This window comes from Ornithorhynchus anatinus, chromosome 16, assembly GCF_004115215.2.
Source record: "Ornithorhynchus anatinus isolate Pmale09 chromosome 16, mOrnAna1.pri.v4, whole genome shotgun sequence".
Taxonomy (NCBI): domain Eukaryota; kingdom Metazoa; phylum Chordata; class Mammalia; order Monotremata; family Ornithorhynchidae; genus Ornithorhynchus; species Ornithorhynchus anatinus.
Window position 1 is genome coordinate 15,462,268 of NC_041743.1, and position 71,042 is coordinate 15,533,309.

Genomic DNA, 71,042 nt, shown 5'->3' on the forward strand with positions numbered 1-71,042 from the left:
ATTATTGTGATTGTTATTATTATCGTTATAATACATGGTCTTTGAACTCAAGGAGCTTACAGACTAGTGGTGGAGATGGGTGTGAAGTGCTAAAGAAACAATAGTTAATCACAAGAGCTTGGAAAAACAGATAGGTGAATATAGTAAATATGTCAACATTTTTTCTTTCTGTGGCTTTCACCACTGATTGTGGGTTTAACAATCAATCCATCAGTGGTAATAATTGAGCACATACGTGCAGAGCACTGTACTAAGCACTTGGGAGAGTACAACAGAATTTGCAGACACGTCCCCTGTCCATAATGACTTTACAGTCTAGAGGGGGAGACAGACATTCATATAAATAATTCATAATATATAATTTAAAGATATGTACATAAGTGCTGTGAGGTTGGAGGTGGGGCAAATGTCAAATGCCCAAAGATCACAGATCCAAGTACACAGGCGATGCAGAAGGGAGAGTAAGCTGGGGAAAAGAGGGCTTAATCAGGGATGGCCTCTTAAAGGAGATATGACCTGAAGTTGGAGGAAGCTTTGTTTAGTTGCAGAACGCTGAAACGGGGAAAGTTTAGTTGGAGAAAGCTTACTGGAATAGATGGATTTTCAGGTGGGCTTTTTACTAACAGATCAGAGGAGAGTGAATAGTCCAGGCAGGGGGAAGAGGATGAATCACAGATGTGAGAAGGGACCATCAAGAGCGAGGTACAGTTAAGGTTATCTCGGGATGGATTGAAAAAGGGAAACTAAGATATAGCAGGGAAAGAGAGAGAATCTGTGAGTAGGAGAGAGCGAGTAGAAAGCCCTGAAGTCAATGGCCAGGAACTTCTGTCTGAATCAGTGGGAAATGGACACAGAGGCTTTCGACAAGTAGATGATGTGTTCAGGACAGTGTTTGAGGGAAAGGCATCTGTCCAGCTGAGTGTAAGATAGAATTTGAAGAGGGGAGAGGCTTGAGGCAGGGAGTGTTGTGGAGGCTGACACGGCAGTCTAGTAAGGGGGCGATCAGGGCATAATCAGGATGGTTTGGGGGAGAGAAAGGAGCAAAGGTAAGAGGTATCGTGGGGGGGTGGGGGGAAACGGTTTGGAATTAAGCTGACTAAAGATGGGAGTTGAAAAGCAGTGTGCAGGCACAGGTGACAATGAAGATTTCAGTCTGTTGGAACAGAAGGGCCAGGAATGTTACTGACAATGATGAAAAAGTTAGGAGGAGGAGTGGATTTAGGAGGGAAGATGAGAGGGTCAGTTTTAGTCACGCTGAGCCAATCGGCCAATCGACGGCATTTATCGAGCACTCACTACATGCAGAGCACCTTTCTAAGAACTTGGAAGAGTACGATACAACAGAATTAGCGGAAACATTCCCTACCCGTAACAAGCTTACAGTATGGGGGAAGACGAACATTGATATAAATAAATAGTGGGGTCCAACAATAATTTCTGATCTTCAAAAAAGAAAAAAAAAGACCAAATAATTAGAAAACCTTGTGGGCAGGGAATACGTCTACCAATTTTGACGTACTGTACTTCCCCAAGTGTTTAGTAATGTGCTCCTCACACAGGAAGAGCTCAATATATATACCCCCGATTGATTCACGGATCTCAAGCGAGAAACCGGACAATCGGGAGAGGATGTGTTTATTCTTCATTATGGAATTTTAAATCTGCGTTCGACTTTAAACGGTCAATTTCACATAACTGGAAGGTCAAAAATACCCCTCCCCCAAAAGGCCTTGCCTAAATCATGTAGACGACTCGAATGCAGAAATGGACTGTTTCCGATCAGCTGATCGCTTCAGATCCACTGATAAGGTTGGGCCAGAGTGACTGTTTTATCAAAGACGCATCAGAATCCTGCCGAACTTCTTTTCATATTAACAAAACCTCTTTTTGCATAATTATACGTGTGTGTTTGTGCAAGGTAGAGGTGAGAAGGCAGCCCAGGGAAGGCTGCAGAGAGACTTGCCGTGGCAGGAATGAACCCTTGAAATAGGAAAAAGTGTCCTGTGGATTTGCCAACCAGACACCCTTTCGCATATTCTGATTTGCAGGGAGGCCCATCAATCGCTTTCTCCGTAAGTATCAAACTCTGTCCGGTGGGCGACGGCTGAATTATTTCAGGACGGTTTCGATACAGATGATAATCTGCCAGAGGATAACTTGCAGCGGGAGGAATGTTTTGCTGGAAGCGTTGTCGGGACTTGTCGAAGACCAGACTGTTAAAAGTGCTGCCTGCCGTGTAGCGCAGCTGGCCAAGAATCTTCGTTATTAACTTTGAAGGAGAAGGCCTGACTTCATTGTGCAATATGTACGTTGTATGTGTGTGTATGTGTGTGAGATAGCTAGATAGATCATAATAATAACTGTTCCCCCTCCTTCAGAGCCTTAATGAAGGCACGAGCCTCTAAGAGTCCTAAGCCCTCCTTTCCTCTTCTCCCACTCCCTTCTGCGTCACTCTGACTCGCTCCCTTTATTCATCCCCCCTCCCAACCTCACAGCACTCATGTCTCTGCAATTCATTTATTTCTATTAATGTCCGTCTCCTCCTCTAGACTGTAGGCTCACTGTGGGTGGAGAATATATCTGTTTATTGGTACGTTGTACTCTCCCAAGTGCTTGGTACAGTGCTCTGCACCCAGTAAGCATTCCATAAATTTGATTGAATAAGTAATAATTATCACGGCATTTGCTGAGCACTTACTAAGCACTGGACTAAACACTGGAGTAAATACAAGGTCATCAGTTTGGACACAGTCCCTGACCCACATGGAGCTCACAGACTTAATCCTCATTTTACAGATGAGGTAACTGAGGCAGAGAGAAGAGAAGTGACTTGCCCAAAGTCACACAGCAAAAATGTGGCAGAGCTGGGATGAGAATCCACATCCTCTGATTCCCAGGCCTGTGCTCTTTTCACTAGACCGTGAGACGGATCGTTTTTTTCCAAACCTGCTTGTTGAGAAGATCAGAAGTCATATTGGTTAGAATTGCATGTGACTTTTACTGTTTTTCCTTATCTCGCGTGCCGTTAACTTTGACTGTGGGATTTTCTTGCTCTTGGTATCACTGGCAAACTCAATCACCATATGTGACTTGCCTTTGTGAAAAAAAGAGAAGTATTTGCTGAAGTACGTTCACTCCAATCTGGACAGCAATTTGCTCCAGATTATAAAGGTCTTCCTGTGATTGGCACAGAAACATGTAAAATGAAGAGTATTCTGATTTTATTTGAATGTCATAAATGGGTTATTAATGGAAAGGATTTCTAGTGTGGTCCATGATGCCCAGTGGAAGGAAAAATTCACTTTAAAGTCTATCAGTCACTGGTATTTGAGTGCTTAACTTTATGCAGAACGCTATACTGAGTGCTTGAAGATTGCTAAAACTCTTTGAAGAAATAGATTCTTGCACTTATATGCCTCCAAACATTTCACTACTCACCTGAAGCAAAAGAGACATTATTTTCTTTTGTTCAAGGGAATAACAGTGGGGATCATTACATCAGGGAACTACTTCAATCGATCATATTTACTGAGCACTTACTGTGTGCAGGGCCCTGTACTAAGTACTTGGGAGAGTACGATAAAACAAATATAAACAGATATATTATCTGGTACTATAATATCTGGCAGGTAATTCATATTTCATGTGAAATTGGGGGGAAAAGAGTCAAAACAATACGTTTCACTATTAATCAATGGTATTTATCGAGCACTTCCTCTTTGCAGAGCCCTGTACTAAGTAAGCACTTGGGAGAGTACGTTACAACAGAATTAGCAGATACGTTCTCTGCCCATTAAGAGCTCACAGTCTAGAGGGGGAGACCGACATTAAAATGAATAAATAATTTAGATTATATAATTTAAAGACATGTACCTAAGTGCTGTGGGGTTGAGAGGGAGGCGAATATCAAATGCCCGGAGGTCACAGTTACAGGTCCATAAATGACACTCCAAGAGGAGATGTGACCTTAATAATGCTTTGAAGGCAGAGAGAGTGGTGATCTAGCATAGATGGAGGCCGAGGGGGTTCCAGGCTAGTGGGGAGGACTTGGGAAAGAGGTCGGCGGCGAGATAGATGATATCGGGCACAGTGAGTAAGCTGGTGCCAGAGGAGCGGAGCGTGCGGGCTGAGCTGTGTAGCGGGCGATCAGTGAGGTGAAGTAGGATGGGGCGAGCTGATTGAGTGCTTTAAAGCCGACGGTAAGGAGTTTCTGCTTGATGGCTGGTGGATGGGCCGCCATTGAAAATTCTTGAGGAGCGGGGAGACATGGACTGAACGTTTTTGTTGATAAGTCATCTGTGCAGCAGAGTGAAGTATGGACTGGAGTGGGGAGAGACAGGAGGCTGGGAGGACAGCGAGGAGGCTCATACAGTAATCAAGGCGGGATAGGATAAGAGCTTCGATCAGCATGGTAGCGGTTTGGATGGAGAGGAAAGGGGGGATTTTTAGCAATGTACATAGTAGTTTGGTCTAACATCAAGCACCTTAGTTAAAAAAAAAACTGCCAACTGCCTATTTTTTTTAAATCTACGCACGGTTTACACTCTGTAGAATATAGGTAACATACTCAGGAAACGAGGAGTACCAAAGGAAGAAAGGAAAAAAAAAAATCACTCAAGTTAAACAACAGGAAAAATTTTGGAAAAATCTAAGGAGCAGCTGCTTCAGTGCCTTAAACAAAGGAAAACAACGCATGAATGATGACCTATAGGAGATTTGGATTCTCAATCTGACAAGCCTCTGCAATACGAGATAAAGCGTTCATAAGCCCAAAATAGACCTGTAATTTATAAAGTGGAAAATGTTATTTACTCAACAAGACCTAGGCCAGCCAGGGTATTTGAGGAAATTCTTTATCCCTGCCAAATCTGCATTCTTCAGAAAGCACAAGATGATCTTTACTTTAAGGACAATGGAACGCTTCAGTGTATCGCAGCGAGCTATATGAGAAACTACAAGCCTGGTTCTGTCCCAGCCCAAGGGCAAACGGGCTGGGGAAAGGTTGGGAAAGGCTCTGGGGAGTGTCAGGGAGAGGCTACAGGGAAGACGCAGTCAGGGAATTGATCAACCAGTGGCATTTTTTGAGACCCTATTGTGTGCAGAGCACTGTACTAAACTCCTGGGAGAGTACAATAGAGTATGTAGTTATAATCCCCGGCTTCAGTTAGTTTAGGATCTGAAAATGAACCCCCCTTGTGTGGACACAAAAATCAGTCCTTGCATGAGGAACAGATTCCAGTGCACAAAACACGATTTGGGCGGGTATACTCTCCCAAACTCTTGAAACGGCGCTCCACATACAGTAAGTGCTCAAATATGATCGACTGATATGCGTAGGGAGAGACCAAAGTAAGATGGCAGAGCGTATTGCTACCTAGTATGCCTAAGGGGAAGAGCATGGATCAGGGTATCAGAGGGACCGGATTCTAAATCCGGCTCTGCCGCTTGATGCTGTGTGACCTCGGACAAGTCACTGAACTCTGTGCCTCAGTTGCCTCATATGCAAAATAGGGACTAAACAGTGAGTCCCATATGGGAGAGGGGCTGGTTCTGACCTGATTATTTGGTATCTGCCTCAGAGTTTAGTGCAGTGCTTGTCGCAGAGTGTGTAAAAGAAATACTAGTATTGTCATTATTATCAAAGACCATTATTATTAATAAACCTACTTTTAAAGCCGTGAAGGACTGATTAAATAATGAATTTGCTAGAGTCCTTTTTTTTTTTTTTTGAGATACAAGTCTATTTCAAAATGATCCATCCTTGAACTACATATTACTCTTCCTAGAGTTTGGAGTCCCTGGGAATATATTCTCAATAGAGAGATACCATAAATTCCTTGTAGCCAAATGGAAGCTGAAACTTTAATTCTCTAACAAAGAGGAATCACAAATGTTTCTTTGAAACTGATTTTTGCCCCTCCCTTCCAGATTTTTAACAATTCCTTTCAAGAACTGTGTTTCACGACCCTCCATCCTTATTTTCTTTACCTTTAATAGTCTTTTCCTATTTAATCTTCCTTAAACGTTCAATTTACAGTGAACCTGTTTTTATTTCTATAGGAAAATGAGCCCCAAACTGTGTTGGTTTTATAAGTCGTGTAAAGAAGAATCAAAAGGGCTCCCTTCAAGGTAAGTAGCAATAACATTTAGGTCAGATTTTTAGGGTTTTTTCGGTTTCTTAAATGGTTTCGGTTAAGCACTTACCCTGTGTCAAGCACTGTTGTAAGCACTGGGGTAGATGGAAGTTAATGAGATCAGACACGGTCCTCGTCCCACATGGGGCTCAGTCTAAATAAGCCAGAAGTTTATTAAGTTTAACATTATTGCAGAATCAATTGCAGTATGACGAACTTGAATTTAATGTTTGCAATTGTCACTTTACACACCATAGGTGATTTCACTGTCAATACAAAAGACAACTATATATTTTATATATAAATAGATACATATTTAACCATAGAGTATGTGTTGTTATAGCTGCATAAGAGATCGAGTCAGGGATTCATTTTTATAAATTAAAACATCTCGCAACTAAGAAATAATTCTGAAGAAGCCAGATACCTTCATATCGCATCAGTTCAAATTTTTCATGGTATTTGTTAATCGCTTACTATATGCCAGGCACTGTACTAAGCACTGGGGTAGATACAAGATAAGCAAGCTGGACACAGTTCCTGTCCCACAGGGAGCTTGTAGTCTTAATCCCCATTTTCAGATGAAGGAACCGAGGCAGAGAGAAGTGAAGTGACTTGCCCAGAGTCCCACAGTAGACAAATGGTGGAGCTGGAATTAGAACCCAGGTTCCAGACCCATGTTCTAGGCCACAATGTTTCTATGCAAATTCAGCTTGCTCATTCAAATGTATTTTCACCTTTGCACTGGGACCAACTCAGAGAAGAATTAACCCAGAAAAAACGTAATTCAGCTTCCCCCATCTTACATTCATTGTCCAATCAATCCAAATTAGGGGAAGGTAATTCACTAAAATAATTCTATGATCTTTAAAATATCTTCAATCAGCAGGCTTGTATTTATTTGCTAGGCAGCAGTGTTCAGCTTTTCCACTGAATCTAGCCCGTGGACTGTAATACTTCTGTGAATGATACCATTTTTATTTAAATTTCCAAAGCCTGGTATTATAAGTACAGCAACCCAGGACTTTGAGATCATGGAAAACACTACTACGGCTCAATATCGACTACAGAATCTGAACGCAACCTGGTAACCGACTGAAAGATACACTTCCTCAATAAGGAGTTTTTCCTTGGTTAGAACTAAAACAACCTTTCAAAGAGATCTTTTTCTCAAAACGGTTCTCTGCAGGTTCACCTGAAATCTCTCTTTGGGTTTCTTACTTCTCTTTTACCTGTGTAACTTCTATTCGTCTAACTCGATTCTTTAAAATTATGCTCCATTCAGCTTATAGTGTCCTATTAGACAGACCACAGGCCCGGAAGTCAGAGGACCTGGGTTCTAATCCTGGCTCTGCTACTCACCTGCTGCGTCACTTGATTTCTCTATGCCGCAGTTCCCTCAACAGAAAAATGGGATTTATTACCTGATCTCTCTCCTGCTTAGACTGTGTGACCTGATTATCTTGTACCTGCCCCAGGGCTTAGTGCAATGCTTGGCATTTTGTAAAACGCTTAAATACCACAATTATTATTATTATTTGTCACAGTGAAAACCTCCTGCCAGCCGGATGCTCTCAGGGGTCCACAGGTTGGCCTATTTTACTTGAAAAAGGTTTCCTTGATTTAATTTGATATCAATCCTACTACACTTCCTTCCCATCGACTCACCATTACATAGCCTAACCCAAATCATCATTCAGTAGTATTTATAATTGCCAACTGTGGATATTTTAGGGACTCTTTAATCCAGAGCCCCTAACAGACTGTAAACTCCTTAAGGGCTGGGCATGTTAAGTACCAATTCTGTGATTTTGCACACTCCCAAGCACTCTGTACAATATTCTGTCCACAGTAAACACTCAATAAATTCAAATAATTGATTAAAATGTTTGCTGTCCTGATAAGATGTTGTATTTCTCTTCTTTCAGTGCATCACTTTTCTAGCTCTCTTTGTTTCTCTTTGACATTTGTCATACCACAGATCGCAATCCCTGAACCGTCGGGGACTCACAGTCCAAGGGAGAGCGGATATTTAATAATAATAATCGTGCTATTAATTGTTTACAAGGTGGCAGAAGCCGCGTGGCCTAGTTTCAATCCCAGCTCTGCCACTTGTCTGCTGTGTGATTGTGAGCAAATCTCTTCAGTGTGTTTGAGGAACCACACTTATAAAGCAGGAATTAAAACTGTGAGCCCCATGTAGGACATGGACTGTGTCCAACCTGATTATCTTGCATCTATCCCAGTGCTTATACCAGTGCCTGGCACCTAGTGAGTGCTTAACAATTGCAATTAAAAATAAAAATCAGCAGGATTTTACTGAGCCTTTACTCTGTGCAGAGCACTTTCTGTAAGGTTTTGGGAAAGCACGTTAGAATGTTGGAGTCCATGTTTAAAGAAGGTGAAAGTTTCACGGACGTCTGGTGGCCAACCAGCAGACACTGTGGAGTGACTGTGGGCAAGGAAAGATGTGGAGGTGATTACTAGACTGTAAGCCCATCCAAGAGCAGGGACTGTCTCTATCTGTTAACCGATTTGTACATTCCAAGCGCTTAGTCCAGTGCTCTGCACAGAGTAAGCGCTCAATAAATACTATTGAATGAATGAATGAATAACTGAGGATTCAAAAGAGTTACCACCTCAGTCACAGATTTGTGTGTTCACCCTGGATTGAAGAGATCAGAAAATGGAAGCGGCAGACAGCAAGAAAGAAAATTCCCCAAACATGATTTGGATGAATCAGTATTTGTTCAAATGCACAGAGATCACGACCTTCAACGGGCATCAAAAATGAGCATCACTTCACAATTCCTATTTTCTTTGTTGTGGTCCAAATGTGAGTCTTTGACTCCAGTAGGATGGTGGAAGATAAGACTTCTTTGCCTTGGTCTACTTCCAATTTTCCCGCCTAGTAAACCGAGATTCCCCAGTCAAATCCCTCAGCTTCCCGTCTGCAACAAGGCAGTCAATTCCAGACGTTTCGATCAGTGGTTTTATTGAGCACTTACTATGTGCAGAGCACTGTACTAAACCCTCGGGAGAATATCATACCACAGAATCAGCAGACATGTTCCCTGCCCATAAGGAGCTTAGGGTCTAGGGGGGAGACAGACATGTCTCCTCTCACCTGATTCAGCCAAACTCTTGTCTGATAAGCGACCAAATTAAGTCCAGAAGGATCGAGCTATGTAACCGAAGACAGAAATGTCTAGACACACTTGTCGATTTGAGCCTGCTCTCTGCGGTAGTTATGGATGTGGTCTGTGAGGAGCAGGTATGTGCAAATACATACAGTATTTGTGTTTTCTCTCCATGGAGCAAAGGGTTATTTTAGGTTATTATTCTAAAAGCTCTAACAACCAAAGAACAGTGAGTCAGACAGCAATTCATGGAAATGTTTTTTGGTTGGTTTTTTTAAAATCAATCATCCAAATTACACTTTCCTGTTAAGCCCCAGCGCTGATGCAAACCGATAGGCGTAACCTAGCAGGAACCTTTTAAATTTTTAGAAAGAGATCAGATTTAACCTTTGCAGAAGTCCAAACGTTTCCTCGTCTTCACCCTGTGATTCTTTTTTGGTTCTGCTTTTCAATCTTCGCTTTAGTGAACAGGTCCTCAAACTAACTGCAGCGGTTTACGTATACACTGAGTGAAGTTTCATGATGCCTGGGGAGAAATCTACTTCATTCCAGTCTCCACTTACCTGTTCTTTGGTGTCTTTCTGAAAGTATGCAGTGTTTCCTAATGGCTAGAGCATGGGCTTGGGAGTCAGGTGATCTGAATTCTTATCCCCTTTCTGCAAACACTTGTATGCTGTGTGACCTGGGGAAATTCACTTAAATTCTCTGTGCTCTCAGTTACTACATCCATAAAATGGGGATTGAGACTGTGAGCCCTATGTGGGACAGGGACTAGTCCAATTCAAATATCTTGTATCTACCCCAGCGCTTAATAGAGTGTCTGACACATAGTAAGTGCTTAACAAATATCTTGTAAAAATAAAATCCGCCGTGTATAATCAAAATATATCCAGGCCAGTTGCATGAGACAAGTTCGGGTGAGTTTCTGATTTTCAGACCCTGATAAAGGTTCAGAAGCATATTCTGTTCCTGAATTTGTTGCTTCAGATATTCAATATAAATACTCATTAGAGGAAATTGAGAGGGAGTGTTCAAAAGGGCCTTGGAAATCAGAAATTAATATCACTAACAATCAGTTAATGGTATTATCTTGAGGCATTTATAGTCAGCACTTAGAACAGTGCTTGACCCATAGTAAGCACTTAAATGGAATCATAAATACAATAAAGCCTTCAAAGTTAGAGTTTGTGGGGGAAAAAAAACCAAAAACTTTTGACTTCTTATGATCTTGGATTAGGGCCCAAATCGGAGAAGTCTGTGAAGAGAGCTTATTCTTCAGATGAGCCTAAAATGAACGTAGTTGATTTGGGCTATTAGTAAACTGAACGGAATAACTTCAGGAGCTAGTTGATGTTTATTTTTTGATGGTATTTGTTAAATGCTTACAGTATGTCAGGTACTGTACTAAGCAATGGGGTAGAAGGTCACACAACAGACAAGTGACAGAAAAGGATTGGAACCCAGGTCTTTCCGACTTCCAAGCCCAGAATCTACCTTTAGGCCGTGCTGTTTATTGCCTTTCGGTATACTAAGTGGGATCCGGATATCTCGGCTACTTCAAAAATACCATTTTGCCTTTTAGGTCATCTTTTAGGGATAGTGATAATCTTAACTTGGTTTTTATAGAGTGTTATTATTCTCAAAGCAACCTCACATTACTCATCTCATCTTTGCCCTCCCCACAGCTCGGTTAGGTAGGTAGAAAAGCAGCTATTATTAGCCACATTTTGCAGATGAAGAAACTGAAATGCTGAGAGGTCAAGTGGCTTATCTAACATCACACAGCAGGCTGGTGGCAGAGGCCTAACTTGAACCCGTATCCTCAGTCTTTGAATCAACTCCCTTCGACTACATCTGCTGCTTCCCAGAGTAGAGGCAATAATAGGAAAGGTATTTATCATGTGCTTGCTGCGTTCAGGGAGCTGTATTGAGGTGCTGGGAAAGAATGCGAGGGTGGAAATTTGACGTATTCTCTGGGCCTTGGGGGGGCTCACAGTCTAAGAATAAAAGGCAGGGAGAGAGGGCTGGCGGCTGGTACGTGAGGAGTGGTGAAACAGTAAAACACAGAAACAAGGTGAGGAAAAGTTCCCAAAATGAAAAACAAAAAGCAGAAAAGTACTATGGCTAGTGGAGAAGAATTTCAGACTTCCCTCAGCTCAGTGGAACGATAGACTCGGTTCACCAGGTGTATGCATCCAATCCGCCCATATACGTGCGCTAGCGAGATCATACAGACAGGATTAGGAATGTCCTTCTGGAACCATGTGACATTAGTCATGTTTATCGAATGCCTATTATGTGTAGGGCCTTGTACTGAGAACTCGGAATAGTTGTGCCCGTACGCACTGGGGCAAGTTTTCCTCAACGGGGGATTAAAAATAAAATTTATTTGTTAGCACTTACTATGTGCCAAGCACTCTACAGTGGGCTAGAGACCGGAGAATCAGATCGGACACAGTCCCTGTCCCACAGCGGGCTCCCAGTAGGAAGGAGAACAGGTATTGGATTCCCATTTAGCAGGTGATGAAACCGAGGCCCTGAGAAGTGAAGTGACCGCGCCAAGGCCACACAGCAGGAAGGTGGCAGAGCCAGGATTAGAACCAGGTTCTCTACCAAGTCTGTGCTTTTTCTGCTAGGCCATTCTGGGATAGGATGGGTCGTACTTTCACAGTTCTGCTCACGGCCCAGCAAGGAGAGAGGGTCCTACACTTCCTGTAAGAGATGTTACTAACCTCTGTGCTCTTTCCACGTCTGAGATCTCAGTCAGTCAGTCCTGACAACAGGCCACCGAGAGGTCAGCCAAACCAAGCCATATTTCCCAGAGGACAGTGGGATGCAAAAGAAGCAGCACGGCTTAGAGGAAAGAGCTCAGGTCTGGGAGACCGAGGAACTGGGTTCATTCAATAGTATTTACTGAGCGCTTACTACGTGCAGAACACTGTACTAAGCACTTGGAACGGACAAATCGGCAACAGATAGAGACAGTCCCTGCCCTCTGACGGGCGCACAGTCTAATCGGGGGAGACGGACAGACAAGAACAATGGCAATAGATAGAATCGAGGGGATGAACATCTCATTAAAATAATAGCAAATAAATAAATCGAGGCGATGCACATCTCATTAACAAAATAAAGCGACCTGGCCAAGGTCACACGGCCGGAATTAGAATTTAGCCTCATCTTCACCCCGCCGGGCCATGCCGACGCTTGAGGGGGTCGGCGTCGTTTGGGTTTTTTTTTTTTTTTTAAACATATATGGCGTCCGCTACACACTTTCTACGAGCCGGGCACTAGAGAAGCAGCACGGGACGGTGGCCTCCCGGCTCAGTCAAATATTTGCCGTGCACCCTGCTCAAGTTACTTCACTTCTCTGGGCCTCAGTTCTCCTGTGCTCCCTCTTACTTAGACTGGGAGCCCCATAAGGGACAGGGACTGTGCCCAACCTAATTCATTCACTCAAACATTTTTATTGAGCACTTACTGGGTGCAAAGCACTGTATTAAGCGCTTGGGAGAGAACAATATAACAACAGACACATTCCTGCCCACAATGAGCCCTCAGTCTAATTCATGTGTATCTACCCCAGCACTCAGAACAGTTTTCAGTATATAGTAAGGACTTAATAATAATAACGTTGGTATTTGTTAAGCGCTTACTACGTGCAGAGCACTGTTCTAAGCGCTGCGGTAGATACAGGGGAATCAGGTTGTCCCACGTGAGGCTCACAGTTAATCCCCATTTTACAGATGAGGTCACTGAGGCACAGAGAAGTGAAGTGACTCGCCCACAGTCACACAGCTGACAGGTGGCAGAGCCGGGAGCCGAACCCATGACCTCTGACTCCGAAGCCCAGGCTCTTTCCACTGAGCCACGCTGCTTCCAAACGCAAAATGGAAATACCAATTTAGCGAATACCATTGAACAAAAATCCAGTTTAAATTCTGTAGATTTTTCATCGCAACATAATCAGGACGGACACTTATGGGACTCGCAGTCTAAGAAGGTGAGAGAAGGTATTTAATCCACATTTTACAGATTAGGAAACTAAGGCACAGAGAAGTTTAAGTGACTTTCCCAGGGTCACCCCTCGGGAAAGTAGAAGAGCCTGTATTAGAACCCAAGTATCCTAAGTCTCCATTTCATGCTCTTTCCACACTTATATTAGAAAGCAAACGTGTGCTATTCAAACAAGCATTCTAAGATGGCCCAAGAGATTCATAAATAAATATCACGGTACTAAGAGTAATGGTATTTAAGTATTTATGATTTGTCAAACACTGTTCTAAGCCCTGGGGCAGAGACAAGACGATCAAGCCGGATGCAGTCCCTGTCCCACGTGGGACCCGCAGTCTAAGTAAGAGTAAGGACAGGTATTGAACCCTCATTTTACAGATGAGGAAACCGAGGCACAGAGAAATCAAGTGAATACGCAGCAGGCAGTTGGCAGCAGAACCCAAATTAGAAGTCAGGTCCTCTGACTCCCGGGCCCGTGGTCTTTCCACTAGGCCACACCGCTTCTTGTAGTCAGAAGTCTGTTATGTGTCTGTTATTCCAAGTTCACTAAGCTGTATCTTCAGGTAGCACAGAGTGGCAAATGCCCCACTGAATTAAATCACACCTTGAAGAAGTGTTATGTTGTTTCAGCTCATTTTCTCATGAACTTTCAAGTCCTTACCCCTGGATGTCACCGGTGCCCAGACTCTGGAGCACAGATGGTAGAATCGGTCATATTTATTGAGTTCTACTCTGGCCAGAGCCCTGGGCTTAGGAGAGTACAAAATACCAATATAAAATAGTTGGTAAACACGTTCCCTGCCCAAAACAAGCTAGAGAGTGAAGCAGGCATTAATAGAAATAGATATGGATATGTACATAATAATAATAATAATAATAATATTTAAGCACTTACTATGTGCCAAGCACTGTTCTCAGCACTGGGGGAGATACAGGGTGATCAGGTTGTCCCACGTGGGGCTCCCGGTCTTCATCCCCATTTTACAGATGAGGGAACTGAGGCACAGAGAAATCAAGAGACTCGGTCAAAGTCACACAGCTGATCCCTGGCGGAGCCGGGATTAGAACCCACGACCTCTGACTCCCAAGCCCGTGCTCTTTCCACTAAGCCTCGCTCCTTCGGTATTTGTTAGGCACTTACCAGGCAGCAGCACTGTTCTAAGCGCTGGGGTAGATACAAGCTAATCAGGTTGGACTCAGTCCCTGACCCACTAGGGCTCACCGTCTTAATCCCCATTTTACGGATGAGATCAGTGAGGCCCAGAGAAACCAAGTGACCTGTCAGAGGTCACGCAAGTGACCTGCCCCAACCGCGAATGGAAGGGATGGGGAATCGGGAGAAGAGAGAGTGGGGCGGTGGGGGGGGAGAACTGGGTTGGTTTGGGAATCAACGACCTTTCGTTCGATTTCTCAGCCTTACCTTGGATGAAGTTTTCCAGTGGTCCCGGTCTTTCAACGAGCTGATGAGCACTAAATGTAAGTCATCGGAGATTGACAGTGCTTTGCCCGCAGTGAGCACTCAATAAATAGGGTTGGTTGAATGAATTTACCCTGGCCTTGGTTAGGAGCCGGCTCATCCTTTATAAAAATGTGCATGTGGATCACCAAAGCGGGAAGCAGATTGGCCTAGGGGAAGGAGCACGGCCTGGGAGCCAGAGAAGCTGGGTTTTGATCCCAGCTTCAATAGTGTCTGCTGGGTGACCTTGGGTAAGTCACTTCACTGACCTCAGTTTCCTCAACTGCAAAACGGGGATTCAATACCTCTTCTCCCTCCGATTTAGACTGGGAGCCCCATCTGGGACTGTGTCTGACTTGTTTAACTTGTACCCACCCCAATACTCGACGCACACGGAACACTTAACGAGCACCGCAAAACAGAAACCAGGTAGAGTTGAGGAATCTATAGCTTATCTCTAAGTCTTCTGAACGGCAAATGTCATACGTTAAAAGAGGTAAATACGTGGAAACAGTTACGGGGCACACACTCAGCAAAGGACAAGATGATCACATCCTGTCTCTTAAGCCCACACTTGAATCCCCATCTGACAGATGTAAAAACCGAAGCACAGAGAAGTGACCTGCCGTCGTACAGCAAGCAGGTGGCCGAGCCTCGATTAGAACCCAGGTATCCTGATTACCATTCCCGTGCTCTTTCTACGTAGCCACGCTACTCCTCTGTTTAGCGTGCACAGATAGTGACAATTACCAAAGTTGAATCTTACCTCTCTAAATTTAGGCAAAAGTGAAACAGCAACCTCCTGCAGTGCAGCGCGAAATGCTACGTATTTAGCAATCATCCTGGTTATTTAGGCCTGTTTGACTTTTGAAGATTGGCTCTCCAAGAAAGGCTTCCTACAACTAGTCAGCTCCGCTCTTCCGTCCTCACAGAAAATGGCGTTCTCCCTGGAAAGACCAGGTGTAGCCTAGGAACTCTGATTGTTGAACAGATGTTTCCATTTACAGCCCCATTTGAAAGCGATCAGACATCACCGGCACCACTTCCAAAGAACTGCTGATCAGGGCCCTTCAGAAAATAGATTCTTGGCCTTCTTGTAATTAGCGTGTGTGCTGCTGTGGTGATGTCCGCATTTGGGAATCACGTCCTCCGTCTTTGGGAACGACGTCCTCTGCCCTCGAATTTTCACCGGTGAAGATTTGAAAGGGTTCATCAGCTACAGTTGTACCAACTTCGAAAAGGCCGCGGGGAAAACAGTGGCTGCTTCCAGATTACTCCTATTCACGTGTACCCTGCTTGTTCCAGGGACTGAAGCCAACCCAGATTGAACATGCCAATAGCCTTGATATTAATCAGATACTTCCAATCAATCTCTGGTTTTCCTCAAGCGCTGATTGCGTGCAGAGCCCTGTACTAAGCTCCCGGGAGAGTAGTCTACAACAACGTTCCTGCCAACAGCGAGTTTAGAGATTACGTGACCATCCGCTTTAGCCTTAAATCTTCCTGCCCTCTTGTTATCACGTTGTAACGTACGGAAGGGGTAGTTAATCCTGGCCTTGGAATCGATCAGGATTCCAGCTTTGGAGACGCTGCTGCCTTGTTTGGGAGGAGAAAGTGTTAGTCCAAAAAACGCCTATTTTAGAAATGAGCAAACGAACACCAGGTGACTTGCTCAAGGTCCCCCAGCAGACCGGTAACGGTGTTGGGGCTAGAATAATAATAATAATGTTGGTATTTGTTAAGCGCTTACTACGTGCAGAGCACTGTTCTAAGCGCTGGGGTAGATACAGGGTAATCAGGTTGTCCCACGTGGGGCTCACAGTCTTAATCTCCATTTTACAGATGAGGTAACCGAGGCCCAGAGAAGTTAAGTACCTTGCCCCCAGTCACACAGCTGACAAGTGGCAGATCGGGGATTCGAACCCATGACCTCTGACTCCAAAGCCCGTGCTCTTTCCACTGAGCCACGCTGCTTCTGGGTCTCCATACTCGATCATCAGTCGGTGGAATTTATTGGGTCCTGAGCACTGACTGTGTTCAGTACACTGTCAATAATCACTTGGGAGAGTACAATAGTTAGTAGACATGATTCCTGACGGAGCTTACTCTCTTGTAAGGGAAACAGACGTTAAAATAAGTCCTAGAGAGTGGAAGCAATGAAAGTGTAGGGTTATGGATATATATGCTGTGAATGTATAGATGTGTTACGGTGCTGGGATGGAGTATCAAAGTGCTTTGCGGGGATGGAGTTAAGTACGTGGATCAAAAGCATAGTTTAGAAGCCGCACGGCCTAGTGGTTCGAGCAAGGGCCAGGGAGCCAGAGGGACTTGGGTTTTAATCCCAGCTCCGACACTCGTCTGCTGCGTTTGACCTTGGCCAAGTCACTTCACTCCTCTGTGCCTCAGTTCCCCCATCTATAGAATGAGGATTAAGACTGCGAGCCTTACGTGGGACACGGACTGCGTCCAACCTGATTAGCTTGCATCTCCCTCGGCGCTTAGTACAGTGCCTGGCGCATAGGACGCGCTTAACAAATACCACTAAAAAAAAGGTGATATCGAAGGGAGGGAGAACAGAGTGGGTTCATGAGGGGTTAGTCAAGGAAGGATTTTTGAAGGGCTTTTAAGATGGGGATTGCGGTGTGACTTAGTGGAAAGAGCACGGGCTTGGAGTCAGAGGTCGTGGGTTCTAATCCCGGCTCCCCCTCTTGTCAGCTGTGTGACTTTGGGCAAGTCACTTAACTTCTCTGTGCCTCAGTTCCCTCATCCGAGAAATGGGGATTAAGTCTGTGAGCCCCAAGGGGGACAAGCTGATTACCTCATATCTACCCCAGCGCTTAGAACAGCGCTTGGCACATAGTAAGCGCTTAACGAAAACCATTATGCCGCCCCCAGCTCTTTCCTCTGGGCCAGACGGCTCGGCCTTAGAACAGCGGAACAATAGATTGAACTCCCGTACCGTCACCAAAAAATGATGCAACTCCAGTAAATAAAAGCACACACTGAGAGTGGGTGACAACAAGTCATTACTTGTCCCCTTTCCCGCGTCCCAGAATAGCATCAAGCAGTCGCCGAAGTTCAGTGGGACGAAGGTGGGGTAGACCCAGCTATTGGAAGCATCAACCGGAAACTCCTCACCGTCGGCTTTAAAGCGCTCAGTCGGCCTTGCCCCCTCTTACTTGACAGCGTTGGTATGCGTTAAGCGCTCACTGTGTGCCGAGCACCGTTCTAAGCGCCGGGGTAGACGCAGGGGAATCAGGTTGTCCCACGTGGGGCTCACAGTCTTCATCCCCGTTTTACAGAGGAGGTAACTGAGGCACCGAGAAGTGAAGTGACTTGCCCACAGTCACCCAGCTGACAAGTGGCTGAGCCGGGATTCGAACCCACGACCTCCGACTCCAAAGCTCTCGCTGCTCTCCTAATGCCACCCAGCCCACACCTTTCGCTCCTCTGATGCCAACCTGTTCGTCTATCTTGCCGCTGCCCTCTCTTCCACATCCTGCCGCTGTCCTGGAACACCCTCCCTCTTCATATCTGCCAGACGATCACTCTCCCCACCTTCAAAGCCGTCTGGAAAGCACATCTCCTCCAAGAGGTCTTCCCTGACTAAGGCCTCATTTCCTCTTTTCCCACTCCCCTCTGCATCTCCCTGACTCGCTCATTTTATTCATCACCACCTGCCTCTTACGTTCATATCCGTAATTTATTTATTTAGAGTAACGTCTGGACTGCAAGCTCCCTGAGGGCAGAGAACGCGTCCGCTGTATTGTTGTGTTGTATTCTCCCAGACGCTTAGTACAGTGCTCTGTGCCCAGCAAGCACTCAGTAAAAACCATTGATTGATTGGATTGGAAGCAAAGACTCTTCTTTCTTCGTAACGCTTGCCCTCCATCTTTTATTTCTAAGTGTTGAGTCCCATCCTCTGCATTTTCTCTTTTCTGTATGCATAGCCTCCCCCACCTAGATTGTCAGGCCCACGGAAGACAGGGACCTGATCGGAACCGTTTTCCTCGTATTCATCCTGGAGGTTAGTTCAGCGCCTGGCACCTAGGTTAGTTAGTGCTAGCGTAGTTAGCGTAGTTAGTCACGCTGGTGTTAGCGTAGGTTAGTGCTCAACAAATACTATGATGGGTTAACTAGCTAGAAAACTGATTGTGGCAATCAACTAAAGGAGCACCAAGAAAACAGGAAAACAGCTTAAAGCATACCAATAAACCAAATGCTTGATCTAATATAAAATCTGCATTGCACTACTGATTACCTGTAGCCCTTTGTATAGATCACGAGCAAATTCTCCAGAATGTTATCTTTTTTTGTTCACTGCGGCATTTGTTAAGTGACGACTATGTGCCAGGCACAGTTCTAACCCCTGGGATAGATAAAAGGTAATCGGGTTGGACACGGTCCCTGACCCACGTTTCCCCATTTCACAGATGAGGTAACTGAAACACAGAGAGGCGAAGTGACTTGCCCAAGGTTACACAGCGGGTATGTGGTGGAGCCAGATTTAGAACCCACGGATTTAGAACCCGGTTCCTCTGACTCCCAGGACGGCGTTCTCTCCAATAAACCATACGGGCGTTAGGAAGATAAGGAGAAGCGTATTATTCAATATTAATAAAGCACTTAATAATACTATTATTATAGCATTTGTAAAGCATTTACTATGACTCAGTCACCGTGCTGAGCGCTGGGGTAGGTACACATTAATCAGGTGTGGAAAGAGCCCGGGCTTTGGAGTCAGAGGTCATGGGTTCAAATGCCGGCTTTGCCACTCGTCAGCCGTGTGACTGCGGGCGAGTCACTTCACTTCTCTGCGCCTCAGTTACCTCATCTGGAAAAGGGGGATTAAAACCGTGAGCCCCACGTGGGACAACCTGATTCCCCCGTGTCTACCCCAGCGCTTAGAACGGTGCTCTGCACATAGTAAGCGCTTAACAAATACCAACATTATTATTATTATAAAGTTCCTCACATCAGGCTCACAGTCACAGTAAGAGGGAGGACAAGTATTAGATCCGAGAAGTGAAGTGACTTTTCCAAGATCACCCAGCGGACAAGGGGCAGAGCTGGGATTAGAACCCAGGCCCTCATACTCCCAGGCCCTTGGTCTTTCCATTAGGCCTCGCCGTTTCTCTGGGGGACTTTAATTCCACCTTAATTAAATGTTTTGGGATATCTGTTTTGCCGATGTGAGGTACCAAGTTCCCCAGGATGAAGTGATTTCTCACTTACGTTTAGATGGTCCGGTGTTCTACGGTGCCTACTTGAAGACAGAGCACGGTGATGAAAACTTTCAATTCTGGATGGCCTGCGAAACCTACAAGAAAATCTCCTCACGGAAGCGAAGGCTCTCTAAGGCCAGGAAGCTTTACAAAATCTACATTCGGCCCAAGTCTCCCAGAGAGGTAAGGTGATCAGCACCAAACAGGGCAGGCTCGGGATTTGGGGGACGTGATCTCTGATAAAGCAGCCCTGTCTCCCGGGATCCGAGGAGTGGCTATTTAGGGACCCACTCTGTCACCCCAAAGAGTCAGGGGCCCTAAAAGAAGCCCTAAACGTTGCCTGCCTCAACAGACTCAGACTCGACTCACCAGAGGACCGTGTTTGGGGAGTATCCGTCTTGTGGTATATGGAGAGGCAGCGTGAACTAATGGTTAAGATCCCGGGAGTCAGAAGGACTTGGGTTCTAACTGTGGCTCTGCCACTTGTCTGCTGTGTCACCTTGGGTGAGTCATTTCACTTCCCTGGGCCTCGGCTACCTGATCTGTCAGATGAGGATTCAGACTGTGAGCCTCATGTGGGACATGGACTGTCCAACCTGATTACCTTGTAATAATAATAATAAAGTTGGTATTTGTTAAGCGCTTACTATGTGTAGAGCACTGTTCTAAGCGCTGGGGTAGATACAGGGTAATCGGGTTGTCCCACGTGAGGCTCACAGTCTCAATCCCCATTTTACAGATGAGGGAACTGAGGCACGGAGAAGTGAAGTGACCTGCCCACAGTCACCCAGCTGACAAGTGGCAGAGCCGGGATTCAAACCCACGACCTCTGACTCCCCAGCCCGGGCTCTTTCCACTGAGCCACGCTGCTTCTACGAGAACGTTGATATTTGTTGAACACTTACTAGGTGCAGAGCACTGTTCTAAGCGCTGGGGCAGACACAGGGGAATCAGGTTGTCCCACGTGAGGCTCACGGTCTTCATCCCCATTTTACAGATGAGGGAACTGAGGCACAGAGAAGTTAAGGGACTTGCCCACAGTCACACAGAAGTGGAAGAGCCGGGATTCAAGCCCATGACCTCTGACTCCCAAGCCCGCGCTCTTTCCGCTGAGCCACGCCGTTGTATCTACCCCAGCGCTTAGAACAGCGCCCGGCACACAGTTCAGTGTTTAACAAATACTGTAATAAAATAAAATAACCAAGGGAAAAATCGATTACCACCCTTAAGTGGCCAGTGTGTTGGTCATGCATTAGTTTGTTCACTGACACGCCTAGAGCCAACTATTATATAAGCCTCCCCACCGACCTCTCTGCCTCTAAGCCTCTCTCCACAGTCCAGACTTGACAATACTGTATGAATTATTTTTCTTAAAAAAAAATATAATGATCAATCAAGGATACTTACTGAGCACTTTAAAGCACTGTGCTCCGCTTGGGAGAGTATAACGCAAATAAGGTGCTAGACTCATTCTCTGCCTTCAAGAGATCTCTCTCTCCATTCCTCCAGAAACTCTAGTAGTTGACCTTTGCTCTCCACTTGAAGCTGAAGCTCCAGACCATTGACTTTAAGGCACTCAGTCAACTCTCTCCCTCCTCCTTCTCCACTCTCTTCTCCCACACCGACGCAGCTCACACATTTTGCTCTTCTCAAGCTACCATTCAATCAATCAGTCCATTTACTGAGCCCCTCCAGTGTACTAAGCCCTTGGGGGAATACAGTGTAACGGAGTCGACAGACATTCCCTGCCCACACCGAGCTCACAGTCGAAAGGGGGAGACCGACATTAATATAAATAAATTACGGATATGGATGGGTGGGACTGAGGAAGGGGTGAATAAAGATAACAAATCGGGGATGCAGAAGGGAGTGGGAGAAGAGGAAATGAGGGCTTAGTCAAGGAGGCCTCTGGGAGGAGATGGGCCTTTTAATAAGGCTTTGAAAGCGGAGAGAGCAATCGTCCGTCGGATATGAAGAGGGAAGGCGTTCCGAGGCCAGAGGCAGGATGTGGGCGAGAGGTCGGCAGCGAGATAGACGAGATCGACCTTCCCATTGTGTCTGCTTCTCTTTCCTCCTGCCTCTGACTTTCTGCTCACGACCTCCCCCGTTACCTAAAATTCCCTTCCCCTTCACATCCAACAGACTACCGTTCTCCCTATCTTCAAGACTTTCCTCCTTTGAATCTCTAATCCCCCCGCCTTCTATCTCTCCACACCAACTGCCACTACAAAACTCCCGTGGCACCTCATCTCTTTATACTCTAATAGTTCTTTATTTTTTTCTTAATGGTACTTGCGAAAACGGCTACTATGTGTCAAGCACCGCTCTAAGCGTTGAGGCAGTTTTAAATTTATGAGGTCGGACACAGTCCCCCGTGGTACTCACAGTCTGAGTTGAAGGGAGGAAGATCTGACCCTCATTTTACAGATGAGGGAAATGAGGTACAGATAAATGAAGTGACTTATCCGAGGTCACAGAGCAAGGAATTGACAGAGGCGGGATTAGAACCCAGGTCCTCTGACTCCCAGGTCCATTCTCTTTCCTCTAGACCACGCTGCTTCAGTCACTCTCACACATCGTGCGTAATCCCACTAGATTATCAGCTCCTCGAAGGCAGGGTCTATTGACTCTACTGTATTGTCCCACAGGAGACACTCAATAAATATTAACAGCATAGCAACACGTAGTTTTGACTCTTCGGGTGAATATTCTTTGAGAAGGAGCATGGCCCTGTGGATAGAGCACAGACCTGGGATTCCAAAGAACATGGGCTCTAAACCTGGCTCCACCACTTGCCTGCTTTGAGACCTTGGGCAAGTCACTTAACTTCTCTGTGCCTCCGTCACCTCATCTGTAAAATGGGGATTAATACTGTAATCCCCACGTTGGGACACGGACTGTCCAACCTGATTATCCCGACTCTGCCCCTCGTCAGCTGTGTGACTGCGGGCAAGTCACTTCACTTCTCTGTGCCTCAGTTCCCTCATCTGTAAAATGGGGGGGGGGAGACTGTGAGCCTCACGTGGGACAACCTCATTCCCCTGTATCTACCCCAGCGCTTAGAACAGTGCTCTGCACGTAGTAAGCGCTTAACAAATACCAACGTTATTATTATTATTATCTTGTAGCTATCCCAGTGCTTAGTCGAGCGCCTGGCACGTAGTAAGCACTTAACAGAGACCAATAAAAAGTCAATTCCAGTGAAGTGTTTCCTTTGCAACATTCCCCACCGTCTTTATTTTTCAGATAAATATCGACAGCCCTACGAGAAAAGCCATCGATCAGAATATTCACGAACCCACCGAGGCGTGCTTTGACGAAGCTCAGAAAATTGTATGCCTGCATATGGAGAGGGATTCCTATCCCCGGTTTTTAAAGTCAGAAATTTACCAAAAACTCTTCCGGAGCCTTCAGGCTGACGGCTTTCGTGAATAGCACACCCACTGTCACCAACTGAAGGGTTCACAGTCCTCATAAGGACATCCTCTGAGTCATTAATTCCTATAAATGTAATCCGACTCCATGTATATGCAAAACGGGATGTTGTGAAGGTACAAAGATAGATTTGAAGCCCCAAAGAGGCGCTTGGTTACTCTTGTTTCAGAAACATTAAATAAAAAATCATTTGGTGTAAAAGTAGTTGGTATTATTTGGGCTAAATTCTCCCTTGGCAACTTGGGCAGTGCGTTCCTGGAAAATTATCCTTACCAGAGAACTCAGAACTCATAAGGTCTACTGGAAAAAGCGCAGACGTGGGGGGGGGGGGGGGGGGGGGGGTCAGGGCACGTGGGTTCTAATCCCAGCTCGGCTATTTGCCTTCCGGGGTGGCCTTGGCAAAAGCCGCTTAACTTCTCTGGGCCTCAATTTCCTCATCCACAGTAAGGGAATTAAATACCTTTTCTCCCTCCCATTTGGAATTTGAACCCAAAGTGAGCCAGGGCTTCTGCCTGACCTGACTTTTTTGGGCTCTTCCCCACACGGTACTATTTAACAAATACCAGTAATATTATTTTGAAGGAGAAACTAGCACAAGTTATTAACATTTATGTGTGCTGTGTATAAAAATACTAGGCGGGAAGAGTGAAATCCAACTGAAGCAGTTGATTGCGTACATTTCAGAGTCCATATACGTTACCAGACGATTGCAGATGGAGGTGGGGCGATCTGGGAGAGATGCGTCCACGGCTCCGCTGTGGATCGGAGATGACTCGACGGCATAAGACCGAGACAAGAATGCTTCCCAGAACATTCAAACTCTTGCTGAGGGTTTATTACCTCAACTTAGGCAGGCAACCAAAATGGAATTTGGGAAAGGGGGAATTCAGACTCTATATCTCAAACCAGAAGGTTTTATTCTGGTCACGTTTCTTGTAATCCTCTGATGAGAGCAGCGTGGTCTAGTGAAAAGACCATGAGCCTGGGAGTCAGAGGACCTGGGTTCTAACCCCGGCTCCACCACTTGTCTGCTGCGTGACCTTGGGCAAGTTACTTCTCTTCTCTATGCCTCAGTTACCTCATCCGTAAAATGGATATTAAGACTGTGATCCCCATGTGAGACACTGACCGTGTCTGACCTGATGATCTTGTATCTATTCCAGTGCTTAGTACAGTGTCGGGCATAGAGTAAGTGCTCAGCAAATACCATTTTCAAAAAATTTAGCGCACATACCTTGTGCTCACCACATCCTCCAGTCTGAGAACGAAAGGACCGTGAAACAGAGTTTCCATACAGGTGACAAGGGAATCTGCATTTCCACACTCCACCAGCCAAAACATACCCATCCCCCGGGGATAAGTGTCATGGAAAATATACCACACGGTTCCGTGAGGTTGCCTCTCTGGCACTTTGAAACCACATCAAAGGAATCCCGCATCGATCCCTATTGTGCGAAATTGCCAAATCCGCCATCCGAAAGACTGGAAATTCAATCACAGCCCCGGTTACTCAGTCGTAGCTTTCTGTGAGTTATGAGTGGTTTCTCTCCCCCTCGATGCCCGTTACAGATTCCGACTGTCCTTCACTTTTGTCTTGCAAAACCCACCAGTGAGAAGGAAAGAGGAATATTGTTCACATTCTCTCTCTTAGAGAGCCCAGGCCCATTTGCTAAATTGTTCTCTCCTTGCTCTTCTAATTACCTCCTGGGAAACTGAAAGAGGACTCATTGCTTTCTGGCACACAGCCTGGGAGGCTGCTTAGTGCTGTTTTTCCCCTTTAGGAAGGCAGAAGGAGGAGAGGACAGGAAACTCAGTCTGACCTTGGAAGCCCAGAAGCAGTTGGATTGAGGATTTCTCTTCAAACCCCATTCCTCGGATCACCCGCAACGATCCCTGTTCGTAGAGACGGGGGTCTTCCACCTTGGGACCATCTCTTGATCACCCACTCCCCAAAACCCCCTGATACCTTACCCAGATATCCCTAACTCTCAGCACCTAGAAAGGGAGGATGTAAGCCTACTTTGCTCTTATAAATTACTACTGATTCCCGTAATCCTTGTTAAGTGCTTACTATACGCTCAGCGCTGTAATAAATGCTCGGCTAGATATGAGATAACTAGGTTGGACACGAGGCTTGCAGTCCGCTATCTGTTTATCCCTCGCTGGCCCTGGATGAGAAGCGGCGTGATCTAGGAGAAGGGGCACGTGCCTGTAAGTCAGAAGGATGTGGGTTCTAATTCTGACTCCACCACTCGTCTGTTGTGTAACCACAGGCAAGTCACTTTACTACTCTGTGCCTCAGCTTCCTCATCCGTAAAAATGGAGATTAAGACAGGAGCCCCATGAGGGACTGGGACTACGAACAATATGTTTACCTTGTAACTACCCCAGTGCTTAATACAGTGCCTGGCACATAGTAAGCACTTAACTGGTACCGCAAAAATTATTATTATTAAGATATCAGACAGAAGAATCAAGCGGTGAAACTGGGTGATGAAAGGCCAAAAAAAAAAAAAAAAGGACATAGTGAGAGAAATTCTGCTTTATTATATAAGGTGGGTGGAGAGCCTTGGGTAACATTGGTTTTTAAATCAGCAAACACCAGGTTCTCCTGTCACAGATCCTCTATCCTCAAATAGCGTCTCTCTCATGGGTGTCAGGCAGCAGAACCAATGTGATCTTCATCTGGAGAGGATGCCTTTCGTGACTGATAACGGCTCTTCCGTCACAACATTTTCCATAAACTGCGGTTTTACGTTTAACCGTCTTCAGTCTTATCAGCCGCAGGAAAGCCGTTTCTGTTTAATGGCACGCGTCCGCCTCATTGAAACTTCCTCGCCGCGTTCGTTCTCGGCTCACGGTCTTAATCCCCATTTTCCGGATGAGGCAACTGAGGCCCAGAGAAGAGAAGTGACTTGCCCGAGATCACCCAGCGGACAAGTGGCGGAGTCAGGATTCGAACCCAGAGCCTTCTGACTCTCAGGCCTGCGCTCCATCCACTAGTCCGTGCTGCTTCACCGACTACTTGCCATCTACTGATCATTACTATTTACTGTGCACCATAATCAACATCAAATGGCGGGTCAAATTTGCTAATATAGTACTGGGAAATAATAATTATTACTAGTAAGGAGAATAATCATGGTGCCTGGTAAGCGCTTAATGTGTGCCTAACGCTGTTCTCAGTGCTGGGATAGACAGAAGTTAATCAGGTTGGACATAGTCCCTGTCCCACATGGGGCTCACAGTCTAAGTAGGAAGGAGTAGGATCGAATCATTTTGCAGCTGAGGAAACTGAGGCCCAGGGAAGTGAAGTGACTTACCCAAGGTCATGGAGCTAGAAATCGGCAGAGCTGGGATTAGAAACCAGGACCTCTGACTCCCAAGCCCGTGCTCGTTCCACTAAGCCACACTATGTCACACCTCCGGCCCTGCTTCGCTCACCCACCACTGTCCCGGAGGTCTTCTACGGTAGCAGAGGGGCAGGGAAGGGGAAAAGGGAAAATCTGTATTTTCACTTCCCCCCTCAAAGATGGTGGCGGCGGAGGTGTCACTGAAATTCAGGGGCGGAGAAGCCGCGTGGCCAAGTATCTAGAGCCCGGGCCCGAGAGTCAAAAGGACCCGGGTTCTAATCCCTGCTCTGCCACTTGCCCGTTGGGTGACCTTGGGCAAGACATTTCTCTTCTCCGGGCCTCAGTTCCCTCACCTGGAAAATGGGGATTAAGACCGTGAGACACGTGTGGGACAGGGACTGTGTCCAACTCGATTCGCCTGTATCCACCCCAGTGCTTAGTACAGTGCCTGCCACAGAGTAAGAGCTTAACAAATACCACGATTATTATTATTATTTCCTCAGACTTTCCTCTCTTTGCCAGGGTAGCTTAGCAGGTGAGCAAGTCCCCATGTCCAGGTGCTTTCCCATTCCTCCCGACTCGGCTGTGGATGACTTTTCCAGTAGTTGGGCTAAGAACCACCCACCCCTTATTCTCACGCTGGGAGGGCCGTGATTGCCACAGAGCGGCATCGTGGCAAACTCAAGAGCAGTGGCTTCTTTCCGCTCAGTGAACGCACCAAACACCGCCTCATACCGCAAAGAGCCCAGCGTCAACACAAACGCACATCACCACACAAACATCACTATCCCCTGCGAAACGAAATAAAAGCATCCTGGATACGGGCATCAGCGGTGGCACCCCCACTCCATCGTACTGAGGAGGAGGGAACCTCCAAAATGAAGCGATCATCTTTAAACAATTACCTACTTTAGGGACTTGAACCGAGGCTGGAATCCAGGGTAAAATAAAATAAAAGGGGTATTATAGACCCTTGTCTCAGAGTCCTGGAGGCGAAATACAAAAGGCTAAGAATAGAAGAAACCATTTCCAGACAAAAGATCAACTTTCTTCCTTGAGGCCTTGGCCCCGGATATTAATTAGCTTTTTAACATCGCCAGGGGGTGGAGGACACGACTGGGATTCTGAAATCCCCAAAGCTCTACACCTTCTGGTGCCATGTATGAACAGGTAACTCCTGGATGGTATAGGCATCTGTGATTCATCGGGGATTCCCTGCAAAGATGCAGTAGATGCTTTTTTGTGAGGAAAAAATAGATTTTTCTTTCTGACATCAATTTCTTAGGTTAGTCATAGCCAGTGTTTGAATTAGGACACTGACTCATGTTCCTCAAGCTGGAGATAAAAATAGAGGTCTGAAATTTAGACCCGTTTTTATTCTGAATAAGCACCGGGGCATAAAATCACGAGTGACGCATCGCAAGCTCACTGTGGGGAGGGGAACGTGTCCGTTACATTGTTATATCGTATTCTTCCAAGCGCTTAGTACAGTGCTTTGCACACAGTAAGCGCTGAATAAATATGATTGATTGATTGATTGACTGTGGTCTATCCAGTACGGGACTCTGTTTCTGACAAGGGATTCAGGTGCGAGGACTGCTCTCTTCGCCCTCCATCTTTGCGATTCGGGATAACAATGTTGGTATTTGTTAAGCACTTACTGTGTGCAGAACACTGTTCTAAGCACTGGGGTAGATACGGGGTAAACAGATTGTCCCACATGAGGCTCACAGTCTTCATCCCCATTTTACAGATGAGGTAACTGAGGCACAGAGAAGTTAAAAGTGACTTGCCCACCATCCAACCCCAATAAATCTTCACTTGGTGGCCCATAGAAAAGCAGTGTGGATTAAAGGAGAAAACACAAGCCCAGGAGATCAGGTTTAATAATAATCACGGTATTTGTTAAGCGCTTACTGTGTGCCAGGCACCATACTAAGCGTTGGGATGGATACGAGCGCCGTCCCTGTCCCCCGTAGGGCTCACCGCCTCAAGCCCCAATTTACAGATGAGGTCACGGAGGTCCAGAGAGGTGACTTGCCCGAGATCACACGGCAGATAAGTGGAGGAGCGGGATTAGAACCCATGACCTTCTGACTTCCAGGCCCTTGAACTATCCACTATGCCATGCTGCTTTCCAGGGTTAGAAACCCTGACTCTTCCTCATACCGCTGCATGACCTTGGGTAAATCGCTCAACCTCTCTGGGCCGTAAACTCGTTGAGGCAGGGAGTATGTCTGTTTATGGTCATATTGTACTCTCTCAAGCGCTTAGTACAGTGCTCTGCACATACGAAGCACTCAGTGAATACCACTGATTGATTGGGCCTGTTTTGGTTTGGGTATCTGGGGGGTTTTATTGAGGGTTTACGGTGTGAAGAGCACTGAACTAAGTGCTTGGAGAAGTCCAGTACAACGGAGTTGGTAGAAATTGCCCGTTGTTGGGTAGGGATTGTCTCTATCTGTTGCCAAATTGTACTTTCCAAGTGCTTAGTACAGTGCTCTGCACACAGTAAGCGCTCAATAAATTTGATTGAATGAATGAAGAAAAACAATCTTACCGTCTACAGGTTGACTCATTGTTCTTCTCCTACTCTTGGCGTCTCTGCTTTCTCAAGGCAGCTGCAGGGCAGGTCTGGGATTCGTTGTTTATTGTCATTTTCAATCAAACAACGGTATTTACTGAACGGCTACTGGGTTCTTAGCACTCTGGGAAAAGCTTAGGAAGAAGTCACAATTCCTGCTCACAAAGAGCTTGCAAGGTATAGGGAAATATGCACATAAAATCATCTCGTCTTTAAAGCTCCTTGTTGACAGAGAACATGCCTACCAACTCTGTTGTACTCCTAAACTCTTAGTAGTGCTCTGCACTCAATAAGTGCTCAACTGATGCCACTGATTAATAAATGGGACGAAAAAGTGGTTAGAGTACGTAAAATAAACCTTTTTCTGTTGTATTTCGTTTTCAGAGAAAAATATACTCAATACTTATCAGATTAGGCACCCAGGTCATTTTGCAATTTAAGCGTAATACCATACTATAACCATTTTCTAGTATTCCATTAGGGGTTATAGCATAATTCGACTCTAAAGAGTAGGCTGATTGTATTGTGGCCAAACCGTTCCTTGGCATGCAATGAATACCTCTATTATTCAAAACCGAATACCTCCTTCTCCTGAAGGGATTCCCGTTCTGGAATGCAGTTTGGATCCATGAAGTCCTTGAATCTCATGAGAAAGACCTGGTGAATGACAAACCCTTTTTTAAAATCCCTGCCGCAAGGAAAGGAAATGCTAAATATAGAAATGGGAACTCAACCTGTTTAAGAAGATTCTGTAAGAACTGTTCGCAATCCTGATAATGGGGATTTTTCACCCCCTTGACAGACATTCACCTGTGTCCTTTTTTTAAAGTCCCGTATTAATCAACAATAATAATTACTTTGGCATCGGTTAAGCGCTTATTGTGTGCCAGGCACCGTTCTAAGGGCTGGACCGGATACAGACAAATCGGATCGGACATAGTCCCTCTGCCATGAGGGGCTCACGGTCTCAATCCCCCTTTTACAGATGAGGCAAGTGCGCGATGGAGAAGTGAAGTGACTTGCTCACAGTCACATAACAGACAAGTGGCAGAGCCAGGATTAGAACCCACGACCTTCTTGACTCCCAGGCCCATGCTCTACCCATTACACCAAGCGGCTTCAACCAGTAGCTTTTGGTGAACACCTACTCTGGGTCGAATTTTGTATACGGCTCCTGGGACAGTAGGCTACATGGAGGACTCATGATTCCCAGGTCCACGGGGAATTTACCATCTACGGGGGAGACAGATACACGCTAATCATCACTACGTATTTACTGAGTGCTTACGGGGTGCAGAGCACTTAACTAATCACTTGGGAGTGTACAACAGAGTCGGTAGACCGGTTCCCTGCCGTCAGCGAGCCTACAATCTAGAGATGAGTTTACAGTCCGGAGGCACTAAATTACAGATAGGAGGAAAGAGTGCCTAAGTAGTTCTTCTAGACTATAATAAACTCCCTATGGGCCAGTACAGTGTTTTCCCGCTCTGTTGGATTGTACTCTCCCAAGTGCTTAGTACAGTGTTGTGCTCACAATAAGCACTCAATAAATACTCCTTATCTTCCCACCCAAATCCTGTCTCCTCCATGACTTTCCCATCGCTGGAGACGGCACCACCCTCCTTTCTGTCTCTCAAGCCCGTAACCTCGGCGTCGTTCCTTGACTCCTCTCTCTCATCCAATCCATCACTACATCCTGTCGGTCCCACCTTCGCGACATCACTAAAATCCGCCCTTTCCTATCCATCCAGAAGGCCTTACTACCATCACTCATCCTACGTTCTTCCCACCTCGCAGCCCCACAGCACTTACGTACATATCTGTAACTTTTCATTTGCACTGATGTCTGTCTCCTCTCTTCTAGACTGTTAATTCGTTGTGGGCGGGGAATGTGTCCGTTTATTGTCGCATCGTACTCTCCCAGGCGCTTAGTACAGGGCTCTGCGCAGAGTAAATGCTCAACAAATACCATTGACTGAATGAATGCAGTGCTCTGTACACAGTAGGGGCTCAATAAATACCAATGACTGATTAATAGCAAAATACATAAATCAGTACGTTATGGAAGTACCGCAACAGACACTCGTGAATCCCTATATTCCCAGTCGATAGTGGGGAGAATGATAATGATTGTGGTATTTATTAAAACCTTACTATGTGCCAAGCACTGTCCTAAGTGCTGGGTGGCCAAAGATAACCGGGTCACACAGAGTCAGATAAAGCCACTTGCTAAGCGCGATTGGATTGCATCATTTATATTAACGTCTGTCTCCCCGTCTAAACCGTAAGCTCGTTATGAGCAGGGAACATTCAGCTAATTCCCTTGTATTGTACTCTCCCAAGAGCTTAGTACAGTGCTCTGCGTCTAGTAAGTGTTCAATAGATAGCACTGATTGAGTGATTGATTGGCTTGAAGACAGGGAGAGGTAGAGGCCATGGCACTGAAGAGGGAAGGAGTTCTAGGCAGGAGGAAGGGACGACCGAGGGGGTTGGAGGTGAAAAGGTGCGCTAGGGAGAAATGCAGAGTGGGAGCTGAGGTGTAGTGGGAGAAGAAAGAGCATAGATAAGGGTTGGATTCTGTTGATACCATTTCAATACCCAGAAATTACCAATCATCAACTCCACCCCGCTAGCATAATTTCCCCATTTGACCCCCCAAAAAAGCAGGACATCAAGGCACACTGGTCGGGCAAGCCTAGAAGAGTTTTCTTACACATCATGCTCTAAGGGGACGCAGAAAGACACAAGATCATCATTTCACAGCCAGTTTGCTTAGCTCATAGATGAAGAGTCCTGGGTTGCTGCAATAAGCCCGAGAGCAAATCACTTACCATATTTTTATTTCAAAAATCTAATTGAGTCACGCTGTTGTGATTTTTTTTTTTTTTTTTTTTTTTTAAGAATACAGAGGAGTTCACGGGAAGGGCACATCAGTGCTAAATGAGGGAAGCTTCAAAATACAAGTCAGCGGGTGAATCAGACGTTCCTAAGACTAGAAATCTGCTCTCTAGTCATTTTAGAAGCGCTAATGTTGGTTTTCTCCTCTCAAGTAAGTTGGAGAGAACACTCAGAAGAGAAAGATAAAACATGAAATCTTTCAAGAAGAGAGAATAGGAATTAGGAGAACAAGAAAACAGGAACAACAGGGAAGCAGGATGGTCTAGTGGAAAGAGCATGGGCCTGGGAGGCAGAGGACCTGGGTTCTAATTTGGATCCACCACATACCTGCTGTGTGACCTTGGGCAAGTCAGTCACTTCACTTCTCTGAGCCTGTTTCTTCAACTGTAAAATGAGGTTAACTTAGACTGTGAGTCCCATGTTGAACAGGGACTCGGTTCAACCCGATTAACTTGTATCTGCACCAGCATTTAGAACGGTGTTTGACACATAGTAAGCACTAAAAAACTACTATCGCTACTATTAACTCCAAAGGGTGCCAGAGATATCCACTCAACTCATTTTATTACGACCTTCATTTATGAATTAAGCAAGGAGATTTCATCTGAAAACCCTATGAACAGGTCATTACAAGAAAATAGTTTTTTTCCCAGAATTTCCCTTACCGATACACCAATCACCAGTTCATCCACTAGGAATAGAATCAGAGTTTCCATGTTTATATGCGACAAAACCACTGTATCCAAATTGTGCAATGAGAAACGCTGCTCCTGTTCCCAAGGTACTAGCTGTATTTTTGTGGCTATATTTCCCTTATTTCCCAATTTTCTAGAATGGGTGGTCAGAGGACTTTGTAACTGAGGTTAAGGATATCAAAGTCTTTGAAGAAAAAAAATGCTTTTAGGCGCCTTCAAAAAATCATTTTGAAATATCCTCCAAAATCCTTCACAATGTCCGTGGTATGAAAAAAGTCCCGTCTTTTCAAAAAGAATGTGAAGTTGTTTGCACACAGAGACTGAAAATAGAAAGTCAGGGAAAAGCGGAGCTTTACCGTCATTATTTTGCAAGTGTTTTCACGTTACTGAGTTACCCAAGTTCCATCAAAATGGCCCAGACGGACAACGGCCTTCTCACATTTTCTTTCTTCTGGTTGCCTAAGTCCACCATGTGGTTGATTCCTCCATATGTAGAATGAGAATATGTGCCTGTCATCCACTCTTAAAAGCAACCCCAAGCCCTAGGAGAGGAAAAGAAATTGCTAGGAAAAGGAAAAGCGGAGAGGATCCAAGAATGAGAGAGCACGTGGAAGATGTGAGAAATTGCAGACAGCTGCTTCTCTGCCACTGACTTCATTAAATCTCCCCGCCCATCCCTGCAATGTATGCATCGATATAACCAGAATGGCCTTTTACTTGTCGGGCTAAATAATCATTTCCGTTTTTCTCAGGAATGAGTTTGTGCCGGTACCTCGAGGATTGGCGTCATTTTGAGCTGTGACCCAATTATCAGGTGAAGTCCTTCAAGATTTTATAAGTGGCAGCTTTATCTGGCACCTCATCCACTGTCTAAGAGGTTTTCACCCTATTTATTTTGTTTAATGAGATGTACATCACCCCGGATTCTATTCATTTGCCATGGTTTTTACGAGACGCTCTTCCCCTCGACTCTACTTATTGCCATTGTTCTCGTCTGCCCGTCTCCCCCGATTAGACCGTGAGCCCGTCAGAGGGCAGGGACTGTCTCTATCTGGTGCCGATTTGCACATTCCAAGCGCTTAGTACAGTGCTCTGCACATAGTAAGCGCTCCATAAATACTACTGAATGAATGAACGAATAAGAGGTTTCGACAGTGCAGTTACCAGCCGGGCAACAAGGAGGTGGAACCGGAGAAGGGGACGGGGTGGGACATTCCCTGATCCACACTCCCTGATTCCAGCTCAGAAGGCCATAGGGGTGTTGGTTGCCCTGCAGAGTGAACACTTACATTTCCACTATTCAACAGTGCAACGGACAGACCAGGTCCTGAGGACAATGTGGCTCTTCTTAAAGAATAATAATTACGGTATTTTTTAAGCACTTGCTATACACCGGCACTGACTAAGCCCTGGGGTGGATACGAGCAAATCCTGTTGCACACGGTCCCTGTCCCATATGGGGCTCACGGTCTTAATCCTCGATTTACAGATGATGTAACCGAGGCACAGAGAAGCGAGGCCATTTGCCCGAGGTCACACAGCGGACGAGTGGCAGAGTGGGGATTAGAATCCAGATCCTCAATCAATCAGTGGTATTTATTGAACACCTACTAAGTGAGGGGTACTGTAATAATAAGGATTTGTTAAGCACCTACTATGTGCAGAGCACTGTTCTAAGCGCTGGGGTAGATACAGGGTAATCAGATTGTCCCACGGGAGGCTCACGGTCTTAATCCCCATTTTAGAGATGAGGGAACTGAGGCGCAGAGAAGTGACTTGCCCACAGTCCCACAGCTGACGAGTGGCAGAGCCGGGATTCGAACTCATGACCTCTGACTCCCAAGCCCGGGCTCTTTCCACTGAGCCACGCCGCCTCTTGGGACAGTACAATATAACAGAGCCAGTAGATACGTTTCCACACTGGTCTGCGAGGAGGTAAACTCACTCTCAGTAATATCGTCTTCCCCAGTAAACCAACTCTGTTACATTTTACTCACCCAAGCGCTCAGTATAGTGTTCTGCACCCAGTAAACACTCAGTAGATGTTACTGAGCGACCGACTGATAAAATATATGTGGTAGTCTTGCGTTCTTGAAGGTAACTTGATGTGGAATTTCTCTTTTCATATTAATCCAGCCCTTTCAGAAACATGAAAAAGCGCAGCTCTATTTATGTTTCCGTAAGCCGTTCTCTTTTACGGCCCTTTCTGAAACGAGCTGGAAAGGTCGCTGAGTCCTGGCACCATTTTACCAACGGAACGCTTTCCCCGGAACAAAGTACTCTGCTTATTAATCTTTACTCTTAGGTCTGGTTCTCGCTCCTTAGGTCTCGTCTCGCCTCATGCCGTCGAGTCGTCTTCAAACCCACCGCGACGCCATGGACACATCTCTCCCAGAACGCCCCACCTCCATCTGCAATGGTTCCGGTAGTGGATCCAGGTAGTTTTCTTGGTAAAAATACAGAGATGGTTTACCACTGCCTCCTGCCATACGGTAAACTTGAGTCTTCGCCCTTGATGCTCTCCCATGCCGCCGACGCCCAGCGCAGGTGGGTTTTGACGTGTAGCGGATGGCCTGCCACTCGCCAGCCACTGCCCGAGCCAGGAACGGAACGGGTGGGCCCCCGCTTGACTCTCCCTCCCGTAGCCGAGACTGGTAGATACATTATGATATTAATGATACCATTATTTTGAAGACGAACAACGTAGTCTAGCGGAAAGAGCCCTGGCCTGAGAGTCGGAGGACCCGGGTTGTATGTAATCCTGCCCATACCCCTTGCTGCTGTGTGACCTCGGACAAGTCATTTCACCCCTCTCTGCCTCAGTTACCTCAGTGAGCCCCACATGGGGCATAGACCTTGTCTAGCCTGATTAGCCTGCATCTACCCCAGCGGTGAGCACAGTGCCTGGCCCGTAGTAAGCGTTCGACAAGCACCACCGGAAAAAAAACCCAAAAAACCTTTCAGCATTCAATCCTCAAGTGACTTTCACTTGAAGGAATGATGTTATGGGTATATTTTAAGAGACTCATCACTAGCAAACTGATGTGAATAGCAGAACTGAGAGGGTCAGTAATCAAATGCAGAGTGAGTTCTGCAATCACTGCCTTAAATTTAGACTCCGCAGGCAGGCACATTTTGTTTTGTAGGCATTGAGGGAAGCCATCTGGCTTCCAGAATACATACAATTTTTTTTCTCAAATTCTTCCCCGTTTGAGAAAGCCTGGATAATGAAAAGAAAAAGTCTTGATGAATTCCAATTCACCAACATGTGCTAGTGTTCCCAAAATAGAAATTGAGTCTCAGGGGCCTGTACTCATCAATGTCAGTGGAAAGGAGATGAACATATTGAGGACAAACATGGCGCTTATTTTCCCTGAGATCTTTAGCTTCTTCCAAAAATGGTAGTACATTCTGTGACTTCATGCAGCCAGGAATATTCTAATCCACATTCAACCTGTGATCATCATTCCCTCTCAGTGCCCTCAGAAATAGGAGCACAGAACGTTTAAGATGATTGAGGAAAGAAAACGCGGTCCACGGCTAATCTGCCCGCCCGTCTTTCCTCTGTGTCAGCCGACTAGCTAATGAAATTTGCATAGCTCTTCCGCCTTATGACACATTTCCAACACGTTCGATCGATCGCTCGTATTTGTCGAGAGCAAACAGTGAGCCGAGCACCGGTCCCAGCATTTCAGAGAGCCCCATGTGACCCCAGTACTTAGGATAACACTTGCCACGGAGTAAGCATTTAACAAATACTATGATAATAATACAGACCAACAGGAAACGGGGGAGACAGGGCCCTGAAGTCTCTAAGGAGGTGGTCCAGATTAGATAAGGTCCTCTGGGGGCTCCCGTTGAGATTCCAGGCAATCCTGGAACCAGGCAGCCGTTAGATAATCCCCGCCAAACAAGGAAGGCCGCCATCTCTGTCCCAGCGAAAGGAACGGGTCCTGGGGAAGGAATGAGAAGCAACATGGTCTATACTGGAAAGAGAACGGGCCTGAGAGTCAGAGAGCGTGTCTACCATCTCTGCTATATTGTCACAGAGGAGCTGTGCGACTCATTGGATAGAGCCCGGGCCTTGGAGTCAGAAGGATCTGGGTTCTAATCCCGGCTCCATCACTTGTCCGCCGGGTCGCCTTGGGTAAGTCACCTCGTTTCTCTGGGCTTCAGTTTTTTCATCTGTAAAATGAGGATTCAAAGCCCCTTCTCCCTCCTACTTAGACCGTGAGCCCCACGTGGGACAACCTGTTGAGCTTGTATCCACCCCAGCACTTCGTACAGCGCCTGGCACCCAGGCGCTTAACGCATATCACAGTTCTTAGTAGTAGTAATAATAGTATTAAGAGCGCAGTCTGAAGTTCGTGTAAGCAAAGCTGAGCGCTGGTGGGGCCAGTTTTTCATTTGCCGTGAGGGGTAGATCATGGGGAAGGGTTTTCTGAGGAGGGAGCCGGAGGGGAACAGCAAAACATGAAAGTTGGATCCACCCAGGGAGGTGGAAACATAAGGGCACGCACGCATGCACATACACACACATACAGGTGCTTAGCGTTTAGTGCCTTGTGTCCTGTTAGCGCCAAGTAGTGAATGCCAAATATCAGTCATATTTATTGAGCACTTACGTGTGCGGAGCACTATACTAAGCGTTTGAGAGAGTATAACGATAAGCAGACTAAACAGACACATCCCCTGCCCGTGACAAGCTCACTGTCTAGAAGGGGAGACAGATGTGAATACAAATAAATTACAAATATGGACATATAAGTGCTGTGGGGCTGGAATGGGGGATGAATAAAGGGAGCAAGTCAGGGTGACACAGAGGGAGTGGGAGAAGAGGAAAAGAGGGCTTAGTCAGGGAAAGGCTTTTGGAGGAGATGTGTCTTCGATAAGACTTTGAAGGACGGGAGAGTAATTGTCTATAATGGTTTGGACCCGAGAAGGTACGTGACTTGCCCAAGGTCACACAGCACACAAGTGGCACAGCCAAGACTGGAATCAATACCTTATTGATTACCATCTTATCCCAGGTGATTAGTACAGTGCTCTACACACAGTAAGAGCTCAATAAATACCCTTGATTGAGGGCTATGACCCCGGGACAAGGGGCACAGAGAGGAAAGGAAGGAGGAGGAGGAAAAAGGAAGCTTTCCAAGGGACTAGCAGAGACCCTCTGGAAGGACTGTCTCTATCTGTCACCGATCTGTACATTCCAAGCGCTCAGTACAGTGCTCTGCACATAGTAAGCGCTCAATAAATACTAGTGAATGAATGAGCAGGGTCCAGGTAGAGCCCCGGAGAGGCCGGGAAGGCTCTAACACCAGTGACTGTGTCTCTGTGAACGGAGCCAACCTCTTGTCTGTGGAAGCAGAGAGACTGTCTCTGCAGAGACTGGCTTGGCGACCAACTGATGGGGACCTCTGACTTCTGTCACCCTGAACCACCAGCTGTTTTTCGTTATGTTATACTCCCAAGAATTTAGGACATTGCTTTGCAGACGGTAAGCGCTCAACAAATACGACTGAACGAACGACGGTCCCGCATCTGTTCATTCCGGAGCCGGACGAGCTCCAGGGCAGCCGTGTCTCCGAATCTAATCGTTCAACCGTATTTATTGAGGACTTACCGTGTGCAGAGCACTGTAAGAAGTGGGCTAAACGGAAAGTGAAAGGGTTGGCACGGAAGGGAGAGGGAGTAGGAGAAATGAGGGCTAGTCAGGGAAGGCTTCTTGGAGGAGATGTGATTTTAATAAGACTTCGAAGGTGGGGAAAGTGATTGTTGGCAGATAGGAGAGGGAGTTGTGGGGAGAGTTTGAGGCCAGAGGCAGGACGAGGGCAAGGGGTGGGTGGCAAGATAGATGAGCTAGAGGCACAGTGAGTAGGTTGGTGTTAAAGGAGTGAAGCGAATGTGCTGGGTTGCAGGAGGAAATAAACGATATAAAATAGGAGAGGGAAAGGCGACTGAGTTTAAAGTCGATGGTAAGGAGTTTCGGTTTGATGCGGAGGTGGATGAAACACAGCCGGTGGTTCCTGAGGAGTGGGGAAACGCGGACCGAACGTTTCTTCAGAAAAATGATCCGGGCAGCAGGGTGAGGTACGGACTGGAATCGGGAGGCAGGGAGGTCAGCAAGGACGCTGAAGTCAAGACGGGCTAGGATAAATGCCTGGTTCGGCACCGTGGCGGTTTGGATGGAGAGGAAGGGTGGGTTTTAGCGATGTCGTGAAGCTAGAACTGATGGCATTCGGTGACACATCGAATATGGGTGCTGGATGAGAGTGATGAGTCAAGGATAATGCCAAGATTATGAGCTTGTGAGGCAGAGAGAATGGTGGCGTTGTCTGCGGTGATGGGGAAGGTCACAAGGAGGATGGAGTTTAAGAGTGACAGTAAGGACAGCAAGGGACAATCTTCATATGCACATGATGGGAAGCAGTGAAAAGAATAATAATTGTGGTCTTTGTGAAAGCACCTTTTACGTACCAAACGCAGGGGTAGATACACTGCGTTCTAATCAGACACAGCCTTCATCCTACAGCAGTCAATCGTATCTACTGAGCACTTACTGTGTGCCGAGTACAATATAAAAGACGCATTCCCTGCCCACTTGGCAGGGAGAACAGGTATTTGATGCCCATCCTAGAGGTGAGACAACCGAGACACAGAGAAGTCACTCGCTCACAGTGAATGCCTGTTCCCCGCGAATGCCTGTTCACTTGACTTACCCAAGGTCATACAGCAGTCAAGTGGTGGAGCTGGGATTAGAACCCAGATCTCCTGACTTCCAGTTCGGTTTTCCTTAAGCCACACGCTTCCAAGACCGATCCATGCATTCATTCATTCACTCAATCGTATCTACTGAGCGCTTGCTGTGTGCAGAGCACTGTACTAAGTGCTTGGGGAAGTACAATAAAACAATAAACAGACACATGCCCTTACCCACAGTGATTCACGCACCCATGGCCCACACCCAGCTCACCTCCTCCTGGAGGCCTTCCCAGACCGAGTCCCCCCTTTCCCTCTGCTCCCCCTCCACTCCCTTCGCCATCCCCGCTCCTCCCCCTTCCCCTCCCCTCAGCACTGTGCTCATTTGTACATATGATTTATTACCCTATTCATTGCGTTAATGAGGTGCATATCTCCTTGATTCTATTTATCTTGATGATGTTGTTTTGTTCTGTTTTGCTTTGCCGTCTCTCGCCCCCGTTTAGACTGCGAGCCCGTCACTGGGCAGGGATTGTCTCTATCTGTCGCCGAATTGTACGTTCCAAGCGCTGAGTACGGTGCTCTGCACCCAGTAAGCGCTCAATAAATACTACTGAATGAATGAATTTAGGAACTGCACGTCGCTGCAGAATTCAAAGAATAGTCAAGGCCCTGGATTTTTAAAGGACCAAACGGAGAGCTCTCTCCAGGTTTTAAAAATACCGTGAGATGAAATCGACAACACCGTTCCAGTCAGGGAGTTTTCTCGTTAACGTGTGGTGTCACGATGTGTTTGAGCCATGAAGCAAGGGCAGAACTGGGGAACATTCTTCTGCAAGGGGACGAGAACCATCGCTAAGAGAGAAGATCCCACATGGGCAAGAATTAACCCTTTTCCAGATTGAGCTCTCCTCACTTCTCCACCTTAATGAAGCAGGAACAGAAACAGGCAGGAAGCCAGGCTGTTTGCAATGAATCCACTGAATCACAGAGATGGAGAAAGCTCCTTTGTTCGAGACTGGAGATCTGCTACATCTCTGGCACTGGGCTAAAAATCTCTCGCTAAAAATGTCCCGTTCTTATCCGCCTGTCAAACCACCTATCCCTTACAGCCCAAGATTCCAGGGATTTCTGGCACGGGAACCGGCAACAGCGCTTGGGCTAAGCTCATCTATTTTGCTACTTCGTAGTAGAAAAACCGAAAAGAGTCAGAAGTGAAATGCGCACCTGGAAAAAAATGGAGTATCAAGGTGTGGGAAAGGTGATCATTGAAAAGCAAACCTACATCTCAGCCTGCGTCTTAATAACATCAACGGTACCTGATATTGGTATCCGATATTGATATTCAGCCAGCTAAAGATAGGGGATTTGCGATGGTCCTTTTTCCTGCAGGTTTTGGGGTGGGGAAGGAGAAGGAAGGCTTGAGAATATTGGGATGGGTCGGAGTGAAAATCCAATATTGCATCAAATCCAAACCACTCACTGCTCCTTCCCCCCATCTCTCTCGCTGCCGACCTGGTCGCTCGTCCTCTCTCCCCTATCTGGAACTGTCTCCCCCTTAGCATCCGCTCTTCCGTCTCGAAAGGCCTGCTGAAACCCCATCTCCTCCGAGACGCCTTCCCCGACTAAGCCCTCGTCTCCTCTTCTCCCACGCCCTTCTGCATCGCCCTTGCGCTTGGATTTGCACCCTTCGTTCACTCCCTCCCTCAGCCCCACAGCCGTTGTTTAGATATCCGTAATTCATTTATTTATATCAATGTCCGTCTCCCCTTCTGGGCCACAAGCTCGCTGCGGGCAGGGAACGTGTCTACCAACTCTGTTACACTGTATTTTCCCAAGCGCTTAGTACAGGGCTCTTCACATAGTAAGTGCCCAATAAATAGGATTCATTTTATTACTCTGACTGATTAATATTCAGCCAGCCATTCTAGAACTTACAAGCGCCTTTAGGCACAAGAATAATAAAAGTGTGGTATTTGTGAAGAGCTTAAGATGGGCCCAGCACTACGCTAAAAGCTGGGGTCGGTACAAGATGATCAGGTCGGTCATTGTTTCTGTAACACAGAGGAGGCCGAATGCGAAGGATACACTGGGACAAAACTCTTTCCGAGGTCACGCTGGTAAACGTGGAAATTCTCCTACCTGGGAGAGTAAGGGAGAGTGACGTTGGTAGAAACACTACAGCAGGATAAACTACAGGAAACTTCGAGAAGGGGATAAGCTCACTGTGGGCAGGAAATGTGTCTGCTTACTGTTAAACTGTTCTCTCCCAAGCCTTTGGGACAGAGCTCCGCACACAGAAAGCGCTCAATAAATACGACTGAATGAAAGAACGAATGAGGCCGCTCCTTGGAGCGAAGACCTAAACGTCTCCAGGGATCAAATGGCATTAAAACAGCATTCTCTGTGTCCCATCGAAAGGACGGAAGGAGGGGGGAGAGTCTCGCCTCTGAATTTGCAAATACAGTCTCCCTTTCCAAATGAATCTGATTTGAATGAAGAGCTAGTGGAGGGCGAGGCTTGCACAGGCAAAGTAGCTGGCGAGTCAACAGAGCCTAAGAGACACCACCTCACATCGTACTGAACACGGGATTCCTACTGGACTTTGGATTTACGGCTGTTTTTCGGGATCTTTCCGTCCTTGGTGTGGAGTCTAACAGTGTCTAGCCTGCACCGCAAAGTGGAAACGGCACAGAACAGGAATCAGGAGATCCGGGTTCTAGACGCCTCTCCGACCCTGACTCGCTGCGTGACCTTGGGCGAGTCATTTAACCCCTCTGTACCCGAGGTTCATCATCTGCAAAATGGGGATGAGATACTGCACTGAATAATTAATGATAATAATAACAATTCCCTCTACCTAGGTTGTGAGCCCCCAGCTGGGACAGGGACTGTGTCCAACCTGATAGCCTTATATCTACCACAGTGCTAAGAACATTGTTTGGCACCTAGTGAGTGTTTAAAATCATGAAAAATAATAAAAACTGACCTTTTTTTAGCACTCGCTATACGCCAACGTCTGGATTCAGGGCCGGGGTAGATGCGACATAATCTGACAGTCCTGGGAATGGTGCATTTCAGTTCCTCTGGCTTCCCCTAGTCGATCAGTGATATTTATTGAGCGCCGACTGCTTTCAGAGTACTGTGCTAAGCACCTGGGTGAGTACGATGCCACTCGAGGGATTTGGTAGATGGGTTCCCTGCCCACAGGGAGCCTACATTCGAGAGGAGGAAAATAATCTAGAGCCCAGAGAAGGCTAGTTCCACCAGGATGGCATCTCCCGGGTGCCTGGGATCAGAGTTAACCATGATGATGCCATACTGGCCCTCCCTAAATCCCCGGAGGGTCCCGAGAGCTTTTTGCCTCATGGTCCAAGATTCGGGCCAGTGATCACCCATCGGTTTGTCCCATGTTGGCTAGCTTCCCGGGAGACTAATCGCTCAGCCCTGAATTCCTTCCTTTGACGACTGCCATCTCTTTCATGACAGTGATGGCGTTTGGGAAGCGCTTACTCTGTGCCAAGCACTGAACCAAGCCCTGGGATAGATTCAAGACAGTCAGGTAGGATGTAGTCCCTATCCCACATGGGGCTGACAATCGAGGTGGAAGGGAGAACAGGTTCACGATGTCACTTCCAGCAGACAGCCCTCAGCGAGCCTTTACCCCCACGACGGAGGTGCCCCGAGCGAGTGAGGGATTTGCCGACACTGAGTCTGGGAAGGCCTCTCCCCGCTCTCCCTCTTCACGACGGGAATTCCTGCAGTGACACCTCGTGCTCCCAAGCTCCCTGGCCACGGGAAAGGAGAGGAGGGAATCCCCATGCCTCATAGCCATATCCCAGAATGACGCAGTCAACTGTAGCAACTTCCCGTCCACATTCCGTGACCAGCATCCCGTTTCTCCCTGACCCCCATCCTCGTTCACCCAGCCCCCCACCCCCAAATCATAGCCGGGGCTCTTCTCCTTCACCGAAGCCCCACAGGGCTGGCTCAGAAGAGGAGTCAGTTTCCCCACTTCTGCACCCAAATGAGGGGGGAGGGGGGGTCCAAAACCCCTCTCAACCCCAAGAGTTGGGGGTCACAGGACTGTGGATAAATTCAGAGCCGCTCCCCAGGGAGGAGGGGCATTAGCAGCGTGGCTCAGTGGAAAGAGCACGGGCTTTGGAGTCAGGGCTCATGGGTTCGAATCCCGGCTCTGCCACTCGTCAGCTGTGTGACTGTGGGCAAGTCACTTCACTTCTCGGTGCCTCAGTTCCCTCATCTGTAAAATGGGGATGAAGACTGTGAGCCCCACGTGGGACAACCTGATTCCCCCGTGTCTACCCCAGCGCTTAGAACAGTGCTCGGCACATAGTGAGCGCTTAACAAATACCAACATTATTATTATTATTATCAGCTCCCGGTCGGCTAATGAGCCATCCGAGCGGACCTCCCCCTTCATCGGAAATGGGAAAGGAGCCACTCAACCTGTGGAACCCGATTACTGTGGAGGGAACCGCAGAGAGTAGAGTGTGGCCCAGTGGAAAGAGCACAGCCTAACAGTCAGAGGACCTGGGTTCTCATCCTGGCTCTGCCGCTTGCTCTCTGTGTGAGCTTGGGCAAGTCACTTGACTTCTCTGAGCCTCAGTTTCCTCCTCTGTAAAATGGGGATTAAACACCCAACGTGGCTCAGTGGAAAAGAGCCTGGGCTTCGGAGTCAGAGGTCATGGGTTCGACTTCCGGCTCCGCCACTTGTCAGCTGTGCGACTGTGGGCACGTCACCTCACTTCTCTGTGCCTCAGTTCCCTCATCTGTAAAATGGGGATTAACCGTGAGCCTCACGTGGGACAACCCGATTACCCTGTGTCTCCCCCAGCGCTTAGAGCAGTGCTCTGCACATAGTAAGCGCTTAACAAATACCGACATTATTGTTTTTATTATTACCTCTTAGATTATGAGCCCCGTGTCGCGAACGGGGACTGCCTTCGATCTGCTTACATCGTATCAACGACCCCGAGGCTTACTACAGTGCTTGGGGCAGCTAGTGAGTGCCGAAGAAATACCACAACGACTGAGTGTCCAGATCGTCTTTTAAGGGGTGAGAGGGCAGGCAGCCGGCTCCCTGAACAGCAGAGGGAGAGGAACGGCAGGGGAAGAATGGGAATCGAGAAGCCAAAGTTTAGACGTCCCCGCCACACAGGGCCACGAGGAAGCAAATACGAACCTGCTTCTCCTACCGATTTGCAAAGTCAAAACAAAATGCCACACATCACTGGATTGCTCCCAGTTCCATTTTCCATTCAACATACACAGAATGGAAAAACGGGGTGACTGGACGAGGACACCGAGCCCTATTTAAAAGGCAAGTTTTCATTTTCCGTTGCCAGCCGGCGCTTCCTGACTTCCCTGCCAAGTTTCCTCAGGTACCAGACACGCTGAGAAAGGATCCGGGAGCTACTGCTGAATCTTGTTCACTCAGGCCTAAAACTCCCACACCGAATGACGACTTGTTGGTTCAGTGCTAATTTCTCCAGTGTCTTGTTTATCGTACGTCATTTGTTTGGTCTGTTCTCTCGACAGCGGACGGCTGGCTCTCGTTAGATGATTTCTCATTCGCTGCACCAACCGCCGATGTTTAAGATACAATTTTTATTTTATGACTTAGAGAAAACGTGACTTTTCAGCTGAAACCCTGTCGCTGTGCACCAGAAAGCCCCTGAGGCAGAAAGTTTATATGCAGTACCTCTTGAAACTTCCTACTTTTGCACTACCTGGCATTCCCTTATTGGACTCAGTGGCTCCGAAAGTGGTCCACAGGTGACTTCCGGGACTCCCGCAGAGCGGCTTGGGTAAACTGACGAACACCGTCACTCGCTCCCCTTGCCACCCACTGAGCGACTCCACGCAGATCCTAAAATGGGCAGGGCCGGGGGGAAGCGGAGAAGGGAAGAGGACTGAGAGGAAGTGAGAGGGAAAGGAGGGAAAAAGGCCTGTCTTTAGTGTCCGGGCTTTGTCCACTCGACACTGGAATGGCTTGGTGGTGGTGGCGGAGAACAGAAGCCCTGTTTGGGTAAGTTGGTCCCATGTGACACTCGAGGAGCTGCCAGTGTGGCTTCGGAGACTGGACGATCCCTCTCAAGCCCGTCACCTCAGCCCATTCGCTCCCAGCTGCAACTGGTGAGGAGAGGAGGGGAGAACAGTAAGCACCAGTACTGAAGAGCTGAACGTGTCCGGGAGGAAGAGAGAGAAGTCAAACTCTAAACTCTCTAACCAAGAAAAATATTTCCTTCCATTCCTCCCCCCTCCCCCCGATTACTTTATCATTACCTGCTCCCAGCCGTGGTTACAAGGCAGGCTGCTCTCCCAGATTCCCCATTTTAAGGGACTTAAATAAATGCATGAACCTTGGGACCCTTAGGGATCCTTTCTGAGCTTGCTGAAGGTCTTCTTCCCGCTTGGAACGCCCTCTCCCTGCACAGCTGACAGATTATTCATTTTATGACTTTTTATTTTGCGATTCCTATCTTCAAGCCCCTACTAAGATCACATCTCCCCCAGGAAGTCCTTCCTGGCTAGTCTCTCAATCTCCCACCCTATTCTCTCTCCCTTGTGCACGGCCTATATATTTGAATCCTAAACCCAAAGGACTTCGGTACTCACCCCACCCTCCACAGAAATTCCGTACCTATCCTTGGTCTCCGATCTGCAATCAACTTTACCATTTGCCTTCCCCACTAGAGCGTAAGCTCCTCGGGAGCAGGAATCGTCTCTACCAACTCTATTGTACTCTCCTAACTGCTCGGTACAGTGCTCTGCAAACAGCAAGCACTCGCTAAATACCACAGATGGATTGACACGTTTATCCAAAACACAATAAACCGTCTTGGTTTTCTTCAGATTGTCCAATGTTACTTGTGCTTTCCCAGACATCCAAAGCCTCAGAGAACAGAAGCGGAGTTTTCCAGAATGCTTCTGGCATCCACACTAAATTTCCCATTTTGAGGGGCTGAAATCCAGGCTGCCTTATGCCTACAAGGAAAATCCACAGAAATTTGACATCCCTAAAGAGAAGAAAAGCCCAGAATCAAACCATCAACTGGCCAGTCCCACCACTTCCAACTTGAACTCCAGAGCCAGGAAGAGGACACTGAAAAGAGAAGAAAATCCACCAGGAAACTTCAACTAATACTGAACAGAAAGAGAATTCTCCCACCATTCTCCATGAAGTCAGTCAGGGAAGAGAAGAGAGAAAGCCTCCGTAGAAGATGCTTTTGTTTGTCTGACAAAAGGAGAAAGACAGTGCGACAAAAAGTAATTTACGGATGGGGCGAAGAGGGAAAGGAGTTTGATTTCGCGTTTGCTGGTTAATCGATCTAACACTGGGATCGAGATACGTGGGTTCAGTAATGAAGCCAACAGTTGGAGGAACAATCACAGCTCGGCAAACTTCCAAGAATTCCCAGTTCAATTCCCTTTTCCTGAGGCTTTATTTGACAGGGTCCTTCATTTTGGTGTTACTCCAGATTACTGAGAATTATCCCTTGGATCTTCTAATTCTCATCTGGGCACTGGTGCTCGGCACACAGTAAGCACTCAATAAAGATCACTGACTGATTCTCAACTCCTCTGTTTCCAAACCCGGCAAATGTTATCTCCCCTGCTTCATAATGGCTTCAGGGAGTCCTGATTGGCTTACAGCGCGCCTAGTACTAAAGTAGGGTAGAGAGAAATAGACAGACTTCTGTTTGGCGGCCACCATATTTAGACCGAAACTTGCAGAGTAAACTGCAGTTATAAGCAAATAAGAAATGGAACCACTCGTTTTGCAGTCATAAATAGTGAATAATTTCCTCACACCTTGCAAATGTTTGCCAAGGGGATTTGCTTTCAGGCACTCCTCGTTTCCCTAAATTCGCCAACAGAAAATAAACCGAGCCACCAAACTATTCTCCCAAGTCAAATGTCGACTGCCCTTGGCCAAGTATTAATTCACGGCTTTAACTCTCAAAACCGCCTCCGCTAAGGGCCCGGGTTCCAATTTAGAGTTCTTTTTTGTCAAGGAATTTTCTGTCAAAGAAAAACCCTATTTTCCCTAAATCATTCTAAATCATCAAATACAAGCACTACCCATTATCAACAAACATTTAGAAGTATGAGCAAGCTTCCGCCACTCCAAAATGTTAAATTTATCCAGGAAAGTGAAATGTCATTAATACCTCCACATTAATGTGAATACACGTACTGACAGGGAGAGATGTATTGCTGAGATATTTTGACAAGGATTTTCGACTGCTTTTAATGGTCTATAAATGGAAATAGCCAGTCTATTCTATCACTAATAGGAACGAAGCTATTTACAGCACTGATTGAAATCTGGTTTAATTCACAACCTTTTGCAAACAGTTTCCACGCTACATTAGAACCTCTGGGATGGAAATAAGCATGACATTTTCTTAAATTATACGTTATTTATTTAACATCTGCCTCCCTCTCTAGGCTATAGAGGCTCCTTGTGGGAAGGGGAAGTGTCTACCAACTCCAGTGTACTCTAATAATAATGCTGGTATTTGTTAAGCGCTTACTATGTGTCAAGCACTGTTCTAAGCCCTCCTAAGGACTTAGTACAGTGCTCTGCACATAGTAAGTGCTCCAAAAATATACTGATGATGATGGCGATGATGATATTTCCGCTTAAGTCCCTTAACTTCTCTGCACCTCCGTGCCCTTGTGTGCAAATTACCTCTTCTCCCTCCCCCATGGATTATAAGGTCCACCTGGGTTTGTTTGTTGATGCTACTCGTTAAGCACTTACCACGTGCCAGGCACTGTACTAAGTGCTGGGGTGTAAGTGCGCTCGTCAAGTTGAACAGAGCCCACGTCCTACGTGGGGCTCACAGTTTTGACCCCAATTTTGCAGATGAGGTAACTGAGGCCCAGAGAAGTTGAGCCACTTGACCAAGGTCACAAAGTAGGCCTGTGGCAAAGGCGGCATTAGAACCCAGGTCCTCTGACTCCACCAGGCCATGCTGCTTCTCCAACCTCAGAGAAGGCTGGGGCCAATCTTGCATCTAGCCCAGCACTGAACCCAGTGCTTCATATATAGTAAGTGCTTAGCGAATACCACTATTATTAATAATAAGATTAACAGACAAATTAGACCTGGAGTTAGGGTAGCCGCTGGTAGCTTTCCTATGCAGCGGGGGAGACATAGACAGTGTCACGTGACAGGCAACGTAACGCGACGGTGTCCTGGGGTTCCATTTGCAGAGAGAACATGGATTTCATGTGATCCTAGAGGCCCCGCCTCCTCCACTTCCTCCAATACCTTTCCCTTCCAAATCTGTGTGAAGGTTGGCTCAGCGCCCACACCGCAGAATTTTCTGGTGAAGGAGGCTTGGAGTGGAAAAGTTCTAAACGGACCTAAAAGCCGCGGGGCCCGGCGGACAGAGCCCGGGCCTGGGAGTCAGAGGACCTGGGTTCCAAACTCAGCTCTGCCACCTGTCTGCTGTGTGACCTTGGGTAAATCACTTCACTTCCCTGGGCCTCAGTTACCTCATCTGCAAAAGGAGGATTAAGACTGTGAGCTTTATGGGGGGCAGAGACAGTGTCCAGCCCGATTATCTTGTATCCGCCCCAGCGCTTAGTACGGTGCCTGCCACGTGGTCAGCGGGTAACGGATACCATTTAAAAAATAGTTTAATAGTACCACATTGAGATAGTAATAATCATTATCATGGTATTTGTTAGGCACTTACTTTGTGCCAGGCACTGTACTAAGCTCCGGGGTGGATACAGGCGAATCGGGTTGGACACAGTCCCTGACCCACGTGGGGCTCACCGTCTCAATCCCCACTGTGCGGACGAGGTAACTGAGGCACGGAGAAGCGAAGTGACTTACCCAAGATCACAGAGCAGACAAGTGGCGATCAGACAGGGAAAAAGGCACCTGAAAACCGGACTTGCCATCACAGAATTGATCAACTGGGCTCTCGACTTAGAGCTTCTCTGCCTTCTTCTCCCGAGATTTCTCTGAGACCAGCAAAAAAACAAGACGGCGTTGGTATTTACTGAATACTTGCTTCGGGCAGCGCGGTATACTAGGCGCCTGGGTGAGTACCACACAACAAAGTTGGTAGACACATTCCCTGCCCGCAAGGAGCTGCTGACGCATACTGTAAGCCCGTCGAAGGGCAGGGACTGTCTCCATCTGTTACCGATTTGTCCATTCCAAGCGCTTAGTACAGCGCTCTGCCCATAGTAAGCGCTCAATAAATACTACTGAAGGAATGAATGAATACCCACTAGGCGCTTTTACGGGGAAAGATGCATTCTTCGGTTTTGTCAGAAACAGATCTGGATTTCCCGAAACGGCGAAGCCCACCGCCGACCTTCTAGCTTGCGTCATTTGGACACCGTTTCTGAATTTAAAATCGTGAGTACCGAAAAATCAAGATCGATGCTGTTAATAAGGTCAGCGATCATTGCATTACCCTAAAAATAACTTCATAATCCACTTACATAGATAAAGAATCGATCCTTCAGGACCCTTAAATCCAGTTGTACGCGGACGATGCCTGACGCGTCGGCCTGGGTTCAAGTGTGAGGGTTTTGTTGGTCTCGGTAACACTCTCCTAATGCTAATTCTGAAGGGCAAGAGTTTCCTCATTCCAACAATTAGGATAAGGTCTATCACTTCCAACGCCTTGGTTTCTTCAAGAGGTTTACGCTCCTAAATACAAATCTGAGTCTCCTCGCTAAATCCTAACAGACTGACCTAACGTAAGCTTTTCAGTATTCAGCAGACAGCTTCCACAATGAATTGGAACGTAAACCACATGGACATCGTAAATAGATTTAAGGGGTATCTAAAGAATACACCACAAACAGGGAGATGATCAGCTGCTTTTAAACCCGTGTGCTGTGGTGGGTTGCAAAGCATATGCTTGATGACTGGATTTAGGCAGCAAAATGACAATGAATGACTGTTTGGGGATAGAAAGCCAAACCTTAACCCTCATCCTAATCCTAACCCTAACCCTGGTCCTAACCCTAACCCCTGACCTTAACCCCAACCCCTAACCCTAATTAATCACGGGATCGATGCAAAGCGAAAGAAGATCAATAGCTCCCCAGGTGCTTGCGTAACTGATCAACCCCAGATTTCTGAAAATGGACCTGCCTGCCAAGAATTTAGACGTTCCCCAAGGAATTCCTTCCTAGATAGCTTCTCCCCAACTCACGCTCCCTGAAATCCCTCCCGCCTCAGGATGTCCAGACGGTAACCTCCGGAGGGGTCATATTTCTTGTTTCCTCTCTTGTCACAGACACCGTCTGACATCAGGTAAATGGTGGTGTCTCTTCATTTAGATACTCCTTTGCGTCGGGAATTACATATGCATATTACATATGATTAGACTGTAAGCCCGTCAAACGGCAGGGACTGTCTCTATCTGTTGCCGACTTGTTCATCCCAAGCGCTTAGTACAGTGCTCTGCACATAGTAAGCGCTCAATAAATACTATTGAATGAATGAATATGCAACTTGGAGAAGCAGCATGACCTGGGGGAAGGAGCGCCGGGGAGTCAGAGGACCCGGCTGAGCTCTGTCAATTGCTTGCTGCGTGATCTTGGGCAAGTCATTTAACCTCTCCGTGCCTCAGTTCCCCTGTTCTCCCTCCTACTTAGACAGTGAGCTCCATGTGCGACAACCTGATTAACTTGTACCAGCATTTAGAACGCACAGTAAGCACCTAACAAATCACATTAGAAACAAAAAACTGAAGATGAACCCTGTGCCTGACCTGATTATCTTGTATCTTCCCCACCGCTTTGTGCTTGACACATAGGAAGTGCTTAACCAATATCGCTCTCATTATTATAATAATGAGTGAAACATTAAGAGAGACACGAGGAATTCATTACACATGGAAGTTTGTAGAGCCAAAAATGATACCGGCCGGGACCAGGAGAGATGGAAGGATTGAAGGTGAGATGTTCGGCGCGGATGACTAGAAGGAAAACTGGCCATCAAGTATACCGAAGGAAAACGGTGCTCTGCACACAGGATTCAACAAATACAGTTGATCGATAAGCACCCGGCGAGGTGAAGGTGGAGGAAGCCAGCCATTTAGGCATTCACAGAATCTTACTTACTGAGAGCTTACTGTGTGCGAAGCACCGTTCTAATGGCTCGAGAGGGAATGTGAGCTCGTCACGGGCAGGGAATGCGTCTGTTTGTGTTATACTGTACTCCCTCAAGTGCTTGATACAGGAAGAGCTCAATAAATACGACTGAATGACTTACCGTATGAATACGATAAAACAATAAACAGACACATTCCCTGCCGAAGCCGACTGCCTGTTTTAAAGCTGGCGGCTAGTGATGGTAGTGGCTTTCCCGGCACCATCTGAACTCTCTCATTCCTGACAGCCGTGCTCCTTCCGGGGCCCAAGAGCAACGGGCCAGGGGTCGGAGGGCATGAAGCGCAATGTGTAGTGCGCATCCAGGGAGTCTTGGTTCTTAAGATGCAAGACCGGCTTGCGGCCAAAGCGAGCGCCGCTCAGTGCCGATGCCGTACCACGGTGCCAAGGACCAGCGTGCGTCATCGCTAGCTGCAGTCGTCTTTGCCGGCCTAACCAAGCTCCTTTTCCGGATCCCCTCTGGACCCGTCCACCTCGCGGAATGCCCTCGGTGGGCCTTAGATCAGAGCGCTTCACCGCCCACGGCCCGGCCCCGGCGAGCGCAACGGGGACGAGAACCCGGCTCTCCCAGCAATCGTCACAGACCCGGGAGGGGAGTCGGCGGGGGGGGAGGCTCGAGTTAGGCCCGCCTTAACTAGAAGGATGATGGCTTCCCTTTCGCCTCCAACACTTACTGTCACCTCCGCCTGTCATCACTGCGTGTCGCAGACGCCACAGAACGGTTTGATGCTGGCGACCACCGTCCGCTTTCAGGAACAACCCCCGAGATGGTAGCCACTCTCCACCAGAGAGACGGCAGTGAATGCATTTATCCAGCCCAGCTCTCCCTTCCCCCTAATGAACTTCATTTTCAGGCACCAAGCAAGATAGGGTGCCTGACAATAGGATACCAGATAAGACCCAGGGAACATTGCAGATTAGCCAGCCCCATGTTTCTTACTGGATAAATTTAGTAATTGATCATTTGTAGGATTCATCGCTGCCCACGTAATTGCTTCTATTTTGTTCTCAGCGGCGTCATTCATCTCTTAGAAGTACGTTCTTCCCAAGGAGAAAAAGGTGCTTGATTTTTCATTTGCTTCTTCTTTTATTTCCTCTTCCACCCTTCTTAACGTCCCTAGAGCCGCTGCCTCCCTTCGTCTCTCTCTCTCTCTTCCTCTCCCTCTCTCTCCCCACCCTCACCCAGACCACGCCCCACCCCCAACTCTATTTTCCATTTTCTCCTTTGAGAAAATTTTCTCCTATTTTTCATTTTCTCATGCTTTCAGTTCTGAGATTCTATTCCACGACCACGTCTCTGCTCTCTCTTTCTCTCCTCCTTTCCACTGGGCCTTCCTCTCTGCCTCCTTTTCCTGACCCTCTTAGCTTCCTCTCCCACCTCTTTTCCTTTAGGTCTACCATCTCTTCCTTTCTGCCTTTTTGCTCTCGCCCACATGGGCCTAGAGGGAATCGCTTGGGTCCACCGAGGTCACCGGTTAAGAGGAGCAGCACGTTCTTGAACCAAATGAGGGAATGGCCACACTTCAGACCCGGCACTGAATGACACTCTCGGTATTGGAAGGGCACATCGGGGATCATCCATCGATTAATTTCCATATAATTAGATTAGCCAGCCAAACTGTCGGCATAATTTAATTAAATGAGCGGACTCCACGACAAAATTAAGGTTCCCAAATTCTTTCTGTCCCTGAAAATCTTTTTTCTGAAGAATATAGGCCGCAAAAGAGGATTTCCTCATTCTTAAGTTTGCGTCTTCGAAATAGTGAAACAAAAGGGGCATAATACGACGGGCCATTAAAACGGGCTTAGTCCTAGCCTCATCGGAGTTCTAAGAGTAACTTTGGGTCACATTACCGTGACAAGGTCGCTTTTCTCTAGGACCTCACCGTGCAAATTAAACCATCCTTCCAAATGCCACCAGAGTGTCTTTTCAATCACCACGACGAGAGGAGCACTTTCTCCCTCAGAAGAAACTCTTCTTTCGTGAGGAAACATGACGAAGGGGTGGCGATAGGGGCTCACTGACGTTCGGTTTCTCTGGAGCTTGCTTTGGTTCACACGGACTACGCCGACAGGTCGCGTTTCCCCCTGAACTGGCCCTGTCACTCCAGAAAATGGACTAAAGCTTCTCCCTCCATGGCAAGTCAAGAACATCCACCTTCCAGTCATGGGTGTCTGTCTTCTCGCGCAAGGATGGCCTCAGGAGGAGACCCTCCACGCCCCCTACACGGTATCTGAGGAGGAAGGGTGTTCCCCTGGGGACCGGGAAACTGGAGCAGGGAGATGGTCTCTGGAAACCACCAAAGTTCCACGCGTTTCCCTCCCTTTTTTTTTTTTTTTATTATGGTATTTGTTAAGCATTTACTATGTTCCAGGCACTGTACTAAGTGATGGAGCAGATGCAGATCAGTTGGGACACAGTCCGTGTCCCACGTGGGCTCACAGTCTTAATCCCCATTTTACAGACGTGGACTGTCTCTAACCCGATTCTCTTGTTATCTACCCCAGCACTTACTAAAATGTCTGGGATATAGTAGAGAAGCAGCATGGCCTAGTGGCAAGACCATGGGCTTGGGAGTCAGAGGACGTGGGTTCCAATCCTGGCTCCGCCACCTGTCTGCTGGGTGACCTCGGGCAAGTCACTTCCCTTCTCTGAACCTCAGTTACCTCATCTGTAAAAGGGGGATTGAGACTGCGAGCCCCAGGTGGGACAACCCCATTACCCTGCATTTACCCCAGCGCTTAGAAAAGTGCTCGGCACACGGTAAGCGCTCAACGGATACCATCGTCATCATCCTACAGTCAGTGCTTAAACGAGTCCCATAAAAAATGAGGTGACTGAGGCACAGTGAAGTGACTCGCCCAAGGTCACACGGCAGGCGAGTGGCGGAGCTGGGATTAGACCCCAGGGCGTTCTAACTCCCAGGCTCAGGCTCTAGCCACTAGGCCGTGCCGCTTCTCTGATTGGTCTATTTACTGAGTGCTGAGCGCTGGACTAAGGGATTGAAAGAGAACAACAGTGCTCAGGATCTAGCGGAAGCGGTGTACGAAGAGGAGAGACCGCAGGCCCGAGAGTCAGGGAGCCTGAGTTCTAATCCCAGATCCCCCATTTGCCTGCTGCGTCAACCTCGGGGAGCGACATGGACTAGCGGACAGACCCTGGGCCTGGGGGTCACAAGGACCCGGCTCTGCCACCTGTCCGCTGTGTGGCCTTGGGAAAGTCACCTAACTTCACCGTGCCTCAGTTCCCTCACCTGTAAAACGGGGGATTAAGACTGTGACTCCCACGTGGGACGGGGACTGGGTCCGACTGGGTCCAACTTAGTACCGTGCCTGGCACATAATTAGCACTTAACAAATACCATGAAAAAAAAGAAATCCTGGGAAAAAATCACAACCTCTCTGTGCCTCGGTTTCTTTACTTGTAAAACGGGGGAGATTAAATACTCCATCTCCCCTCCTCTCAGACCGTGAGCCCCAGATGGGATAGGGACCGTGTCCGATCCGATCATATTACACGTACCACAGGGCTGGGAAAATAGAAAATTCTTAACCCGTACCCTTTTTTCTCCTCCCGCTTCGACCGTTTGCAAAACTTTGGGTCTCTCAATCGCTACCTTCGAAGCATGAACTACATGCTCTTCTGCCGTTGTATTCTCCCGAGCGATTAACAGTCCTCGGCACACAGACGGCGCTCAATAAGTACCTCCGGCGGATCCTTCGGCCGCTTGACTGGAAGACGGGTGCGATGCACGAAACTTCAAAGCCCCGTAAACGTGTCCCAGAACGACGCCGAAGGCCTTTTTTCATAATCGAAACATTGCTAAGTACCCGAAAGGTCACAGTCAGCGAGAGGAGAGGCAGCAGTGAGTTTCGCGGCTTGGTGCCGAACGCGAATCGGCCCGCGGGTCCGTCTGTCTCACGTGACGGAGATCCGCACGTTGGCCGATCTGCCGCTCAGGCTGTCATGAGGCAGCTTTCCCCTTCAAAGAGCCTGAGAAAGAGGAAGTGATCTCCTGTAGCTCAGACTCTCTGCGGTCCCCAGGCTCCTTTCCCGCCGCTCATCAGTCCTCGTCCTCGATCCCGTAACCCACTGCCTCGGAGCCCCTCTGCGTCAGTTCCGGGGGGGGGCGGGGGGGGGGGGTCCTCGAAGGGCAGATCTCCAGATGGTTTCTGCAGAAATGACGTATCAACCGATAGCGTGCAAAAACCGCTTCCGAGATCCTCTTCTAATTTCTCCGTCTGAAAATCCATTCGCCAAGCGGCAGGCTCCAGTGGACGGGGCCCGGGCCTGGGAACGAGGAGGACCCGGCTCTGCCGCTTGTCTGCTGTGTGTGACCTCGGGCGAGTCGTTTCGCTTCTCCGTGCCTCAGTTCCCTCATCTGTGAAACGGGGGATTAAGACGGTGAGCCCCATGTGGGACGGGGACCGCGCCCGGCCCGATGACCGTGTACTTACCACAGCATGTAGAACAGCGTCTGGCGCACAGTTAGTGCTTAACCCTAAAAAAAATTGCGACAGCCGCTCCTCCGGAACCACGACAACTGACACTCGATGTTCCTGCCTTCTAGGGAGTTGACAGGAGTCAAGAGTTTCCCGGACGTTTCCTGGAAACGGCGGGGCGTAGTGGACAGAGCCCGGGCCTGGGAGTCGGAAGGACCTGGGTTCTGATCCCGGCTCTGCCCCTTGTCTGCTGGGTGACCTTGGACAAGCCACTTCTCTTCTCCGGGCCTTAGTTTGCTCGTCTGTAAAATGGGGATTAAATGCCCGGCCCTCCTACTTAGACTGTGAGCCCCATGTGGGACAGGGACTGTGTCCATCCTGATCAACCTGTATCTACCCCAGGACTTAGAAGAGTGTCTGGTACACCGTAAGGGCTTAACGTGTACCACGATAATAACAGTAACAATATCGCTATCATTATCGTCATCCCGTCTCCTGTCCCAAGACACGTTCGGAGACGCCCACGGCCGCAACGCAGCTACCGGCTTGCCGACCTGCTGTACTTTCACAGCACGGCTCGGCTATTTTCCGATTTGCCGTTTAACGCTCCGACGTTAAAAGATGTCATCCCCCATTTTATTTGATTCTGCGACACGGGGCGCTGGACGCAGAGGGTCACCGTGACTCGCTACGAAGATTGTGTGGAATAGCTGCGGTTTCCACAGGTCGCTCGCTGCAAAATCCGCGATACGTACGTGTGCCGCCTCCCCGGCCAAATGCATTTCACCATTAACCTGCCGATGCGGCACCCGTAACTGTTCCTCCCTCTTTAAAGATGGAGTCGGCGTTTTATAGCCTGTCACTCATGCGCTCGGCCGCGTATCCCCTTCAACGCTCTGCTACTCACCCCGGGCCCACGGCACTTCGTAATCAATAATTACGGTATCCGGTAGGCGCTTACCGTGTGCCGGGCACTGTACTGGGTGCCGGGGCAGATACGCCCAAATCGGGTTGGACCCGGTCCCCGGCCCACGTGGGGCTCACGGCCTCCAGTCCCATTTTACAGACGGGGGAACCGAGGCATAGAGAAGTAAAGTGACTTGAGCGAGGTCACGCATCAGACAGGTGGCAGAGCCGGGATTAGAACCCATGACCTTCTGACTCCCAGGGCCGTCCCGTGCTCTACCCACTAGGCTATACTGCTTCCCTGCCTATCTTTAGACCCTGCTAATTCCCTTCTCCGTAAGGTATCTTAATATCTGTCTCTCCTTGTAGATTTTCAGTTCATTTAGGGCGGGCATCACATCTGCCAACTGGGTTGTCAGATATTGGACAGAGCCCGGGCCCGGGAGTCCAAAGGTCACGGGTTCTAATCCCGGCTCTGCCACGTGTCTGCTGTGTGACCTTGGGCAAGTCCCTTCATTTCTCTGGGCCTCAGTGACCTCATCTGTGAAATGGGGATCGAGACCGTGAGCCCCGTGAGGGACCGGGACCGCGTCCAATCCGATCTGCTGGTAACTCTACCCCAGCGCTCAGGACAGTGCCTGACGCCTAATGATGTCGATATTTGTTAAGCGCTTACTGTGTGCGGAGCGCTGTCCTAGGCGCTGGGGTAGGTCCAGGGGAATCGGCTTGTCCCACGTGAGGCTCACAGTTCATCCCCGTTTTCCAGAGGAGGTAACTGAGGCACAGGGAAGTGAAGTGACTCGCCCACGGTCACACAGCTACCAAGTGGCAGAGCCGGGATTTGAACCCATGACCTCTGACTCCCAAGACCGGGCTCCTGCCACCGAGCCACACCGACGCACGGTAAACGTTTAACAGATCAGGGAGCTGTACTCAAATCACTCTCTCTCTCTCTCTCTCTCTCTCTCTCTCTCTGTGGGCTGGGGATGTGTCTGCTGCTCGTTCTATTGCACCAAGCACTTAGTACAGTGCTCTGCACACAGTAAGCGCTCAATGAATACCGTGGGGTGAACGAACGGCGATCGCTATGATAGACTGTCCATTCTTTATTCCGGATGCAAAATCCACCATCCTCATTGCCGTTCGGTTCTATTTAAATACAGAGAATGTAAAACTCATCGTGGGCTGGGGACCTTCAACCAACTCTGTCAGACTGCACTCTCCCAAGTGCTCAGCACAGTGCTCTGCACACAGTAAGGGCTCAATACGATCGATTGGTTGACTGATCGGTAGAGAAAACTGATAGAGAGAAACCGATTGAAGCGGCGTGGCTCAGAGGAGAGAGCACGGGCTTTGGAGTCAGAGGGCCCGGGTTCGAATCCCGGCTCTGCCACTTGTCGGCTGTGTGACTGTTCTCGTCTGTCCGTCTCCCCCGATCGGACCGTAAGCCCGTCAAAGGGCAGGGACCGTCTCTATCTGTTGCCGACTAGTTCGTTCCAAGCGCTTAGCACAGTGCTCTGCACATAGTAAGCGCTCAATAAATACTATTGAACGAATGAATGAATGAAAAGTCACTTCACTTCTCTGGGCCTCAGTTCCCTCATCTGTAAAATGGGGATCAAGACCGCGAGCCCCACGTGGGACAACCCGATTCCCCTGCGTCTACCCCGGCGCTTAGAACGGTGCTCTGCACATAGGAAGCGCTTAACAAATACCGACCTTATTAGTATTATTATTAGAAAAGGAAGGGAAGAGATAAGAAGGCAGAGGCGTGGGATAAAATACTTTACTCGGGGGTTACACTAATTAGATTTAAAACATACTACGAAAAGAAAACGCGGAGCACGGTAATCGGGCCATCAACACTTGCCTGTTTGGGATTTGAACGAATGAATGTTTGTTGGCAGCAAAGGACTTGATTAAACTCATCGGTTCATCTTCTACATGAAATTAAGTCACAGCTTCAACGCTGTCCCGGGGGGGGGGGGGGGGGGGGGGGGCAGATGCTCTTGTTTTGTCCCGGAGGCTCGTTGTGGGCAGGGAATGTGTCTGCTTATCGCTGCGTCGTACTCTCCCTAGCACTTAGCACAGTGCTCTGCAGACAGTAATAATGCCGGCATCCGTCAGGCGCTTACTACGTGCCGAGCACCGTTCTAAGCGCTGGGGTAGACGCAGGGGAATCGGGTTGTCCCACGTGGGGCTCGCGGTCTTCATCCCCATTTTACAGATGAGGGAACTGAGGCACAGAGAAGATAAGTGGCTTGCCCACCGTCACACAGCTGACGCAGAGCCGGGATTTGAACCCATGACCTCTGACTCCAGAGCCCGTGCTCTTTCCACTGAGCCGGTAAATGCGATTGATTGACTGATCGATACGCAAGCTACTTTTTACGTAAAATGCAAATCTGAGTTTTCCCAGAGTTTAAAAAAAATCAGTATCTCTGCATTTTAAACTTTTCTTTAAGAGCTATGTGGTTATTACTTTATGGAACTAAGAATTCAACCCTCCAGATTATGAACAATTTTCTCTGACATATCCTAAAACAGCGCTAAGGTTTACTGAAAATTCAATCCATCAATTCCCACTCAGCTTTTCTTGACCGACAGAATCTTTTTCGAAAAGTTTCTGACGAAGCATCGGGGTTCCCAGTTAAGGAAGGGAAACAGGGGTAGGTTTAACATAGGCATGTGAGTCACCGGTTTCTAAACTTGGCAGCAGAGACGGTCGACATCTTCCAGTTTTAAGGAATTTTTAGCCGCCCCATTTGTTTCACAAACGCATTTGCTTTTCAGTAATAAAATCGGAACACGTTGCAGCCCGGCACGCGTTCACGCTTCACCACTCCGATCGCTTCCCGTTTCTGAGACGACATGAAACCCACGGGACGTAAATTCAGAAACCGTAAGCGTTTTTTCCCCGCACAACGAAAGGTTGAAAGCCGTTAGGGAACGTTCCTTCTTTTAAGCATCCGTAGTGCTTTCAAAGGTCTCGTTCAATCTGCGGATGAAAGTAAAAAAGCCCCCAGTTACATAACCGTCCGAAAGAGTTATTCCCGGCGAGCCTAAAGGGCCTGCTAGCCTCCTATAGACCTTATTTCCTTTTCAAATTAAGAAACGGGGAGGGTATAGATGAAAGATCAAAAGATCACTGTCGGAGCGAAGCGTTTCATCACGTCAATAAGTAAACCCTTCGTTTCACTCTTTCGCTAGAGAAGAGGTGTGACGAGCCACGTCTTCGTAACGGCTCATCGGAACGCGGTGAGTTCACTGGCACGTATAAATCAGATCGGTCCCTTAGGAACCTTTTCCTCGTCTCAGATCTCTTTTCAGTCTGTTGTTCTTCGTTAGCAATGTTCTATGCTCGACAGGTAACGGACAGATAATGAATCTAATCAGTGGACCCAAACTGCCATTTCGGAAATGCCCCGTCCCAGTACGCCAGCGGTTCGGCGAGCGTAGTTTAATTGCTGGAAATAGACAGTTAGGGAACTCGTGGAGCGCGTCTTATGGCCAAAGCACTGGGCTGAACGCTGGTGTAGAAACCAGAAAACCAGATTGAACACAACCCCCATCCCACCCGGGGCTTACGATCTAAGAAGGGGGGGGGGGGGGAGGGCATTTTGTGCCCGTTTTACAGATAAGAAAACCGAGGCTCAGAGAGGTCAAGCGACTTACCCGTGTTTCCACAGCAGCCCGCTGGAGGAGTTGGCACTGGGACCCCAGCATCCCGGTCGCGTGCTCTGTCTGCCGAGGGCTCAGGTAGTGATAATTACCGGTTAATCGCTTACTACGCGCCGAGCACTGTTTTAAGCGCCGGGGTGGACACGACATCATCAGGGTGCCCCACATCTCAATGGTCTCGATCGCCATTTTACAGATGAGGTGACCGAGGCACAGAGAAGAGAAGTGATTTGCCCAGGGCCACACAGCAGACAAGTGGCGGAGCCGGGATCAGAACCCAGGTCCTCCGCCTCCCAGGCCCGCGCGCTAGGCCACGCTCCTTCACGGTAAGTAGGTCGGTGCCGGAGGAGGGAAGCGCGCGGTCTAAACTGTAGTGGGAGAGGAGCGAGGCTAGGTGAGGAGAGAGTTGACGGGCTGCCCGAGAGCCGGGCGGGGGGGGGGGGGGGGGGGATGGCAAGGAGGGAGAGAGTAAGAATAATGTGTTAAGCGCTTACTCTGTGCAGAGCACTGTTCTAAGCGCCGGGGGAGACACGGGGTCATCAGGTCGTCCCACGCGAGGCTCACAGGTAATCCCCGTTTTACAGACGAGGGAACTGAGGCCGGAGAAGTGAAGTGACTTGCCCACAGTCGCACAGCTGACAAGGGGCAGAACGGGGACTCTCCCCAGAACGGGAGGCTGCTTCTACCCGCAGCCCTTAGCGATCAGTTAATCAAGAGTCTCCGGCCAACGCTTCCCGTGCGCAGAGCGCTTGGGAGAGCACGGTGAAACAGAGTTGGTAGATAGGTTCCCTGGCCACAGTCCGGACCAGTCAGCGGGAGGCCTAGACCGTGACTCAGTGGAAGGGGCACGGTCTTGGGAGTCAGAGGTCACGGGTTCGATTCCCGGCTCAGCTGTGTGGGCAAGTCACTTCACTGCTCTGGGCCTCAGTTACCTCATCTGGAAAATGGGGACTTGAGACTGCGAGCCTCACGTGGGACCACCTCATTCCCCTGCGTCTGCCCCAGCGCTTAGAACGGTGCCCTGCACGGGGTGAGCGCCCAACAGATGCCGACGTTATTACTGACCCCAGACTTTCCAGGGGAAGGAATCGAGGAGCGGAACGAGCACTCAGAGTGGCCCCGAGACGCCCCTCACCTGCACTTTTCTAAGGGCCGTTTCCGGGTCAGTCGCGTGAGGCGCTTAGTACGGTGCTCGGGTAAGCGCTCAGTAAACACAACTGAATGAGTAAATGAACGCGTGCCCCACGCGGGGCTCGCTGTCTCACTCCTCCTCTCAACGGCTGAGGTAACTGAGCAAAAGAGAAGCGAAAAGACTGGCCCAAGGTCACAGGGAAGACAAGCGGCAGGGCCGGAATTAGAAACCCGGAGATGCCACCACGTTGGCCAACTACTCCACTGATCCTTAGTCCAAACGAGATGGAAAATACGCGTCTGCCTCTTCGGGGATTCCAGTTACCAAAGTTGCAAGAAGAACTGAAAGAAGAAAGTTTCCAATATCTTTCTAATGACAAAGGTTTAAACTTAAGGCTTTTGCTAGTTCCGCATACCACATTTTTTAGGGTAACATCACCTCGAGGACCTATGGCCTGCGCGACTTCAACCGCAATCAGTCATTTGAGATATTTCATGTAAAATATCCAAATTTGGTCAATGACCTCCCATGATCCCCAGAAAGGTACCTGGTATATGTTTTCCTTCATTTGGAGAAGGAAAATAATGGTCTTCGACCAAACATTAAGCGTAAGGTTTTACATAAAAATGACCCAAACCCACATAAAAATAAAATTGTGCTATTTGTTAAGCGCTTACTATGTGCAAAGCACTGCTCTAAGCACCGGGGGGTACGAGGTGATGAGGTTGTCCCCCGTGGGGCTCACGGCTTTAATCCCCATTTGGCGGAGGAGGGAACTGAGGCACAGAGAAGTCGAGCGACCTGCCCCGGGTCACACAGCCGGCGAGCGTCAGAGCCGGGATGAGAACCCACGGCCTCCGACTCCCGAGCCCGGGCTCTTTCCGCTGAGCCGCGCCGCTTCTCTAACCCCCATTCACGTACATGATGTGTGTGTATATATATCTCGCATTAGTTAAGCACTTCCTACGTGCCAGGCCCTGTACTAAGCGCTAGGGTAGATGGAGAAGCAGCGCGGCTCAGCGGAAAAGAGCCCGGGCTCGCGAGTCAGAGGTCATGGGTTCGAATCTCCGCTCTGCCGCTTGTCGGCTGTGTGACTGTGGGCAAGTCACCTAACTTCTCTGTGCCTCAGTGACCTCATCTGTCAAACGGGGACTAACTGAGAGCCTCACGTGGGACAACCCGATCACCCTGTATCTACCCCGGCGCTTAGAACGGCGCTCCGCACACGGTAAGCGCTTACCAACATTGATTAAAAGGTAATCGGGTCCCCCATGGGGCTCACAGTCTTACAGATGGGGTAACCGAGGCACAGGGAAGGGAGGTGACCCGCCTGAGGTCACCCAGCGGACAAACGGCAGAGCAGGATTAGAACCTAGGTCCCTCCGACTCACAGGCTCAGCTCCTATCCACTAGGCCACGCTGCCGCTCCGGGACCCCCGCCTCGAAGTAGATACTCGGCGAAGCCACTTCCCCAGTGTCGATACTGGAAAGGGGACGGACGGAATGAGGTGACGTCTCAGCGACAGCAGCGGGAAGCAGAGCCCGGGCCCGGACAGCAGAGGCCCCGGGTTCTAAATATGGCTCTATTCCATGTCCGCTGTGTGAACGGGGCCAAGTCATTCATTCAGTAGTATTTATTGAGCGCTTACTATGTGCTAAGCGGCCGGAACGTACAGACCGGCAACAGACAGAGACGGTCCCCGCCCTCTGACGGGCCCACGGTCTAATCGGGGGAGACGGACAGACGAGGACGATGGCAACAGATAGAATCGAGGGGATGAACGGCTCGTTAAAACAACGGCAAACAAATAGAATCGAGGCGACGTACGCCCCACTGACAGATGAGTAGGGTGACGACGATATAGACAGTCGAGCGGACGAGCGCAGAGCCGAGGGGAAGGGAGAGGGGGAGGAGGAGAGGGAAATGGGGGGAGAAGAGGGTTTAGCTGCGGAGAGGTGAAGGGGGGGGCGGTAGAGGGAGAAGGGGAGCTCAGTCTGGGAAGGCCTCTCGGAGGAGGTGAGTTTTAAGTAGGGTTTTGAAGAGCGGAAGAGAATGAGTTCGGCGGAGGTGAGCAGGGAGGGCCTCCCGGGACCGCGGGAGGATGCGGCCCGGGGGTCGCTTCACTTTTCTGAGCCTCAGCGGGCTCATCTGTAAAACGGGGATGGAAGACTGTGGGATTAAGGCTGGGTCCGACCTTACTCGTTTGTGAGAGTTTGACGAGTACCAAAAACAACAAGGAAGGCCTCTCAGATGGGAAGAAGGGAGGAGAGTGAGAGGAGGAGAGGCTATGCTTTGAGATGGAAAGTCGGGAAAATAAGGATGTGTCTTTGTGTGTGTGAGAGAGAGAGAGAAGACTGTGAACCCGTTATTGGGCAGGGATTGTCTCTCTCTCTCTGTTGCCCAATTCCAAGCGCTTAGTTCAGTGCTCTGCACATAGTAAGTGCTCGATAAAGACCCGGGCTCCGCACACAGTAAGCTCTCAGTAAATACGATTAGGCTCGGGAGTCAGGGGTCATGGGTTCGAATCCCGGGTCTGCCACTGGGCAGCCGTGTGCCTGTGGGCAAGTGGCTTCACTTCCCTGTGCCTCAGTGACCTCATCTGGAAAATGGGGATGAAGACCGTGAGCCTCACGTGGGACAATCCGATTCCCCCGTACCTCCCCCAGCGCTCAGAACAGCGCTCTGCACACAGTAAGCGCTTAGCAAATACCGACATTATTATTACCGAATGACTGAATGAAAAGAGAGAGGAGTTGGGGAAGCTGACTACGTCCGGCACTTGTCGGCTGTGTGACTGTGGGCGAGTCACTTCACTTCTCGGTGCCTCAGTTCCCTCATCTGTAAAACGGGGATTAAGACGGTGAGCCCCACGTGGGACAACCTGATTCCCCTATGTCTACCCCAGCGCTCAGAACAGTGCTCGGCACATAGTGAGCGCTTAACAAATACCAACGTTATCATCATTATTATTATTATTATTATTAACAGAGAAAGATTCCAAAATCCGCACGGGCCACACAGCCGGCAAGCGGCAGAGCTGGCATCAGAACCCTGGTCCTCCGACCCCCGGGGCCACCGCTCCGTCCGCTAGGCCACGCCGCTCCTCAAAGACACTCTCGCTCACTCCCGCACGCGAAGACAACAAAAAGACAACTCGGGGGGTTCGGCGCAGCGGCGTCCACGCAGCCGGCTCTCTCCCGACAGATACTTCATCCGCAAGCCCCAGTGGGACTGAAGAGACGAGGGGGGAACCGGAGATCCGTCGCCCAACATCTGCGTAGCCCCCTCCGCCCTCGATGCACCCATCTCGTTCACGTCGTGACCATTCACCGTCCCCACGGTCTTATTTTTGTCTCTCTCCCCCGCTCGGGTCTAAGTGTCTTCACTTCTTGGATCCGTGCTTATCGGCTACTTCTAAAAGCGCTGGTTTGGGGGGGTGGGGGGGCGTTTTTAGCGAGAAGGGGGCACTTCTTTAGCGAGAAGGGGTCACCTCGGCAGTCTCGGCTCCCGAACGAGGCCCCTCCCCGCGACCGCGAGGCCGGCGGCCTCGCCTGCCGCGGGGGCCTCGTCTTCCAGCCGGACGGGTGAGACGACGGCCGACGACGGCCGACGGGGAGGCCGTGAGGCCCTGGGAATCGAGGAGGCGCCGGAAAATCTGATTCTTCCTCTCCTCCGTCGACGGCTGCGGCCCTCGGTCCCAACAGGCCCCGCTGGTTGGGGCCCCGGGGATAAGCCGTGGTATCCGTTAAGCCTTTACGATGCGCAGAGCACTGTTCTAAGAGCTGGGGGATACGAGGTGATGGGGGCTCACAGTTTTTTAATCCCCACTTGACCGATGAGGTAGCTGAGGCACAGAGAAGTTAAGTGACTCGCCCAAGGTGACGCAGCGGAGCCGGGTTTAGAACCCGTGACCTCTGACCCCCCCCCCCCAAGCCCGCGCTCTCTCCACTGAGCCACGCTGCTTCCCTGTGACGGCCGGGGGGGCCTCGATCAATCTCATCTATCGAGCGCTTAGCGGGTACGGATCCCCGCAGACAGGCGGCGCGGTCTAAATGGCTAGGCCACTGACCTGGGAGTGTGCGGGTCATGGGTTCCGATCCCGCCACCGCCACTCGTCTGCCGCGTGCCCTACGGCGTGTCGCTTCACTTCCCTGAGCCTCAGTTCCCTCATCTGGAAAACGGGAACGGGGACGTTTCCACCGTGAGCCCCTCGTCGGGCGGGGACGGTCTCCATCTGTTGCCGAATTGCCCATTCCGAGCGCTCAGTACGGCGCTCCGCACGTAGTAAGCGCCCAATAAGTACCACTGGACGAATGACAGGGACCGTGGCCGGTTTGCTTGGGTAATAATCATCAAAATCACAATGTTGGTATTTGTTCAGCGCCTACTAAGCGCAGAGCACTGTTGTAAGCGCTGGGGTAGATCCCAGCTCTGCCCCGTGTCAGCTGTGTGACCGCGGGCAAGTCACTTCACTCCTCTGGGCCTCGGTTCCCTCGTCCGTAAAACGGGGATTCACTGGGAGCCTCAGCTGGGACAACCCGATGACCCCGTATCTCCCCCAGCGCTTAGAAAGGTGCTCTGCACATAGGGAGCGCTGAACAAATACCAACGTTATTATTATTATTATTATTATTATTATCATACGGGGTGATGGGGTTGTTTTCCCACGTGAGGCTCCCATTTAATCCCCACTTTCCAGATGAGGTCACTGAGGCTCCGAGCAGCTAAGTGACCGGCCCCCGGTCACCCGGCGGACAAGGGGCAGGGGCGGGATTCGAACCCGCGACCTCGGCCTCCCAAGCCCGGGCTCTTGCCACTGAGCCAGGCCGCTTCCCCGGGGGGGCGGCGCCCGACCCGTAGTAAGCGCCGAACAAACACCGTTATTAGCAGCGGTGGGGATTGCCTCCGCCTGCGGCCCAACTGGACGTTCCCAGCGCTCAGTCCGGCGCTCTGCACATAGGAAGCGCTCCATCGATCCTGTCGAACGAATGATACGGCTCCGCGCCCGCCCCGCCTTGGCAACCCGGAGGGGGGGGGGAAGCGAAGGAGGCCGGCGGGGAGAGCGGGGGCCCCCCCGCAACCTGCCACTCGCGACCTCTTACGGCGCGCAAGACCCTGCGCGAAGCGCCGGGGCGGGGCCCGCGCTGCCCGGTAACAAGGCCGGCCCCCGCCCGGGGCGGGGCGCCGATTGGACGGAGAGGGCGGAGGGGGGGGCGCCGATTGGACGGAGAGGGCGGAGGGGGGGGCGCCGATTGGACGGAGAGGGCGGAGGGGGGGCGCCGATTGGACGGAGAGGGCGGAGGGGGGCGCCCATTGATTGGACGGGGCGCGCCGGCCGCTCGGCTCTCCCTCCTCCGGGGCTCGGGGTGGACCCGGCCGGTGATTGGACGGGGCGCGGGGGCTGCGGGGCGGCGATTGGGCGGTGAGGGGCGGCCGGGGGCGGGGTCCGTGACGTCACGGGGGTTCCCGCCGGCGGCCAATCGCGGCCTCCGGGCCCCGCCCCCCCCCCGGGGGCCGCCCCTATAAAGGGCGGAGCGGGGGGAGGGAGCCGGGCGGCGTCGAGCGCTGCGCTGGCGATGCCCGGGTCCCCGCTGGTCGCCGTCCGCCAGGACCCGGGGGAGGAGGCCGGAGGGGAGCCCGGCCGCGGGGAGCCCGGCGCCTCCCACCAGCGGGACAAGATGAAGCGGACCCTGTAAGTGCCGCGCCCCCCCCCCCCCCCTCCGCCCAATCGATCGATGGTATTAAGGGAGCGCTGACTCCGTGCAGAGCGCTCCGCTAATTGATTTCCCCCGCCCCATCGATCAGGAGGGATTGAGCGCTCGCCGTGTGCGGAGCGCTGTACTGAGCGCTGGGGGAGAGTACCCCTTCGCTCGATTCCACCCCCGCGCTCGGGACGGTGCCTGGCACCCAATAAGTGCTTCACACAGATGAACGTTAGGAGCAAGCGCTGAGTACAGCGCTCTGCACATAGTAAGCGCTCAATAGGTACTATTGAATGAATTATGAGCGTTCCCGTCCGAGAGTGGGTACCGTTACCCGTAGAGGGGCCCGAGGAGAGGGGAGATCCACCCCGACGGCATCGATCTCGAACGGCCTGCGGTGTCCGCCAGCTTTTCGACCCTCCTTGCGGCGCGCTTACTAGGGGCCGGACACCGTACTAAGCGCCGGGACAGAGAGGAGTTTGGCGGCCGACCGAACTGGAGCCCGTACTGGGTGGTCGAGCGACGCCCGGGGCAGCGGGGAGCGTGCGGGGCGACAGACGGACCCGTCTCCCGTCGGCGTCGAGAGATGATCGGGTTGGACGCCATCTCCGCCCCGCGGAGACCTCGGGATTCATAGGAGGGAGAGTTAGTTGAGAAGCGGGCGTCGATTTATCCAGGTATCTTCCCACCCCTCGATTTAGCGGCACCCGTCTGGGAATGCTAGGGCCCCTCCTCCTCCTCCTCCCAGATCCGCGCCTTCGTCTTTCCCGCCGTTCTCGCCACTGCCCGGCCCTCCCTCCCCGGGTGGCGTTGGGCGGATAGGAAGACGGGCCGGCGTGACGCGTGTCCGAGCCTCGCCGCCCCAAACCCTCACTCGGGCTCGGGCCTCCGGGCCTCCGGATCAAAGATCGCATGACGACCTGCTTTTTCGGTGGGAAACTCGCACCGTGGCACCGGCCGTTAGAGTCGTGCTCCGGATTCTGTCGATCGGCAAGATGCGCCAGGCCGCGGCGGCGCCAACGCCGTCCCGTTTACGCTTCTGTTTTTATCCTAGAATGAAAGATTGGAAGACCCGCTTGAGTTACCTCTTACGGAACTCCTCCTCGGCCGGGAAGCCAAAAGCCAAAGGCGAACGGCAAGCCTACGTTCGGTAAACTTAAATTTTGGACGGTCGGTTTTTTTGGTCTTCAGTTCCTCCCCCCCCCGCCCAGCCTTTTGGCTCAGAGACTAATGGGGTTTCTTGCCATGTGCCTTGTAGCCCTTCCCCTGAAGAAGCCCGGCTGTGGGCGGAAGCATTCGACGAGCTCCTCGCCAGTAAATGTGAGTTTTCTGTGATTCAGAATCGCCTCGGTGGCTCCTCTGAGGCATCTTAATTGCTCTAATTGAGCTATCTTCTTCTGGAATAAGGATCGGAATTGGAAACTGTCTTGAAAGAAAACACTTATATGTCCCAGTGTTTTAGCAGACGCCGACTGGCTCTCAGAGGTAGCACTGTGCAGTTCGGATACTTTCCTCTGCGCCTTATCCGAACAGGGAGAAATTTCTTTCCCCCCCCCCTCCTTTTCCAAGTGGTTCTTATTGCTTTGGCTCGGAAACCGTCGTATGGGGCTGGGGGGGGGGGGGGGCAGCCTGAAGACTCACCTTGACGTTTGTTTTTAGTTAAGGTTCCGGTCAGTTTTTCCACCGCGAGCTTGCTTTGGGCAGGGTCGGTGGTAACCCTGTAAATATTTTTGCTTCAGATGGATAGGTAAGGTAACTCTGTGGATGGAAGTATATAAAAATGGCAGTGGGCCGACCGAGAGCATTAATTCCCTTGCCTGGAAAGCCAAACCTCTTCCCGGGTCTGAGGGGAAACCTGGCTCGTGGCTGCAATCCATCTACCCGAACACGCAGCACGGTGCTTGGCGTCCAGTCGGCGCTTTAATAAACGCCAGCGGCGGCGTCAGCCGAGCCGATGGCGCGAAACGGAGGAATCGGTAGCGAGGGGTGGAGGTGTCCGACTAGACGAAGCTAAGGGATGTCCATCTCCTCTCCCTTCCAGATGGTCTGGCTGCGTTCAGGGCTTTTCTGAAATCTGAATTCTGTGAAGAGAATATCGAGTTCTGGCTGGCCTGTGAAGACTTCAAGAACACCAAGTCCCCACAGAAGATGACATCAAAGGCCAAGAAAATCTACACCGACTTCATAGAGAAGGAAGCGCCGAAGGAGGTGCGTTTCCCAAAGCCGGCAAACTTGGTTCTCACGCCCACTTAACGGGGAAGGCGTGCCGCCTTTAACCCTAGGCAGCCTGCCCTTGCGAAACAGTCACGTGTAAAAAAAAAAAATCGACCGTGTCCGTTGAGAGCTTGCCGTATGCGGAGCGCCGTCCTGAGCGCTCGGGAGAGTAGAATACAGCACGGTCGGATCCGTTCCCTGCCCGTAAGGAGCTTGCGGTCGAGAGCAGATAAATCCGCGACTTTTTAGACAGCCGGCGTCGTAGACTCTTATCCGGTCGCGACGGTAGCCGGGTCGGCCTCCTTACCCGTCTCGAAGTGCCGAGCGTAACGGGCCCCTCTCTCTCTTCTCTGATTTCAGATAAACATAGACTTTCAAACGAAAACCCTGATCGCCCAGAGTATCGAAGAGGCTTCCAGCGGCTGCTTCGCTACGGCCCAGAAGAGGGTGTACAGCCTGATGGAGAACAACGCCTATCCCCGTTTCTTGGAGTCGGAGTTCTACCAGGACTTGTGCAGGACGTCCCCGTTGAGCGGGGAGCCTCGGGGAACGTGAGCCCGGGGCCGAGGAAGCGATCCTTCTCCCCGGAGAAAGACGGCTCCCGTCCGGACAGAACGGACGGACCGGCCCGCCGGGGCAGCCCCCTAACGCGGCCCCGGGGCGGATTGGGACGCCGACCGAGCGCTTCCCTCGGAAGCCGTTCGGAGACGGGAACGACCGCCTCGTCTGACCGCTCTGTGCGGGTGCACGTGCGTATGTGTGTGCGATTGTATATACGTATTTATGTCGCGGCGCGGTGGAGAAGGTGGAATCTGGGTCAGATGCGATCTTCCAAGGCCGCACGTCTCTGCCCGAGCGGCTCGGGGGTGGAGGTCCACGGCCTCCGGCGGATCGACGGTACCCTCTTTCTCCGTCTGGCTAAACGTCGATGACCCGTCGTCGGTCTCTCGGCCCTGTGTCGGATGGCAAGCGCCCCTCCCGCCCCGCTTTCGGAGGGCGACCTCGCCGTGCTGGGGAGGCTGGCCTCTGTTACCGTGGACAGACGTAGAAGCCCGTAAGCGTGGCTGTGACGTTTCTTGGTGTGTGAGGCCGAGCGCCACCGGCGCGCCGGACTCTGCCTTGAAGGCAGCTAAACTTCAGTGAAGTA

At 49.4% G+C, this 71,042-nt stretch overlaps 2 protein-coding genes and 1 long non-coding RNA gene across 3 annotated transcripts in view; 2 read left to right on the plus strand and 1 right to left on the minus strand.

Annotated features, from left to right (window-relative positions):
• Nucleotides 1-9,384: 9,384 nt before the first annotated feature.
• On the plus strand, nt 9,385-23,538 carry RGS13 (regulator of G protein signaling 13). Its single transcript, XM_029081002.1, has 5 exons — nt 9,385-9,408; nt 13,943-13,989; nt 14,703-14,764; nt 19,986-20,152; nt 23,216-23,538. Exons 1-5 carry the CDS (start codon nt 9,385-9,387, stop codon nt 23,402-23,404), a joined length of 489 nt encoding a protein of 162 aa, XP_028936835.1. The 3' UTR covers nt 23,405-23,538.
• A 36,073-nt stretch (nt 23,539-59,611) lies between these two features.
• On the minus strand, nt 59,612-61,087 carry LOC120638892. Its single transcript, XR_005660921.1, has 2 exons — nt 60,841-61,087; nt 59,612-60,163 (listed from the first exon to the last, which is right to left on the minus strand). It is a non-coding gene; the product is annotated as an uncharacterized LOC120638892 (long non-coding RNA).
• Nucleotides 61,088-67,542: 6,455 nt separating this feature from the next.
• RGS2 (regulator of G protein signaling 2) overlaps nt 67,543-71,042 on the plus strand; it is a 3,544-nt gene continuing 44 nt past the window's right edge. The window contains exons 1-5 of the mRNA XM_029080328.1: nt 67,543-67,671; nt 68,736-68,831; nt 68,940-69,001; nt 69,723-69,889; nt 70,256-71,042. The exon at nt 70,256-71,042 is cut by the window's right edge and continues 44 nt beyond it. Coding sequence (XP_028936161.1) covers nt 67,556-67,671; nt 68,736-68,831; nt 68,940-69,001; nt 69,723-69,889; nt 70,256-70,450 — 636 coding nt within the window. The 5' untranslated portion in view covers nt 67,543-67,555 and the 3' untranslated portion in view covers nt 70,451-71,042. The remainder of the gene's footprint in view (nt 67,672-68,735; nt 68,832-68,939; nt 69,002-69,722; nt 69,890-70,255) is intronic.

What these genes read in the sequence shown, in the direction of transcription:
- RGS13 (XM_029081002.1), top strand. Translation starts at nt 9,385, where the DNA reads ATGGATGTGGTCTGTGAGGAGCAG. An exon ending in ATGTGGTCTGTGAGGAGCAG is followed by an intron (nt 9,409 to 13,942) that starts GTATGTGCAAAT and finishes TGAACTTTCAAG; the next exon opens with TCCTTACCCCTGGATGTCAC. An exon ending in CGAGCTGATGAGCACTAAAT is followed by an intron (nt 14,765 to 19,985) that starts GTAAGTCATCGG and finishes ACTTACGTTTAG; the next exon opens with ATGGTCCGGTGTTCTACGGT.